Below are 72089 nucleotides of genomic sequence, written 5' to 3'. Positions count from 1 at the left end.
GGACCATTAAAAGCAATGGAGTGCAACACTACAGAAATAACATGCTTATACTTGTCATGTGTGTGCACACACCCCTCTGCCTACCCTCTATCACACTGTCATTGACTGCACTGTATTATAGAATTACAGCAGTATTTTTTCATTAAAAGGAAAATCGGCTTAACAGATTAAGCCCCGCATTTTGATCTTCCATGGAGTGCTACGATCTTTTCTTCCCATTTATTTGCCTTTCAATAATTGCTCATTAATTACTGAGAGAGGTGATTACACAATCTCTCATTACACTTGGCCACCCAGGCTGTGGACCAGAGCTGAGCCAGCATTGCTAAGAAACGACTCTGGCCTCTTCATTACAAACTGTTATCAGTGCTGGAGAAGGCATTCCTGACAGACATGCTGTTCTGTCCATATCCTTTACACTGTAGTCCAAATGGATCTCAAGAAAGAAGATAACATGCAACCGCTGCAAACCAAGAACATGCAAACCAAGAACGCTGAAAGTGTGAGTTTTCCAACTGCTCAGTCAGCACTTATACAAAGGCAAAACACAAAAGTAAAATCTCAAAGTGAGATCTTGATGGACTGCTCTACTTGTAGGGGGAGAAGAGCAAGGGGCAACTCATACATCATAATTTATAGCAATCAATGTTTGCAGCTAATAAAGGTTATCCGTTGAGCAATTCTGGTGGCGCACCCCACTTGATCTCACCTCCTTGAATGGGGTAGGAGCCCTACCCTGGATGTTCTGGGCCACTCTGCCGGTCCCCTGAGACTTCTTTACAAACACACCAAGGAGAGCTGCCAGGAGGACACACGCGGCAGCCAGGACCACCACAGCAGCCAACCAGCCGCTGATTTGCACCAGCGGCGACTCGGCCACCACAGACAGAGCCTTCACCACCTGCACACATTCAGTGTCATTAGCACAGCCGCACAGCCATGTGCTGCCTGTCACCAATGCTAACTCCCTCACAACAAGACTGACCAACAATACCTGGAAAGGCAGGTTTTCATTCAAGGTGCCCAATAGGTCTGGGAGTCTGTTAAATATGTCCATGACATCCACTGCTTTCATGGGTTTTCCATCTTCAAGTACAGCAAACTGTACAAGGACAATATCAATGCTGACTCTACTGAGGGTGAAAATCTCCACCTGAGGAAGCAAAGTGGGGAAAAAAAACCACAAACAACCCTAAAAATGTCTACCTGTTGTTCCAGCACTTAGGGAGGCAACTGTAATTTCTTTGTCCTGGACAATGACAATAAAGCTTGTCATTCTCTTATCTTTTATCTTATCTCTTTCATGAGTAACCCTTTGATGCAGCAATAAATGATGATCACAATGGCACCTGCTAGCATTACAAGTGGAAAAGAAAATGAAGATCAATATTCAAACCAGCACTTTCAACTCTGTGCTGAACACCTCAGTACATTGGTCATAAACATGCTGGAAATCTAGTATTTCAACTTACTCTAGGGAGAGGAGAAATCAATGCACTGATGCAATTAATTTTAACTCCATGACCACAGTCTTATTACAAGGGCCAGGAGTGCTCTTCGCTTCAATATGTGAGCAGGTGTATCACTTCGAGGCTCTCTGCTGCTCTGGGTGCCTTGTATTTTTTTGCCAGCCCCCATTACTGAGACACATGTGCTTAGAGTCAGAGACACTGACTCTGCATCCCTGTCAACTAAACCACCTGATCTCCCCTAACTGAAAAGATGATGCAGGCCAGAAAAAGTGGGATGCCATTAATCAGCAAGCAGAAGCATCTACCGACACACCCTTAATTACATACGCTGATGAGCGGGCCAGTTCTTCTCGCTCTAGTCCCATTTAGCTGTGAGGCCTGGAGGAAGGTCAGCAGGAGGCCACGTGCGACCGCGGTCTGAAAGCCCTGGTCGAAGATGTCCACAGTAGTGTTGACCCGCAGGGTGATCTCCAGCAGGTTCTCCTGCTGGATGGTGGGGGCGGGGGAGGATGCAGAGGTGTTGTCAGGTCGGGTCAGGTCCAGCAGTGTGACGGCCTGCGAGGCTGGCGCCCGGAGGCTTGTCCCTGCAGCGTGGCTCTCAGCCACACTGACGGGAGCAAGAGAGGGTGCCACCCTCAGTGGAACCACTCCCGACGACACTGTAACACTCAACTGATAAACAGCAGAAGCAACGGCCATGGAGCTTGCTGTCTTTCTGTCAGGCAGAGGAGGGGTTGGCAGTGAAGTGATAAAGGGGGCAGCGGAGGGGACTGGTGCTTTAAAATACAAGCTAATCATGCTGAATGCAGCACTATCAGCTAGTGAGGGAGATGGGGTGCTCATCAACACTGCGGTCCTCAAAGGTGGCTGCGAGGGAGATGATAACACAGAGAGAGACGGTGGACTTGGTGGACTGATGGTGCGAGATGGCATATGTAGCTCTAGGGAATTTGTATGTCTTGATGCTGTCTGGGAGGCTGGTAAAGTGAAAGAAAAGTCTTTTTCAGCCAGAGAGGAGCTACTGATTGTGGCAGGTGATGGCTGTAGTGGCAGAGAGGATTGTTTCAATGGGAGAGAAGAAGAGACAGGCAAAAATGACGTGGACAAGGCTTCCCTCCCTGTGGTGGACTGCGTTGTGAGAGAGGGGATTGTGTTTGTCACGGAGGGGGGGTCCACAGTATCTAGAGGAGACAGCGTGATAAGTGTTGACACCTCAGCTGAAAGAGTTATTACAGACCCACTGCTGGATGGAGGAGAAATGGAAAGCAATTCCCTGCTATAGAGTAGAGTTGTCTCAGCGCTGTGTGGTGAGGTAGTGCTGCCAAATGAGGTTGTGGGCTGGAGATTGCTCAGCAATGTGTTTAAGTTGGAATCAATGAGTATTACTGTAGATAAATCTTCTCGCAAATCCATCATAAATCCCATAGAGGTTGTGGTACAGACGGGTGAAGGATTAGGCTGAAAGGCAGTAGGGTAGTGAGGGGCAGCACTGCCCCCTGGTGGGGAGAAGAGGGAACTACCAGCTGACAGACTCACAGACACTACACAGAGGGAATGTGATTTCATCTCTTCACAAGATGTTCTGGAAAAGAGGTCCATGGTGGGACGGGCTGAAAACATTTCTATGTCTGCTCCAGACACATCTGCATTACTTATGGAAGTGAGTGGGGCTTTAGAAAAAGACATGACAGGTCTGGAAGCTGTCATCGAAAAAGACAAATATGACACTGAAATCAATGTTAAGGGGGTTACACCTTCAAAAGAAGATTTTTCAAATACTGACCACAAAGCATCTGTTTTCATCTCAGTTTCAGACAGATGAACTGTTTCATTGAAAACAAATAACTGATCTGACAGGTTTTTTGATGTGTATGCTTCTGAATTTATCATTTCAGTCCCAGAGGCAGTTAACAGAGATAGACCAGAAGATTCTGTGTGAAAAGAGTTGCTGATGCTGATCTGGTGTAAGCCTGATTTAAAACTCATGTTCGCTGTGCCTGAAGTAAGACTTACAGAAGGAAGGAGGGCATGTTCTTCTGAGCTATACTCCAAAGAGGGCCACTGTTTGGTTGCCTGGCTCACAGTTTGACCATTCCACACTAACCGTTCTGAGATTTTAGTTTGCATGTTAGCATCTCCTGAATACTCAGACATCAGTTTTTGCTGAACAGTGAGCACTGAAATTTGTGTAAGAGTGCGAATATCAGTCTCCACCAATTCCCCTGGGTCCTCCGTGTGAATGATTCCTGTAGCACTTTCACTCAGAGAGAGATGGACGTCTTCAGTAGAGGTGAACAAGAATTTGTGAGATGGCTCTACTGCCAGTGGCAAAGAAGATAATTTTTCAATAGATGCTGTCCCTTCCACATTTTCATACGGCTTTGAAACAGTTGTGAGCATTCCTTCACTGAGGCTCTCCAAACTTAAAATGTGTTGTTCTTTTGAAGCCCTAGAAACAGAAATGTCCCCTGTCTGTGCTACTGTTTCTTTGAATTCCTTTCTGCTCTCATCAGATTTTGACGACAGAAAGTGAAGGCTGTTCACAGGCGGTGAAGAAGACAATGAATGGTGGAAGTCATTTTTCAAGGAGCTCTCCAAGTCTTCTCTGTACATTGGCCCATGTGTCAAAAAATAGGAAACAGATGCCACTGCTGACTCACTTTGAATGAGTGGATCCCCAGCGAGCACAGCTGACGATGGAGTGTCAGTGGACACGTGGAGAAGAGTGGGGCCCGTACTCTCAAGCGGTGTGTAGAGTCCATTACCCACTAAATCAAAAATCGATCCCGCCATGACCACCAAATGAGTTGTGGCCGTAGGAGACAGTGCTTCGGTCCAGGGTCTGTCAATAATAATCTCACTATCGTTTACGTCCATTCTGGTTTCAATTACTGGGGTATGGATATTGGTCACCATGTTCTCTGCCAAGGAGAAAGAGCTGTCTTGTCCAGAGAAGGAGAGGTCCTGCAAGTCAAGCAAAGAGGCCTCTGTCATAGCTCCTGGGCTGCTGTGCAGAGAATTCCCCTTGAGGAGATAGAGAGAGAAATCTAGTCCAGGAGAGGAACTCAGCTGATATTCTGTAGATGCTTTGGGCCATACAGTTTCATGTACTGTCCTCAAAGGTTCACTTAATCCACCACTGTGTGTCATCTTGGAATTTACTATTCCAGGAAGATATGTGGAAACATCTGCAACTGGTTCACTAAGAGTTCTGAACAGTTCATCCCTGATGTAACTAAACACACTTGAAGAGTAAACTAGATTTTCATTGGTGGATGCCAGGTCCCACCACGGTGGGTGTTTCGGTGGGCTTGACTGTTCATTTGTATCACTGGTGAGCAACAGCATTGAATATTGTCCAGAGGAAGGGGAAACAGAATCTACATAGTCAGAGCTTTGAGGAGTCGTGTTTTTGGTTTTGACCACACCAGAAAAAGAGGTTATAAACTGGTGATAAACTGTTGTTGAACTATGAATCAGAGATGCCTCTGGGTTTTCATATAATGCAGTACTGTCTCTACTGTTTGATTTTACCACAGAAGGAGAATATGTGTAAGCCTCTGATGAAGAATCTCTGGAAATAAGACATTGATTGCACAAAGTATTCAAAGAGTAATCTGCTTTTTTAATGGAGGATGTAAACCACCATTCTGTGACCTTTACTGTGTCACTATCTGTCTCCAGTTGTCCAGTTGTCCTCCTGTCCATAAGATACAAAGTCTCTTCAGAGATGGAGGATAAGAATATTTTAGAATCACTGACCCTTGAGATTTCCCAGTCTATGGAATCAAAACCAACTGAGCCAAACAAGTCTGAGTCACTAGGTGATTTGATAGGCGATTTACTATCTTCAAGAGTTGGCATAGGCTGCATAACTGAAAGGACTTCCAAAGTGTTTGTTAATGAGGCATCCAAATCTTTTGAAGTAGCAGTACCATAAATTGAAAAACTTTGATCCTCATAGTCCAATTCTTGAAAATGATGAAGTGAGAAAGTATTCAAAGAGGACACATTAAACTGTACTATTAAAGAGGGAGCACTAGCTTCCAAGGACACATGAGAAACAGCAAAGGGCATGTTACTTTCAAGAAAAACAGCAGTAGAGGATAGGGAGTCTCCAGGGAGGTTTAATGTACTCCACAGGTTTCCAACTGAAGTCTGCTCTATCTTTTCATCTGCTAGGAAGTTAGTAAAGGACAGTAACTGAGCCATTACAAACCCACTGGTGCCAGGTGACTGCAAATCCAAAAAATAGACCTCTGAAGTTTCCAGTGATAAGTCATCTAAAGTTTTTAAAGAAACTGACAGATTTGAATCACTCTGGTAATATTCATATGGATCATAAAACGTGGTGTGCAAAGATTTATGGAATTCCTGCACCAGTGAGGAAGAACTAGCCTCCATGAATGTCTCAGAACCTACAGTAGCACTGATAATTTGTAGAGAAATCAGACTTGAGTCTGAAAAATATCCATGGCTGTTAAATATACTCCACAAATTCTGCACTGACACTTGCATATTTTCATCTGACAGAGAGGGATTAAGGGACATATTTAACATAATCCCATGATCAATAGACAGACTTTGACTGCCACTTGTCTGAAATAATGGTATTTGCACAGAAGATGCCAAAGGTTGCAGAATCAAAGTGGTAACACTGGCTTGTGAGAACACTTCCAAACCTCCTGAAGCACTGGTATTTCCTGGAAAACTATGGCCCAAAAACTCTCTGGGATTGTCTGAAATGATTGGCACATTTCCCTTCAAAGACTCCATCATATTTTCCTCTGAGAGAGACAGAGTGAGGGACATTGACAGATTTATTAAAAAACCATCATCAGTAAAGAGATGTTGATTGCTTTGGTCAGATTTAGATGCTTGAAATGATGTAACAGTCTGTGTGGAACATTCAAGAAATTGTGTAAACAAAGTTAGAGTAGTGGTTTCCACAATTATTTCAGAACCTGCTGTAGCACCGATGTATTCTTGAGACATGGGACTATGAGCAGAAAAATCTCTGGGATTGTTTAAAGTACTTATAAATATTCCATCCAAAGCATGCATTTTCCCTCCATCTGACAGAGAGGGTGTGAGGGACATTAGGGAGCTCACTGCAATCCCATCAGAGCCAGGTGATGGCAGGTTTGTACTTACAGGGCTTGCTTCGTTTAATAATGACTGATGCCAGCAACTAAGACTTTCTTCAAAAGATGTGGGTTTGACACAAGCTCCATCATCGATAAAGTTAGTATGTGGGGTCATAAGGGGAGTGTACGAGGACATTTCGGCATCTCCATAAATCTTATCCCATGCATGAGATGTCGGTAAGGGCATTTCAGAGTCAGAATTAACATACAATTCACTACTAAATCCATAGCTATTGGCATCCACAAATGATGGAGATGGTGAGTTGTGGCGGAGATCCTGTGTTAATAGTGTCTTTAGAAGAGTATCTGAGAGCACATGGTCGTTGTCTAGCGTGTATGCCACATCTGATGAAAGACTGAAGCCAGCTGATATTTTCTCACCAAAGGATGCTGTAGACATGGGCACAGAGGTCCATAATGTTGCTGCAGAGTCTTCACTAAAGCTGGCCCAGGTTCTGCCCATAACTGCATCAGGGGTGTATGATGTAGTAAATGGCAGGTTGACTTCACTGCGGAAGAGCGTAATTTTTGAAGGGGATTCCTCCCAGGAGTCTGACAAATTACCAGTAGTCAATATACTGGACTCATACCCATTCACAAAATGGTATACAAGAGCTGTTGTCTGTTGAGGCGTAGGTTGCAATAGGAAGGATTCAGTCTGGACTGTTGCAAAGGACCCTTCTAAAGAAGAGGTACCCTCAGAGACAGAAGATATGAAAGATATGTCACTGAGACCTGAGCTTCCCAGATATTCTGCTGTTGTCAACAGGTTTTGTAATGAGCTCAGTGCTGGAGACATGCCCAGAGCCTCTGTGTGAGTCACTACAGCCGGACTCAATGAAGGCGATAGGTCACTGTAGCTGGGCCTCTCAAGAGCTCTACGCAGCCTTTTTCCCCATATTTTCCTGACTGCATCTTAATAAAAAGCATAGAGAAAAAAAATTAATTTTCCACTTTACTTAATGTTACACAGCCCCAAAGCAATTCTTACACATTATGTAACAACTCAAACCACACGATTTGATCCTTACTAATTGATAAACACATATCCCATGAAAAGGTCTAACTGAACAGTAACTTGAATGAGGCAACATGAGGCAGTGTGCTAGGTTGTTTGTACATAATGTGTTTTCACACATACATTTGGTACCATGAGGGACAATAAGTGCCAATTACATTTGTGAAAAGATGGCATATCCTGTAAATTGACCACTTAATTGATGGCGCAATAAATGGTAACATAGTGTTTCACCAGTAGGGGCATAACTACATATGGCAAACTACATATTAGAAGTATGGATGTTTCCACATAGGACAATCAAGACACAAGAATACAATAATAAAAATCAGCAATATTATATCCCACTAGCCTTTAACATATAACAGTTTTAAATATCTAATGCATCAGCACTTCTGTAAAGTGATGGATATCAGTGCTTTTAAGTGTCATTTCTTAGTGTTTTCATTTTACCTTTTTCAAGAGCTAACTGCCATATCTTCAGTTTCCTCTCTGTCCATGTACACAGCCGCCATGTTTCTCTCTGTTACAACAACAATTGGAATCACATTTAAAAGGTCAAAACAAACCATTAACTTCATTATTGATATTATTCTGTGGTTCATATAAGATAAACTGAAATATCTACTTTGAAATTTCAAAAAAACAGTATTATAGCCATGGTGTCACAGTGTTAATTAGAAATACTACCTGCAGGGACAGACATTAGAAATGGTCATCTGCAGGGATAAACATTAAGAGTTATGACTGGGAATTAATAGCTTCTCAATAGTCATCATTAAATGAGTTCTGCACTACTGTTCAGTAGCTGTGTAAGACATTTTGTTTAGCCAGAGGAACATTATCCTGATCTTCTCAGTCTCTCCTAAAGGCTTCCCCTTATCAGGGCTTCCACATGCAGCAAATTGCTACATTAGGCTTATAAAAAGACATCAAATGTGTTGGTTATCACTTTAAAAAATTTAATGTATTGTGATGAAAATAATCCATTATCTGGTCTAAATATAGGTCATATAATGTTTAGAGGGAAAGCAATCCACTCTAAGTAAAACCACGCTGACAGCTCCTGAGTAGCTCAGTGGTTAAGGCACTCGCTTTGGTCCAAGCTGAGCTCTACAGACCAGGTTTGCCACTGTAAGAGGCAGTGTGGAGTAGTGGTAACAATTAGGGCTCGTAACCAAAAGGTTGCCAGTTCAACTCCCCACTGGGGCACTGCCATTTGGGTACTTAACCCAAAATTGCCTCAGTAAATATCCAGGTGTATGAAATTGTAACCTATGTAAGTCGCTCTGTATAAGATCGTCTGCTAAATGCTAATAATGACATGTAATCCTATTCATGTCATTAGCTGACAATGACCAGAAGTCCACAGTGACAGAACAAACTGGCTTTGTCCCACCAGCAATAGGGTAGGTATGTTGGCAGGGATAGCTCATCTCACCACTCTCAGGCACCCTGTGACACATTGCCCAAAATGACATCAGTGAAGCCATGCCCATCCTCCAATAGGCATTTGGCTCACCGTGGTGCCCAAGGGGACCCACAGTGTGAAAAATACTGGCATGTGAGTGTATCAGAGGATTGCATTCACTGTGCTCCAACTTGTGTTGTAAAAAGCGCTATGCAAATAAAATTGAACTGAATTCACTGTGCTCCAGCCTGTTGTGTGAGTAACATGAGAGATGAAAACGTCCAACTGGCAATTCCAAACACATGGGTGCATGCAGGGGAAAAATGCACTTGTCCAGAATGCTAACACACACCATCCAAAATCATTCTAGGCAGGTGCCAGACGAAGTGATAAGCAATGCAAATAGTGAAATGATGTCTGCCCACTGTTATGCCCTCAATGCAGTTTTATCAGGACCACACAAACTGAAGTTACAAACTCTTCATCAGACATTATACAAACATACAAAGACACCATCTTAAATGCCCACAGTTTTCATCAAAACACAACAGTCACTTGATCACCACTTAAAACAGACATAATAGTATAAATATACATATGAAGTTAGCCCCAGAATGTGGATTCTGTCAGAAAAGTGCACTTGGAAAAAAAAAGCTAACTTACCAGAGACAACTCCTGTAAACTGTGGTACTTTGCCTGAGGACAGCCAGCAACTGTCTTCAGCTGTATGAGTTTGAGGTCAACTGATGCATTTTGCCTCACATCACACCGGTAAAAGTGTACAGTATAGGAATCCTTTGTCTCTTCATAATCTGCTATAAATAATATGTGCAAATGTTGACACAGTGCTTCTTTTATAGTGAAACACATTACACTGCAGTTTATGTCATGTGATGCATCATCTACACTTAAATAACATGAAGGATTACAATAAACTGGACAATACTGTGAGTATTCAGAACAACCTCATGCAAATTGAAACCTGGCAAACATTAAAAAAATCTTACCTTTATTTGCTCCCTGAAGCTGGAAATATGGCCAAGATCTGTTTTGGTTATATTGCCAGCAGAGGCACAATGGTCTAAAATGAACAAGCTGAAAGATACATGATAAAGATTCATTTTTTTGTGGAAGCAGCACCTCTCAATGGAAAGAGAGAAATCAATGGGGAACAGTTTAACCTTTTCAAGTGTAAAGTCTATGTTTTTCCACAATACACACAGTCATATTAAGGCCTATTCAAATGCATCCAGTTTATAGGCCTTTTACCATTTATTCTACCAATATGTATGACCAAAACACAACTGCATCATTGCTATCTTGTGTCAGTTATGTAGTCTAGTTATGGTATACATTTTGAATACAAACTGAAACTTTGTATTTACCTTTGAAGTATCCATTGTGCAGTCCTTGTGTAAACACAGGCAATATGTGAATGGTACTTTCGTGACTCCATGAATGTCATCGCTGGTGTCCTGAAGGACATTTCTTAATTTGGACAATAACGTCTGGCCTATGAAAATGACAAATTTCAGAACATTCGCCCTCACTGTGTCTGAAAGGCATGACCTACCCATGTCACTTTGAATAGGCTGTTACACTATAGGCATAAACTTGTTTTAAGGAACAAGTTCTATAAAAATGCAGTATTTACATTACATTGCTGAAAAGTAAATTGTGGTGCTTACATTATTAACTTCAAATCAAACATGAAACACCTTCGCTTATAAGTTTAAAGCGTTGCATTAATTCATCAAAGTTATGAGCCAGTTGTACAACAGTCCTCAAACTGATATTTCAAGATTCATTGGCAAACTAGTCTTTTTCAACCGCTCCGAGAGAGATGGGGTTATGAAGGACACATCAAAGAAGTTTACCCTGTTTTGTACACGGTAGTCGGAGAGAAGAGTTCAGCAGACAGAAAACAATAACCTTAAGCATTTTCCCGCCTAGCTCATGTCCATGGAAACAGTGCAGCGTCTCAAAACGAGAAAGAGACTGAGTTTGTGTTGGTACCCACACATCCTGCAGAACAAAATGTGTTACAGTTACTTCAGTTACTTAACAAGGCAGCCGTTCTCTGGCAGTATGAGATATATTCAATACAGAATGAATTCACCCAGCTTGTACTAACATTTAAAAGACTGAACATACAGTAAGTTCCACCATTCAAGGTCCGTTATTGACGCACTCGCTAGCGCTAGCTATATATAGGCGAGTATCCATTGCATTGCCTGTCTTAGTTCAAGTGGTAAAGTAGCTCATTTACTTTGATTGTCCGTGTCACTATTATCCTGAAGACAACAGTTCAGCAGTAGCATTTCTCTGTATTCTTCGATATCCTGCTCTGTGTCATGGAAAAGAAAAACGTGTGGCAAGACTATTCCGAAGCATTGGCATTAATTTCTTACCGTTCCAGCAGAGCTGATTGCTTGCACTGTAAGAGTTTTTGCGGTGCCTTGGTAACTCTCTCCCTTGCTATCTGAGATGTCCCCAGCGAGTATAACCCTGTTTGAAACTCCGGCGCAGAGGACATCACTGGTTTCCAAGAAGATATGTAGCTATACTTCAGTCAGTTCTACCCCCTTCTGCTTCCACTGAGATGATTCATTTATATTACCATTGAGGAAGGTAGTTTCATATTATTGCGGCATCTCATATTGAAACACACGGCTAGGTGTAAAATGCACTTGCTTGTAAATACAACTTGTAAATTCAATTAAGTGGCATTGTATTCTTGGCTAATTTTTGGCAACTAAATTCAGAAACTCCAGATTCAGTCTGTTTGGTTAGCGTCTTTTAATTGCAAGACAGTGTCATGGAATAGCTAACACCTTCTATTGTTACAGTTCCTTAATCTAAAATCCTAGACTTGGATTTTACAAATGATAAACTGATGAATTGTAAGACTGTATTTTAATTACGACGAACTGTGATAAGATGATTAAAATATTATACGATGAAATTTAATAGTGAAAGTGTCTCTTTCAATGTGATGTCACGCACAATCGCCCCAGCGTTCTAAAATCTCCAAGTGCATTCCTCTTTCAAATTTAAACATGTATCTATATTCACAACGGTGCAATCGCAATGAGTGCTGGCAGTCTGGGTTATTTCCCTTCTCTCTATGACCCGTGCAGCGCTACTGCAAATATCTGGACCACAATGCTCTCCACCCACAGTGGTTCGGATCATGGTGATCCAAACTCCGGCATGGACCTAGGAGCCTGGCCCAATACAGACAATTTAGCGGTGGCAGACTACCAACCCCTGGAATTCTACTGTCCACCGGCTGGACCCTCTGCTCCCTGCAGCGAGGAGGACTTTATCTGTCAGCTGCTCATCCGACTGAAAGAGATTGAGCTACTCACACTGATGGGAGAGGCTTTGACAGCAACTGATGTAATTAGCTCCTTAGGTTGTAACAATTAGTAGCAGTTAATTAAAAACGTTAATTAAATACAGTAACGTTATGTCTGTTTTGCCTTAAATAAAGAGAAATAGCTAATGTCAGTCACTCTGTTACAGCAGAAATTAGTTGTAATATGTGCACTCCATAAGAACAGCCTATAGCTAATACTGCAATGCCTCCTGAAATGTCAGATTATGCAGTTTATACATCAGAAGACGTTTTGCAGTTATACATGAACCAAATACGTGAGAATATTCAGAGCTGACCAGTATTATTTCTCTCCTGCAGATCGTTTGTTAAGCAGCGTACAGTATAAAAAGCATCAAGCTGACGTCTCGCGCCAGAAATAGCCAGAGGACTTTGGAAAATGTATCCAGTCACAAATGAAGAAAAGTGACAACAGCATATATCCACATTAACTCACAAGTGTATAATATGTCTTCCTTCTGGTGTGTAATGGCAACTACAGTCGATTCAGTGTAACTATACAGAATTTGAAGATGCGGTCACATTAATCGTAAAGGCACATTAGTCGTGACTAACAAAATATCAAAAAAAAAAAAAAAAAATCTGATAAAAACTGTGAGTTGTTCACCAGGTTTGTTTGGTCTTCATGTAAAGTTGGAAAATGTGTCTGTACTTTTTCAATTCTTTGGTTATCCTAAGTCAGAGGAAGCAACCATGCCATTGGATGGATGGTATTTAAAAAAAAATAGGCTATGCAAAAATTACCAGTTATTTGTATCACCCTAAATGATATTCATAAACCAAAAATGATCAGACCATTAAATAATAAACAGTTGAACTGTATAGGAACTGCACTTTCTTAAATATCTTGTAACAAAGACCAGAAGACCATATCATACCACCAGAAGACCATATCAATTGTGTGTTTCATGTTGAAGCCCTGTCCAGTGTCTTGTCCATAAATTCTTTGGTTAAATTACCCCATTTTTTCAGTTTGATTCATGTGATGACAGAACAAATAGTCATAACACCATCAGTTTGTTCTGTGAACAATTTTATTGGGCTTGATGTTAGTGATTCAAACCAAATGTAACCTTGATTTTAATTGACATCTTAAATGTATGTATAACACTATATAAGCTGTTCATTTATACAAATGAAATTGATTGACTTTTGTTAACAAACAGAAGACATTTTTTTCACTGTACATATGAAGATAGTGGTAACCATCTCATAGGGGTCAAATCCATAACATCTTTCATTAAGGTTCCAGTTGATCAGTAAACCGCAAATGCTGAAAATCAACAAAACCATAACAAAACGTTCGATTTCAATAAAATCATAATTAACATTAATTGCCATATATACAATAGTACACATTCATCAGGGTACTGTATTACTTTTCAGATGGTGAGCGGATACTGTAGATTAATCTAGTTTGGAAAGGTTAGTATGTGACTAAAATGATTAGACACAAAAATATGAAAAAAGGCATACTTTGGCCAGTTGTCATTGGTTAGCTACAGTAATGATGTCAACAAGTTGCATTTGTTTTAAATAGGGGTACCTTTTAAATTAATCTTTTTATGATACATTGTAATATAATATGAAAAGTCCACACCAATCTATGGACTCTATGGTGTCAGGTTAACAGCAACATTTACCAAATGTGGGAACTCAGATCAGTATTAATGTACTAATAGATGAAAGCAAGGGTACAACTGATCAGGAACAGTTGCTAGAATTTACTTAATATTAGGAGTCATGAGATAGAAATACACCAATCAAAACATATGTAGGTAAGAGTCAGAAGAGTTCCAAAGTAAATTACATGATTTGTGGCCACAGTGGAGAGTTTGAGCATGTTTGGAGATGTTCCCAATGCATAAGTATTTAACAGATGTGCAGGTGTAACCATATGGAAGAAACCAATAGGTAAGTTTCATCTATGCATATATTTGCCTGAAAAATATTTCACATTGTCTTTTAGGATGACATAACACACATCATTACTGCAAGTCTGCAATTTTGCTCTTGCTGACATTCCTCTTCAGAATACAAAAACCTATCATTCAATCTCCAGTTCATGTCCCCAATTTAGTAACGCACTACAATTGCTACGGCCTTAATCACAATTCAGAGAATGATGAATCTATGCTGACAAGTTAAAGTGCATTTCAATTGTTTCATGTATGAGTAACAATACAATGATTTACAAGATACTGAAATATTACAAAGAACATTCATGATTTGCTATGATGAATTGGCTATTCACTTGAATTCACTGTGAACCTATTTATCTCCATTCAGTGGAACTATGGATGTTTTAGGCAGAAAGCTACAATATATATAAAAAGTCATTTTGTCAAAGATTCTGGGGTTGCATGCATCAAAAGATTTTTTTTTTTTTTTATTTAATATTCATGCCAATTTAATTAAAAATTTGAAGACAGGCAATACTGCATAACAGGTATGAATTATTTTGGTCCTTAATCAAGAAAAATATAGGATTATTTTTGCTAGCCTTTCCATATTCTGTATTCATAAAACTATTTAAATTCTAGTTGGCACTGTTTGAACTAAATGCCATCGCCACAATAACAGCAATTAAAACTGATGATACAGGTAATTCTGAAGATTTTCTTTCAATGTTAGAAATATATTTTAATCCAAATTGGATTTCAGATCTAAAGACATTCTTCCTTTCCTGTTTCAGTCTACAATGTACTGTATATTCATACATATATTTATACCTATGTGTCCAATAATTTGACCTAATTTGGGTAAATAACATGCATATTTCAACCAGCCATTGTCCAAAGGAGTAAATAATATTACTTGCACAAGATATGGCGCCAGGAAAAAGATAAAAATTTTGTTCATCTCTGATTTTTTTAAATTGCTGTGATACACCAAGCTGCAGTACATCACAATATACTGCGTAAATAAAAAAATCATTCTGACTTCTGATCTGTATCACTGCTGTATCACTACAGTACTACTTCCTGTGCCAGAACTCTCATAAAACAGCATCTGTTCCCATCACAATTATCAGTTACACAGCAGCATATTTCCTTTGCCATCTACCATTATTTAAAGCCCATCCTACATTTAATCCTTCCACTGAAAAACTGAACACTGAATAAAACAGTTTTTCCATGTACATGAAATAACTGACATGTAATAACAAAATGTTGTGCAATACAATCCAGTCCTGGACTGACCGGAGATTCAGTTTCATCATCAGCTGTAATCACATTATTCTGTAGACCACGTCCATATTTTCCATATATAGATCTTATACATATACATGTATATATATTATACATACTGTCTCTCCCTGTCTCTTCATATATATAGTACATACATACATTTATATATCCTTCATGTGAATAGGAAACATATTCACATAATGTATGTCTATATGTTTATGGCCCGAGTAAGTAATTTCCAACCAAACCGGGCAACTAGCTCTCTAACAATAGCCTTTGTTTTTTATGCCACTGTGATTAGCATTCAGTAACAATCAAAGCTGTCAGTGGGAGAGGAATAAACAATAACAGGGTCCTTGCAGAGCACCTATGGTTGTTTATGAAAAACTATCAGTACCATATAACATTGTTTAACATGTACACCTGCTTAAAATTTGCAGAAAAACATTTTGAGGGAAATACTTTTTGAAGGAAAAATTTCTTAAGTTACTGAAAAGGAACCCCAATAAAGCGCACAGCCACTCAATGGCCATCACAAGGTAGATTTATAAGTGTAAGTCTGGCTAACACCTTCCTTCTGTTGTATTTTTTTCATAAAACCATCTCAGACGCATTTCAAAGCACTTGTTCAAAAGATAAACCATTTGAAATAAAACTGATCATTTTAATGGCACACAAGACAGAATATAGCAGAACAGTTATCGCATTATGTCCATGCAGTAGACTACATGAAAGAAAGCAACACAATGATTTCACTCTGATCACTGCATAGTTCAGGAGCCTCTTCCACAATGTGGACTTTACAGCAGTTGAAATCACCAGTGTGGGGTTCATCACTGCATGTTTGTTCATTAACAATAACTATCCCTCAAATGCATGTCCATGTTTTACTCTCAAATACACTGTACATTAATCATACTCTTTTGTCATCATGTTTTGGTCTTCTGAATTTACAAATAATATACAAAGTCTAGATTAAACAATTGATTCATACCTTCTACCCATGACCTTCTCAAAACAAGCAACCAAACTCACAATGCAGGGTGAAATCTGCCTTTCATTAAACATTCACCAGTTGAAGATGCATGATTAATGATGTTTTCTCATTCACCTTTAGTTAATGCATAATGAGTTTACAGTCTTGCGTTGAACAACAATGCTACTTTTAAAAGATTAGAAGTAATGATAATTTGTTAGATTCAGCCTCTCAACAAGTAATCTACAATGTAACAGAGGCATAATGAAACACAAAACAACATCGAATCTGAAATGAAAAGACAGCTTGGAATGAAAGTTTGCTTTTCATTGTAAAATAAATAAAATCATGAACAAATACAATCCAGCAAACTTTTTTCATAAACAAAAAACACAGTTTCAATCTTAATAACAGACATCAAAAAAGCAGTTTTGTGGCTTTGTCCAGCTTGGTAGAGTCCTGGCTTCAATGTCAAGAGTACATAAAAATATATATTTTGGCCTCCATGTCCCTGGGGGGTGCTAGACCTGAAACTCGAACATGTCCGACTGCTTCTTGGCCAGCTTTGCCACCTCCTCTCGGATGGCCTTGACCAGGGCAGAAGTGGTGATCTTGCTGAGGGAGGTGCCGGAGATATCACCGGCATCCGTCAGGCTCTGCTGGGAGGTGACAGTGGAGGGCGTAGGGGGTTGGTCCAGGATGCCATGCACAGATGAGGCCTGGCTGTACTGCCAGGGCAGCATGATGGGGCTGCTCTGTGGGTAACGAGGATGAGGGAAGGCCTCCGCATACCCCGGCAGGGGTACCTGGAAGAGAAATTGATGCAAGCATCACTACTACATCACACTGCATTTCTGAAAAAGCAGGACAACACAGACAAATGCTGTTGTTTTTCCACTACAATCATAGTCATCCCATATGCGGGGATATTTTTTTTCTAGCGCTGGTGTTTCATATACTTAAATGAATGGTTTAAATTCTTTAACAAAACACATAAAAAGCAAACTTTGACAATACTCACAATAACAAAAAAATCAGTATTTCACAATCATAAAATGGGCTCTCAATACAAACACAAAATTGGAGCTTTGCAATGACTTTTCATCTGAGCATGAAATGTGCGTGATCGTCAGTTACAGTTACAATAACAGACTCAGAAAAGAAAACGTATTATGTTCATTTAAGAAATGTGCTCAACTACCCTGGTATTTTGCTGTGTCCACTCAACGCCACCGATAAATTCAGTTCAGCAAATGGTTTCTAAATGACACTGGTTCTGTAAAAAGACACTGCATGAAGGCATTTGGTTGAAACAAGCAGACAAACAGGAAAAAAAACATTCCAATCAAACAAGGATGCTAGTGCAGAGGGCAAATCAAAGGGGCATCATGGGGCCCACTGGAGGGAATGCCCCCCTACTCATTTAAAGGAGAAACAGTGTAAAAAGTAAATGAGTATGAAATGAGGGTGGGCTTACAGAGTCAGCCCACTGGTGAGGGAGGTCGTCTGGCTCTGGTGGGTAGGACATCCAGGACGGGCTCCTATAGGAGGACGGGGGCGTAGGGGCGAAGTAGCCAGAGTAGCCAGACCGGTTGGCTGGTATGGCATACACTGCTGTTATTGGGTTTCCTGAGTAGAACGACAATGTGATCAGCCAATCAGAGGAATGTGTCTGACCTCCCATCAAATGTTTCTGGCCTCCCGTCCCAGCTCACTTTAAACTGATCCATTCAATTAAATGAGTGTAAATGCTGAAGTGAATCTTTATGAGATAATCCAATACACCTGTGCGCTTCACTGCTCTAAAACATGGGGAAACACTCCAAGTCAGTACATACCTATGCTAAACACAACATATACAGTAGTAACAATGTTTGAATGCTTCCACAATGCAGTCAAAACATTAGGTTTTTCATTACCAAATCTTGATTCACCAGCGGGTATCTCTGTTGTCTGTTATTGTGCTAAGCAGAATAAGGTCTTTGCTCGGCACAAAGACAAACATCGTCACAGACAACTTGAGCAGAGCTAAGCTTACCTGAGTAGTGTGGCATGGACTGGTCTGCAGTGACAGCAGGGAGGGGCAGTCGGGTGAGTGGCACATAAGGGTCACTGTCGAGCTGACTCTGTGTGTCAGGGACTGAAGACTCTGAGGTCCGGGCTTTAGGGCCAATGTCAGATGTGGAGCTAAGGAAAGCAAGAAATTGCAGTGTCTGGCACTGTCTTACTCTGCATTTTCCACTAGGTGGCAGAAGCACCTTGTGTTGTTGCATGGAAGCAACAGCAAAATGGCACAATGCCTAAAAATGGTCATTGATATTCATGACACTTTTATTGAACTGTTTTAAAATTCCAGTTTATACAGGACTTGAGTCTAAAACAATATTATTTTGGAGCATGATTGTGAGATTTGCATGAAACAACTCTGCACAGAGAGGCAAACAACATCTCACCGAGGACCATTAAGGTTAGCATTGAGTCTACAAAAGACACATGAGCAATCAGTTAAGACCCTACCGTCTCAGAGACGGCCCAGAATGGGGTCCCGTTCTGGGTGGTATGGGGGGCGGTGGGGAGCCCATAGCCATATCAGGCAGCTGGGTGAACCTGAAAGCCTAGAGACACAAAAGGAGACAAAATACACTGGTTAGTACTCTATGTTCTGTCTATATAAAGCCCAACTGGTACACAGAGTGAATGGTAGCCTCACCAGCCTGAGGGTAATGAGGTTCTTATGAAACAGGAAAAACAAATAAGCCCAAGGAAATGACTCACAGGTTTGAGAGCCTTAAAAACGTCAATCAAGACACAGAATGAGTGGGATATTATATTATGATCATTTATTTGTTTATCCAGGGCAACTTACAAGGCTTACTTTTTTACATCTCACACATTCATAACCCATTCATACAGCTGGATTTTTTCCAAGGAAAAGTACTGTGAAAGTACTCAAAAATACAACAGCAGTTTTCCATCTGGTGGTTGGACCTCAGGAGTCCAAAGCTTGATTTCCACTGACCTGCCTTCGCAAGGACATGAGCTATACATGAGCCATACCTGAGGCCAGCTGGGGGCATTTTCAGACTAAACCAAGGCCAACAGCATGCTGTCCAGCCCCAGATATGACCTTAGGCTGGCACAGTTCAGAGACAAGTTCAGGACATTCACTGATGTCATCATCTCCTGCTGGGGCTTTTAATACAGTGCACTTTTCCAGCTAGTGCATATCATTTGTTTATTCAAATACTAGTTTGAATGTGACAATTAAGATGGCTCTGAATAGTTTGCCTAAGTGGTCAGTTCAGGATGACTTGGGCAGAGACATGTGCTAGTTGAGAATTTATGTCAAAATATCAGACTACCCGAGAGAGAAAGAAATGGAGGTTGAGAAGGTAGTGCCACTCTAATACTAGGACAAGATTAAAAAATGAAAGGGGATTTAAAAAAGGGTTAACAATGGTTTATGATTTAGAATATAATGTGGGGGTACCAGGAAAGCAAACTAGCATAAACCCAAGGTTAGATCAACTTTGAGATTAAGACTGCATGGTGATGTAAAATTTGATGTGGAGTGGACCAAGCAGTCGTAAGTGTAAATGAGGTCATAAAGGGGTTGTATGTGTAGATAGAATGTGTAAGCTAGAAATCTCAAGTCAGGCCTACATTGGTGTTAGTAAAGACTGCACAAACAGTTACTGTGTAAGGGTGTAAATTTCATTTGTTTTGTGCACCACAGAGAAGTGAGATTTGCAGTACTAATTCTTCATAAAGTAACCACAGTAGTCTTCTCATATCATCAACAGTACATTGAAGTAAACAAACAAACCTTTGCCTCCCATACTACACATCAGATCCACTTATAGTCAATATCCATATGTGCAAAAAGAATAATAAAAGCTTAAGCATCAGGATGTATTCCTCCATCATACACTAACAAGCTAATGCGCATGTCATTTTGGATGTAAGCTTTCCTCATAAAAATACACATATGGTAGGCAGGTGATGGCATTAAAGTTTCTCTCTAATGATGCTCTGTGATCGGCAGCATTTGAGCACAATAAATTGACGCCCATGTTGGCTGGTGTTACAGCGGTGCACATACAACTCAGTCAGGTCAGCAGAAATCCAGCTCATTGTCCTGACATAACATGATGGCCTCTACTGAAGCCTGGTGAAGCACAATGTGCATTCATTTAATTACAGGTTTATTTGTTAAAGCCCAGCATTAAAGAGAAAAGGAAATTACACAAAGCTTAAATGAACTCACAGGCTTGGGTGGGCTGCACTGGTACATGTCCGGTCCGTAGGCCGGCACCCACTGCAGCCCACCCCGGGGCCTGCTCATGGTCCCGGGGGCGCTGGTCACCACCTCGGAGTACGGGATTGGCTGTCCCGGGCTGCAGGGGCCATGATGAAGGTGGTGGTGCTGGTGGCATCCGCCCGTGGAGTGGCCGGCTGAGGCCAGGCTGAAGGCCTCCTCCAGGAGCAGGTGCATCTGCTGCCGCACCTCATCGATGGAGGGCTGCGAGCTCAGGGTGGACGTCTCCGAATGACCTTTGACCTGTTGCCCAGTGATGTAGCCCCTGGCACTCACAAGGCGATCCACGTTGGTCTCTTCAATCAACTCTGGCTCCGTCTGACATACATACATCCAGGCACACACACGCACGCACACACACACACACACACACACACACACGCCAATACACACACACATACACGCACACAAGCACACGCACATCCATGCATGCACACATGTTGTGCTATAATGTAAATGGTTTTCCCCATTTAAATGTAAATGCTGTGTGTCCTTATACTATATGGAAAATCACTGACACTCATGAAGGTGAAATTTTCAAACAGACATGCAGAGATGCCACCACTCTGCTAAAAATAGGTGGTAAACAGTCCATTTGATAGTAATCTCTACTCATTCCAGAACAGTTTTTTGAAAAGGCACTGTCAAAGCAAGAGTGCACTCAGGTTGATCCTCACTGGAAAACACAGACCTGGCTGATGGATTTCACAGCCAATCTATAGCCAGCCCTGGGGTCCTATAACCCATAAACCAGCACATTCACCCACTGTGACATCTGGAGGCTTCTCCCATGACCTGCCATGGTTTACTTTCATTTTATTCCACAGCACACTGTGAAGAGAAAATCAAGCTCCCTTTATGATCAGGAATGTGACTACATTTTCATTCAGGCCCAGAGCTGGTGGGGACTTAAAAAGGGTCCTAGAGCTCATTTACTGAGGAGAAGGCTGTAAGGAAGGGTTTAATACCGGGGGAAAGTTTTGCATCTGCACTTTGGTTATTTATCATTTGCCCAGTATTAAATATTTGGGAGAATAATCCAGCAAATTAAGAGAAATGTAATTAAGCTCTGCAGCAAATTGTTGAAGGATCAGAGTCTCGCATCTATTCCACCCTTTGTTTTATTCTCTGTCTTTTTTGGTCCCTCTGCCTTTCTGTATTTCTCTCCCTCTCCCTCTACCTCTACCTCTCCCTCTCCCTCTCCTTCTCCCACTCCCTCTCCCTCTCCCTCTCTCGGTGATAAATTGGTGCAAGCTGCTGGCGCCCTTCCTCCTGTGTGAGTGGAGAAGAGCCCCTGGGGACCAAGCACAGCGTGCCACATTAATCAGCCCTCCTGCAACACGGACAGTCGGAGATGAGGATCTGCAGTGATCTCGCCCCCAGCTATGTGCTCCCACTGTCAACACCACAGCTGAGTCTCTACACCACTTGTTCCTGGCACCAAAGACAACTGCCACAGTACCTGCAAGGTTGCACAGCTGAATGCAACAACAATCACATAGGGCTGAACTATGTGGTTCGAAGGTTGAAAGCTGGAACCTGGTACCTGAAAAAGTCTTGAAACTGAAACTTGAAAAAGAAAACTACCATACAGTTTTTCCCTTCCCAGATCTGAGCTGGTATTCGTTATGTATTCTAAAAGCAGAATTGTGGCAATATTTTCCAGACTCAGAGACTGAGAAACCCCTTTAAATGTATAATAAATCAAAACAAACCACCAAATGAATACTCAGCTCTAAAATATTTACTGCTTCTTTTTCCTTAGTGTATTTCACACCACACTTTAATTTCAGGTTATTGCATGAGGGTCTCATATTCCAATAAAAAAGTCCAGTTCCACCCAGTACTCTACTAAACTGGCCTTTGACCTTTCAGATCAATACAAGCTTTATCAGGATCTTCACACATGCAGTTGCCTCTGGATTTCTCCCTGTGCCTGGCAGCACTGTGATGACTGGGGAGCGATCAGACGACAACTCACGTCATAGCCGCTGTTGCGGATCCCTCTCCGGGTCCTCTCCCTCATGACAAGCAGGTCCATCTCAGTTCCACTCGGGCCGGGGCTGTTCAAAGATTGCCGGCTCCGATATGCTGGGGTTCCCATCTGAGAGTGTCTGGAATCAGGTTGTCGTCACTGTCATCATCATCATCATCATCATCATCATCATACCTCAGTGAAATTCTATCCAGAAACATATTCAGAATTCAAAACATTCCTTCCACTACAGAGTAGCCCCTCCAGCATACCATTTTCCACCAAGCATAGAGTTTCTAATTAAGCCTCAAAATGTCTATTTATAACTTCAATGAGCAGCAGTGAGGAATAGTGGAATGGGCCACGGATAAGCAGATAAGGGTGTCAGCAAAATAAACACGCAATGTAACCTACTGCAGTATCTACATGGAAGTCAATGAGCAAAGTTTTAAATAAGCATTTACAATTCAGGAATGCAAGACTAACTACTTGTGTTAATACACAAACACATATTCAACCCTATCCCGCCATGCTGCTGTGTGTATTTTCTTGTTTGTGCCTGTCTTACAAAGAGCTTCTTGCTTTCATCCTTGTCTTTCCAGCTCCCTCTGTACATGGCTCAGTAAATCAGAAGTAAGCCAGAGTGTGGAACAAGCTGTGAACATGCTGTTATAAACCCTCCAGAGAGACTGTAATCAGCTACAGGGAAAACACGAAAACTCGACATTCACATATTTCGGTGCTCTTTTCATACTCAACAGGGAGAAAGGGAAAATTCTTTAAAAGTTTTAAAGCACATCTCAGAACTTGTCTCTTAAGTAAATAATTTCCTCTGTCTGTCCTTTCGTGCTTGTTTAATGAATAAAAGACATTCTTCTTTTGAGAAAACAGCAGCTATGACGAAGTGATGTTGTGCAGAACAGAACTGACCCAAAAGCAATTCCCATTCCGTATGCTCTGAGCCACTGAACACAATCCGCTTATTACTTTAATGGGAAAACAGTCAGCTCTGGACCTGCCAAAATAGACTCCTTCACAGAAGGGAGTTAAGGCGATTAAATGGAAGCAACGTGTTTTTCTTTAGGAAAAATGATGAGACAATTACACAAAGATGAACAGCACAGTAAGTCTAATGAAAAAAGGACAATTGAGCCGTATGAGAAAGGGAGCCCTCACACTGTCAAAACGTTTACAGCAACAGACCATTTAAAAGAATTTAAAAGTCTATATTACCCTTTAGCACCTGAAGTACTTGTTGTTATGCAAAGCAGAACATTCACAATGCAGTACAGTTAGACTAATTTAACTTAACTTAACTGAATTAATGCTAATTTAACTTACTGGATGAGACTAAAATGTTCTGTAGACCTAATGACAAGCCTGAGTGATCTAAATCTACATCCCATAGTGTCCCTAATCAGATTTTGAGAATTAGGTTTAGAGACATTAATAATCACTTTGGTCCCAATAAACATTACTCTGACAAACAGCTGTCTTACATACTTTTGTCAGTCAGTTGCCTTTTATTCTAAGATTATCAAAACACCCTCATTTGATTATTTCCATCTGACAGAAAACAAAGAAACAGCCCATCACTATCAAAACAGTTGACTGTCAGTGTAATTAGCCTCTTACAAGCTACGCAATTTTGATGAATATTGTGGACAATCTACCCACTTTAAACAATTCTGGGGACTGTACAGTTGCCAAACTATCTGACAAATCCCTGTTCACATCACCACCACTGTAGGCTCTGAGGACATGGACACAAACAAACCAAAGTTCCATTTGTGCATCTATGGACAAGCACACACATTACACCAAAGGTGCTCTTATTTTTCTGTGGATATGTACTGTACATGCATTACACCAAAGTTTCATTGATCGTCATTTCTGCCGACATGCACACACTGAACCAAAATTAAGATGATGTTTCTGGGCATGGTGTACTGTACACCCATTATGCCAAAGGTACACTGACATACACAAACCTGCAGTTTCTCCCTCACCTTCTCCTGGATTTGACATAGGTGGAGGCCCTCTCCTCTTCATGATCCAGCACCTTGTTGAGCTCCAGCTGAGTGTTTTCATGGCCATGCCTCTGCCGCAGGCCATAGGATTTGCTGTTGGTTTCAATGGCAGGGAAATCATAGTAGCCCTTTCTCTTGGCCTTCAGCCGTAGCTTGTTCCTGTAGTGCTCTATGTCTGACTTCTGCTTCAGGGCCATGCTCACCTGCAAGGGAGCAGAGGGGGTAGAAGCTTTCAGCCATAGAACAGAATCATTGTATGTACTGTTCATGTACTCCAAATTTCAACAACAAGGGGCTGCTAACATTAAACTTACGTTTGGCAAATGTGATGTTATTCATTATAGGCAGTCAATTCATATATATTTCATAATAATTATATACTATTATACGTGTCTATACTGGGCACTACAAGCAGTTAGATCTTTTATTATGGATTTTTATTATCATTATTATTTATTTATTATTTAAGTGGCATGCACTCTTGTAGCCAAACCCTGTCCACATTTTTTTACACAGCAAGAAAATACTGACGGTACATATTGACTAAAATGTTGCCAGACACGCAAAAGAGCATTGTGTTCAGTGTGTTCAGCTTGTCCTAAAAAACAGAAAAGTGTGCTGTCTAATGAGCATCTGATAGGAACAGCATACTCCTCAGTCTCCAGATATTCAGGGTAAATCTTTAACAGGACCCCCCCCCCCCCCAAGCTCACCTCTCCATTGAGGATGGCCGAGTCCTGGCTGCGGTCAGAGGAGGCTGGGTGTGAGTAGCAGGGTGGAGCAGCCATGGGTTTGATGGAGATGAGCTGCAGGGAGCCAGAGGAGGTGTCGTAGGGATCTGCCCAAGACCCGGACACTGGGTCAATGAGAGTAGCAACACCAACTGCTTCATACTGAAACGTTTTAGCCACCCATTTACACTTCAATGAACCAATGTCAACATACACTCAACATACATATACACACAGACACCCATCCCCTGTACAGGACACTAGTATCTGTCTTATTCAGTTTCTGTCCCTGTGACATTATGGCCCTGTATTCAAGTATGATTATTCAGACTTAACAAAAGCAAATTGATCACCATTTTAGAAGCAGCTTCATTTGAATCAAGGACATCAGGATAGCAAGCAGTGATATGAAGACTTGTAAAAAGAGATATGTATTACATCTACTTAGGGAAACAAACTACAGCACATGCACCAGTATAGGTAAGAAAGCATCAATGATTAATGTATTTTGTGTGAAACAGCATGGTAGCGAATGAAATGTTTTGCTGGAAAAAGGAAAATCAAGAGAATTGCCTTAAGGAGACTTGATTAAATTTGGACAAACATAATGAAACTCTTACCAATTCTACCTCTAAATTTCATACCTGAAAAAGCAAATGTGAAACATGCTATGCATGATCAAACAATAAAAAAATCACATTAAAAAAACACACATCAAGCACAGTGTGAGCAACCTGCAGAATAATGTGTGAGACAACCCATCCTCTCTCCTGTCACAGAGAGGGAAACAGCCTGTGGGACGGCCTGCCTGTAACTGTCTTGCACCCCAGACACTGTGGCCCACCATGACACACTCTATCACGTCAGCAGAAAATCTGCCTCATGCATATTCATAAGGCCCTTCTTCACTCTCCTGCTGAGTGAATAGCTTCCTGGCTATAAAAAGGTACAGGGCATTAGTACAGTCAGATAAGAGGGGACACAGGGATGGAACAATGGTATGGGGCAGCAACCTTTAATTTAAATGTGTTGCTGGGTGTATTAGAGAGGGAATGTTGCTGATATGGGACAGTGCAGAGTGGGACAAGTTTGTCTCTCACAGGAGCACGTGAAGCCTTGTCTCTCACCAGTCCTTTTGCGCGCCTCCTCTTTTGTCATTTTCTGCTGTGCTGGGACTTTCTGTACCGACGATCCCCTGCCGGAGTTTAGCTTCCCTGATTCGTTGCTGATGACGGAGCCGTCCTCACTAGGCAACCTGCTGCGGGTAACCATAGCAACAGGAGCAGCAGTAAGTTCTCTGAATGCAGGCCCCAGTTGGCAGTTACATCACCTAGCCCCTGTGCCCCTGCAGCTTACCTGTGCTGTCTACATGTCTTTATTTGACTTAACAGAAGTCAAATAAAGACATGTATCCATACAGACAAGGTGCCACTCTGTTACTAATAACAATGTGGTGATTCACAATAATGACAACCACATGCTGATTATCATAAAGTGCAAATATGTACTTGGTCTTGTCTTTTTTCATACTGAGGATACTGAATTGGAATATATTCACTTGCGGATGCCTCTGTCTCATATAGCAGAGGAAAATTCTATATACTTCATCACAGCAAATTCAACATACTGTACAGTTTATCTATATTTTAGGAGATTTTTACAGGATGCATTCTAGTTGTACAATAGCTTAATAAAACCTGGATAAGTACTGTGCAAGAGAAATTACCTGGAGGACTGGGATTGGTAAACTCAGCATTTACTAGGTGGGGAAGGACAGAGGAGGCTTCATTTTTCAGTACTGCATCCAAGCAATCCACATCAAAATCCATAACTACTGCATTTGAATTATGAGGTTCTGGCAGTGAGCCAGGCTCATGTGTTTTTGGTAAACCTGTGGCTTTGAACAAACAGAGCTCTGCCACAAAGAGGAGGGGTATCTCCAACTCCATGTCAGCTCTGAGAAATGCTGGAGAGAGCACAGGCACACAAGCACACAAGGCTCAGCCACTCTAAGCACTCCAAGCTCTCTCCAAGCTTTGTGTTAAACTTCCCCTTGGCAGAGGATCAACACAAACACAGGCACCCAATACTGTATGTTCACTACAGTTTGCTTTTGCAATTATAATCCTCACCTTATTCTAGGCTTTTTAATGATCAGACTGCAGCTAGAAGGGATGGCAGTAACATCAAAGCTCTGCATTTGTGGCCCTGGCAATAAGTTTGGCAGTTTGCATTAACAAAGAGCGTAATTGATGGCTCGCTCTTTTGTGACACATAACAATAGCGGCAAATGGCAGCAACTCCAGAGTTCATCTATCATTGATGGAGACAAAAGCACTAAAAACATTCAGAATAGTAAAAACAAGTAAATTATAGTACCAGAGATAATTGATACATTTATTGTGGTGATGTAAGATATTGACTGGTATTTGATTGCACAGCTCAGGAACAGAAGTGGCAGCTGCATTATGGCAGGCAATTAAAAATAGGACACTTTGTGGTATGCTAATTTATTTTGCAATTGTTTAATTTGCATGTTTATAGGTTTTGTCTTGGTGAAAAGAGTGGTCTTAAAGCCTGCAGAGTACTGAGAGAAAATTCATTGTTGCACCCAAGGAGATCTGCTTCACTCCATTAATCAAATTTCATTCACACCCAAAATAATAATGAACATAGAAATTTAAAGTTTTATTAAGATGTGTGTTTGAGGGCAAAATTCTGATGGTAAATGTAAATTTACCCATGAAGAGAAATTTCTGGAGTTATTACAGAATACAGAATAAGGGATTTTTTTAGCCCGTTCTATAATAATAAAATGGCACAGTAATTAGTAGTTTACAAAGTTTTAGATTAATGGAAAAATCAACATTTCTGTGTATTTTTGTATATTGAGACAAATGCATTGTCATATCTATACGTATATATATACCTTTCATTGTCTAAACAAGCTTCTATAAATCTTTTTCATGAATAATTCATTTTACATACAGCCAAACAAAAACAACAGCTGAGTTGCTATCAACTTCATTCAAAAATAAATGTTGGCAATGTTTGGTGAAAAGAAAACTAAGCCTGAAACCCACAGGGCTGAATACTATGTGTAACGATGCAGGTGTAACTGCACATAATGTTCTAAACTCCCAGCCTCTCCAATAAAAATCCACCTGTGTAACAGGTTTAGAGAATATGTAACATGGCACCCATTCACTGAATACATGGTACAATATAGCTGCAGCCTGAGTCCAAGTTGTTTAATTGTGTTATAATTTAAGTGTAGTGAGCTGCAGTCAAAATAAGACTTCATAGTCAAAATAAGACAGCATTGCCTTGGTGGGGTAAAGAGGATATTTCCAAGGTAGGAGAGACTAGATCCTTGGTTTCATGGTCAATAGATTAGCCAAATCACAGTTATGCATTTCAAAGCATATTTCCTGCTTACTTTTACAGAATCCTCATGCATCAGCAACTCACTCTCTCATCTATTACACTAAAGCATTTCAGGTTTTTACACTTTCTTTTGCAACATTTAGGCTAATTTACCATTCTGCTTTAATCTGGAAAAAAGAAGAAGAATACACAATTCAGCCATATAAACTAGTAATATGCTAACATATTGCCTAAACAGAAATGACAAACGGTCCCAAGCTGCTGTTTCACCTTGGCACACTGTTCCTGGCCAGATAAATATCTTAAGTAAGACATCTGATCCAAGATGAAGAGAAATAATTGGTAAAACTTCCATTAAGTTGTTAAAGGTACCCAGCATCAAGTATTTTATGACATCTGTCCAGAAAAAAAACTATTCACTGATGTGATTTAAACTACATACCCTGTTTTGAAAATTCTGAATTTGCCTGTTTGCCAAAAAACAACTTCTACCTCAACCAGCATCCAGTGTTCAGTTCTAACATCTGCCCACCCTACGCCTCCACCCTTCACAGAAATCCTTTGCAAATAACCTCACCTCTACTTCATCACCACCTGAATGGAAGCACTTTAATAACTGTGGTTTAATAATATTTGACATTTTCAAATGTCTCTGGCTTCCATGTCTTTAAAGAGCAGCAGAGCACATCAGGCCTTGATTCCCACTACAGGGCTGTTGGTGAAATAAGATTGTGCAAACTGCAAACTGTCACAACCTGGCCTTTGCCCTTATCCTAAACGAGGCATCGGGGCGAACTTCTCAAGCAGCACTAACCTTTTACGGATCTCACTGGACAGGGTCTTTTTGGAGGTGCTCCCATCCTGGTATATTCCCCTATCTTGCACCAGGGGGGCATCCCGGATGGGGAGAGGTAGGATCATAGTTTCCTGGGTTACAGGGAGGGCCTCCTCATCACCGCCTTGCTGGCCAAGGTGCTGTTTGGCGTAGTCAAACCCTTGCACGGGCTGTGGAAAAATAACATCTTCAGACTATGTCTGCCAACAGTGATACCTATCACTTTCTATGAATCAGAGTGTTGCCTAGAATAGATCAAGAAGACAGACTTCAAAATGAAATACCTTACTGCACCTTCACAGCTGCAGTGAGTTGCCACTGAATTTAAGCTCTTGATCAATATGCCCTAGCATTGACATATACTCAATTTCTGCTACATTGGTGAAAACATATATATGCTGTTATAAATACAATGCTTAACACTGGGGACTGTATAATACAACTAATTTCATTTCAGTTTCGTTTAAAAATTTTGAAAGATATATGAAACACACTGAAGGTTTGTCTGCTGTCAGAAAAATGGTGTCTTCCAATTTCAGAATGGACTGGATTGAGTTTGTGAACACTGCAACCAACTAGTGAGGAGACATTCTCCCCGAGTTAGCTCAGTAGTACCTGTCTTACTGCATAGAAGCTGTCTGTCAGCTGGTATTTCTAACACACAGGCCACAGGAGACTTTAAAAACACACACACTGTCTAAATGATTCAGGAGCTTTACACAGTGCCATAAACCGTCAGTCACACATGGTTGCCTGTTTGCTGCTGAGTGGGGTAAGGAAATCAATACATGCATTTCTCTGGTTCACCTTCACATCATTCAGTGGTGTATTTCAAAATAAGAATACACTTATGTATAGTAATAGAAAGAGAATCCTTTGATCAGGTGAAAGTTGTCAGATGAAGGTCACCTTCACCTTGCCCTAAGCAGCATATTTTCACACATAGTTATACAACACTGACTGAGAATACTGTCTGGAATTGTTCTGTATTTTCAAATCCCTGTCATGAGTAAAGAGTTCTTGATATCTGGCGCTAAACTGTTCAGCATTCTGTTCAGTAGAGAAGGGTTTCATGTCGAGCTTGCTGGTGGAATAAAAATGATGCCTGTGTCCCTGGACACTGAATGAGTATAGTTAAGACAAATGGGATTGCTCATCCCTAGCACACTGAGAAGAATCTATACACATCCTAGCACAAGGTCCTCAGTCAGTCCAGCAAGGGATCCTGTGTGTTCCCAGTGTTTACTTGGCCTCATCACACTATAAACACACTGATATACTCACACTTTTTTAAACAGATTGACAGAAAGACAGACAAAATTATGGTTAGGTGAACTCACGGAGATCCACAGAGATATATAAGCAGACAGTAGGACTGGTCTGGGACTTTTCTTGTCTATCTTTGACTGTTAATTGGATGCAATGGACCTATAGTTAATGTAGTCTGCTCTTCCTCATGGCCTCTGCTCTGCTTGTTATTCACCCTGGGCATGTTGAGGTGACTGATTCATTTCCCATCTGGACCTTGGGCTGCCCTCTCAAAGGAAATTCTAGCATTTTATACTCACTTCACTGTAATAATTTTGTAATTTTTTGACCTGATATAAATAAATTTTTAAATTGAATTTTTGCTGGATAATTTACTCGCTGCTGGGAATCTGAATTCAGAATGCTCCATTATAGAATATGCTATATATTATAATACAGGAGGCCTTCTCCATGTAATTAGTATTAGCTCGCTTTTGTGAAACCTTTAATGTTGGCTTGCAAGGTATGTAAGAGGAGAGCTACTGTATTATAAAAGTAGACAGCATAATTGAATTTCAATGAAAGATTCAGTTAATTAGTTAAATGCTCATGCCAGTCACAGAAGAATTAGTACCGTATTGGCCCAAATAAGTTGTGATTTTTTTAAAATCTAGAATGCATTTAAAAAATACACCTCATCTTATATTTTAGGACAAGCCAAAACTGACTGTAACATAAGCCAAAACATAACTGCAAAAGGTGTCAAAAGGAGGTGCCATCAGCCAAAGTGATGCCAGTGGATAGAGCATGCATTCATTATCTATGCTCTCCAAATAGATACACTGGGCATTGGCATTGGCTGGAAATACACATCTAGTAAATGAACATATTTGTTGTTCCTTGCTTTTCCTTGAGTAAAAATCAACGGAAAAGCAGCATTGACTTTTCCAAAACCTTAAAAAATACATAAAAACGAGGCTCATATAAATCACAGTCTATGTTTTGCCATTGCTATCCCATAATGGAACAGTGTTGCTGGGATGCAGAGGCAGACTGGAGCAACGTTAAAGAAAGCTATCACTGAACAAACAGGCAATGCCACTGCATATGAGACATTCTGACAAACATCATGGCACTTTTTTATAACTGATAAGGAAAATATTTCTTCTGCAAAATATGAAGGCAATTTTTGGTGGCATACTGGATTTCATTGCTTGCTGAAATTATATTATTCTATTTGTTTCAAATTCTCTTCTTGGAAAAGAGGGGTTTGGCCACCTTATTTTTAGCCAATACGGTATGTTGACACATTGAAATCCCACAGAAACACTCATACCACAATTCCCACGCATGCACTTAAACGTATTACATCAAGTTGAACTCTAAATTTCACATTGCATTTCTCCAGCAAACAGTATCAACAGTAAGATGTTGCTGAATCATGCAGGCATTGACTGTACAGTGTGCAAGACATTACATGGAAAACACTGCAAACTCAAGGCTCAGACTTCCTACACATAAGGATATCTCAAACTGGGTCAGTGTACAAAGGAGCAAAGCAATTCAGATTTATATATCATGTATATTAGCTAGTGAGTACATCAAACCAAAATATCCTGGCATGCAATCTGTATGTTATGTTATGAAATATGTACCAGAAATGATTATACTGCAATATCTCCCATTTTCACCAGGCAGCCCTGCTAACCTATTTTTATGTATACTTCAGAGAATATTTGGCCTTCTTCCTACAACCTACATTATAAACTTGCTCCTCTACAGACATACACAGTCACTGTAATGTATGTTTGGCCTGCTGCCTTATAGAGAGGCTTGTTATCTGGATCAATGGGAATTAACAGTATGTGTTTTTATTGGATAAATGTCACAAATGATATTTTATTTGAAATTACATAGCGTATAATATTTCATTTTCCTCCTGTTATATACTGTAATGTGCATTGAAATTAAAATACCTAATTATAATAGGACATAGATTCAAAAAGTGATGGAAGTGCTTTGAAGCTAGTATCATACTCCGCTAACTAGTAAGATTGGTCTGTGTGTCTGCCTTATCAGATCAGAACAGCTGTGAAAAAGAATATTTACCATTGATTTCTCCCCTTGTCTGGAGTTTAGAGCCTGATTGATATTTTGGAATGAAAATGCATCCATTGGCCATTCTCAGACACTTGAAACAAAGGTAGTATGTACCACCTTAACCAGAACCACATCCATTCATTCATAAGGAATTCAATCGGTACCTGGTGGTAATAACTGGCCTCCCTCCGATATGCTGTCTAAATGAGAAAACAATTAAGTCACATTACATAGGAAACTGAAACTTTTCAGAATGCTGCTTGACTTGTCTTTCCATGCCACAGATGCAAACAAGGACTATAAATGTAGATATAACGCAGGTATCCAAAAACTGCCACAAAAAGAGTGTTTCATAGCGTCACCAAAGCCAGGGGCTCCTTGCCAGGACTCAGTGATCCAGCTTACCTTAGCTCGGGGGTTAATGTTCCCCATGGCATCTGCCTTGAAGTCACCTTTGTTCTTCCTGCACAGTACGGCAGTGATGATAATGATGATGACCGTCACCACGCCAATGGGTGCCAGCACTGCAGCAATGATCCACAGGTTGTTGGGCGGGTCCTTCACCACAGCTGTCAGAGACCCACAGCACAGCATCACACCTCTGCTTTGACAGGTTAAGGGAAGTGTTGGCACAAGGATAATGGCTGCACTGTTGTTCTTGTGCCCACACTCTTAAATCATGCACTCTATCTTTACATGCCATCAACATCAAGGGGTGATTTCAGCTGGATTTATACAAGGTTTCACAGTCACATTCCATTACAGTCAATGGTGTCCACACTAATGCTGTGGCTATGAGACTTATTCTCTCTTGTGCAATCACCCAGCTTGGTAAAATTTCTGCTACCACCCCAAAAGCACACACACTATGCAGCCAGTTTAAAGAGGAAGATCATAGCTATTGCTGATGCACTGTCGCAGGTGAACTTTGCCTTCTGAGCCCTGTTAGTTACCAGCGTTCAGTGTGAAAGAGACAGGAGCTGAGAGACTGCTGTCTCTCCACCATACCAGTGAAATTACACCCACTATCATCTCAGCTTGGCCATCTGCGGGAGGTGGTTTTCTCTAAGCTCTGAACCCCGGAGAGGGTGGATGATGTTTGGATTGGGACACATTTCCCCTTCCCTTGCTGTGTGGGTGTAAGTGGTTATAAGATCCAGATGTGTGGCTGGGAGTTGAAAGCAGGCTACTGCGTCTGCCTGTTGGGTCTGGCCTGCTGAGCACCCACTATCTGCACTTCCAGGTGTGCATACCCCTCCCAAACCCCAGAGGGCCACAGTGCTGATGCTGTTCTCTACCCCACTGCACTTTCACACCACAAGCGTTATACCAGGAAGTGATTAGTTGGAAGAGCAACAGCCCGTTGCTCTATTTAAATACACTTAGACTAGTCATAAGAGGTTCATAACAGAAAATGATTGAAAATAAAGCATTGATACTCTAACCATGTGTGTATGAATTTAATTTACCATTTTATTCCGTACAATGAGGCCTGAGTTCAAGAGCACTGTGCAAATTATTGTTGGGGGAGCGAAGTATAGGCAATTTTCAAGAGAGGTTCAGCTGGGGGTGTGATGTGAAATGCTAGGAGACTATTGCTCTCAACTCTACTGACAGTAAGTATGATCAGGATCTCAAATATGTCTGTACTAATTCAAATAAAGATTTCCTGCCCTGTCAGCCTACACATTTCTCAAGCATTGTAGACCTACAGTTAACCTCCAGTTGTTTCTTCTCTACTCTTTTCACTTAAGCAGAACTGTGAAACTCTTGGTGGCCCCAGTGGACGACACAAAGAGACAGAAACATACGTTCGGCCTGGAGCTGTACAAAGTAGCCTAGCGTGAGGGCTGCAGTCTGGGAGTCCACTGTGTTCAGGATCTTGGCAGCAGAGGTTCCAGGGAGCGGAATGCCATTCAGCTGCACATAGTATGTCATTTCAGCTGGGCTCTTTGGTCCAAGGACTCGTCTGATGCTGACCATCTATGCCAAATAAACCAATCCATTAGATTATTTAAGGTAAAATGATGTTTTGTTAATTCCATAAATGTAATGGCAGATTACTGTATTGTACTCAATGGTCATTTGACTTACTACAAGAAAATAATAAAGACAATATTTTGTAGATGTATAGATTTAACATATCTAGAAACTATGACAGTGTAGTGTAGTGACAGTATGATAGTTTAGTTTTTTGAAGCACCACTCCATTTACCTCACTTTTTCCTATGTGTATAAAGATCTAGCTCTGAATGTCTGCAGATCCACAGGTTGCTCATACGTCTTTAAATCACTGACACAGGAAGAAGTTGCTCAGTTGATGCACAGAAGCCAATAAGCACTGTGACTGAGTGCTCATTTGGAATGAAACCCATCAGAGAGGCAGCTGTCCAGCATTTGATTGGGCACCCCTGATGTAAGCATTCCGTTGTCTGTGTCTGGGACTGTATGAGAATGGGGAGCGAGGCAGGCTACCTCCCTTCCTACCTGGACAGTGTAGCTCCCCACTGTGGTGGCCCTCCTGAACCTTGTTCCCTCCTGGTGGGCAACAACGAAGAGCTCCGCCAAGCGCTGCTCCATTAAACTGGCAAAGCTCTGGTAATTCCCCTCCAGAGAGGAGTTGTCAACATCCTGAATTACTGCAGAGCGCCACAGAGGCAGGGTTACCGAGCAAAGCAAGAGAGAGAGGAGGCAGACAGAGGGGAAAAAGGAGAAAAAGAAAGAGAAAACAGCAGGCAGAGGAAGGGAGAGGGGGAGTAAGAGAGAGAGAGATAGGGTTAAGTAAGAGGAGGAACATATATCTTTTGCTGTACTGCCTTAATAATTCCTATTATGTCTGGGCTGACCTTGGTCTTCTAGAGCCTTTCTTCCTGACAGAAGCGTGGAGGAGGGGAAGTGAATCATGATCACACAGATAAGCCCCTCAATAAAGAGAGCCGTGCTCTCTATGCCTTTTGGATATGACTTGATCACTCAGAAGTAAATTCGTTACCTCTAAGCACCAAATCAGTCATTACAAGACTGGAGGGGAAACAGCTTGAAACCCCTGTATATACAGTATGAGAAGATTCAGCACTCAGCAAGGGTAAACAGTTCTGCACACGAACACTAATTCTCACCAAATGAGCAGTTAATTAATAATCAATAAGTTGGTTACCTGTGATTACCCAGTAGACTCTAGTTGCTGCAGAGGTGTTAAGGTTATGGTACTCTAGGGCTGAAAAGAGAAGGAATGCCTATTAGCCGAGCTGCTTTGCACAGCAAACCAGGCACTCATAATAAATTCTTAGTTCAATTACATATTTTCTGCATGGTTATGTTTCCTGGCAGGGTGATTGTTTTTGAGGATACCAGTGGACTGCGAAATCAGATGCGTCATTACCAGAGAATCCAGCTCTCTATGCTGTGAAAGAAGAACAGTGGGTATGGTTGACACAGAAAAAACAAGGATTTTGATGGTACTAACACAGTTAAGTACTGTTTTACAACTCAAATGGAAAACATATCAGACAAGCACATCTTTCCTGCATAATCTGTCAGCAGCCCTCCACAGAGACACTGTTCGCTGTACCAGCTCCATGCTGATACAAATAGCAACACTTCAACCACATCTATACAAAGCTTGATTTACTATTCTTTTGCACTAATGCAAATGTGCACTAATATGAGGGGATTTAATTTTGAAGAGCTAAGTAGTAACATGGGAAATATACACACATCCATTCAGTTCACAGGTTACTGGTGAAAAAAAAGAATAGCGAAAAACATGAAGTATCTACCCCTATTTATGAGACAAAATAAGAGTCTCAGAGGCTTAGAGTCTGTGCAGGGCAGCTGGCTGGGGTCTTCATGGACATTTTTAATATGTCTCTGGCCCAGGCAGTTGTCCCCACAAGTTTCAAGACCGCCACCATTGTGCCAGTGCCGAAGCACTCCACTGCTACGGCCCTGAATGACTTCCGTCCGGTTGCACTCACCCACATCAGTGCAAAGTGCTTTGAGAGACTCTTATCACAACTCCGCTCTGCCTTGACCCACTTGGACAGTCCCAACTCTTACGTTAGAATGCTGTTCATTGACTTCAGCTCAGCATTCAACACTATGTTCCCCTCCAAGCTGATCTCCAAGCTTAGCCAGCTTGGTATCAGCACATCCCTCTGCAACTGGATTCTGGACTTTCTGACTAAGACTCCAGTCTGTTAGGTTAGACAACCTCTCCTCCTCCACTCTCACCCTGAACACCGGCGTGCCACAAGGCTGTGTGCTGAGCCCTCTTCTGTACTCCCTCTTCACCCACGACTGCACTCCTGTATATGGTTCTAACACCATAATCAAGTTTGCAAATGACACCATGGTGGTAGGCCTGATCAGAGGGGATGAGGAAACAGCCTACAGGGACGAGGTCCAGCGCCTGGCCACATGGTGTGCCGACAACAACCTGGCCCTTAACACCCAGAAGACCAAGGAGATCATTGTGGACTTCAGGCATGCTAGGAGCCACACACACGCCCCCATCTACATCAACAGAGTTGTAGTGGAGTGAGTATCAAGCTTCAAATTCCTTGGCGTCCACATCTCTGACGATCTCATCTGCTCCCTGAACTCCTCCATTCTCATCAAAAAGACACAGCAGTGCCTTTACTTCCTGCAGAGCCTCAAGAAAGCTCACCTGTGTCCTAGGATACTGGTGGACTTTTACCACTGTACCATTGAGAGCATACTCACCAACTGCATCTCAGTGTGGTGTGGCAATTGCTCCGCATCAGACCACAAAGCACTCCAGCGGGTGGTGAAAACTGCCCAACGGATCGCCGGCACCCAATTGCCCACCACTGAGAACATTTATCACAAACGCTGCCTGAGCAGGGCAAAAAGCAGTATCAAGGATGCATCCCACTCTAACCACAGACTTTTTACTCTCCTACCATGAGGCAGGCATTACAGGAGTCTCTGCTCCGCACCAGCAGGCTCAGGAAGAGCTTCTTCCCTGAGGCTGTGACCCTGCTGAACTCCACACCACAGCACTAAGCATTACTGCACTAATTACTGCGCTGTCTCAGTACCTTTATATTTGCACTGCTGTACATACAACCATCTGTACATATCTGTCAATACTGTACATACAACCCTTATATATACACTCCCCTTTCCAACTCTGTCCACTTCACCCCCCCCCCCATGTATAACACATTAATACAATATATTATACATATTTATTAATCTGTTAACACTGCACATACTGTAAAATATAACATTACTGTACATATTACATATACAGGAGGAATTACTTTAACCGCACTTTTTGTAAATTATACTATTCTTTTGCACTTCTTGTTAGATGCTAACTGCATTTCATTGGCTTTGTACCTGTACTCTGCACAATGACAATAAAGTTGAATCTAATCTAAGCTAAAAAAATCAACAGTTAAAAGAGCACAAGCTCAAAGAACACAAATTTTCTGAGTGTAGACTGAACACTACGGCCCGGGTTCGAACCCAATCGTGTCACTAGCCGACAGTGACTGGGAGCTCACAGGCAGAAGACATTGGCTTCGTCCTGCTGGGGATAGGGGTGGGTATGTCGGCAGGGGCTTCGGTCCCATTAGCAACAGCAACCCCTGCTGGTCGATTGGGCGCCTGTGGTCCACGTGCCAAAGCTGCATACGAAATGTCTTCCTCCGAGTCATCTCTGTGCTAGCTTAGCTTGTGGACCATATTGCGAAAACAAGCAGCGGCTGACATCACGTGTCTCGGAGGAGGGCACGTGCTTGTCCACGCTCTCCCGGATTGACAGTGGGGGTTGTGCAATGGGACTAAACATCGATGATAAATTGGACATTCCAGAATTCAGGGAATTGGCCATTCCAAATTGGGGAGAAAATGGAAAAAATAGAAAAAAAGAACACAAATTTCAAGGACATGACACACGTAGCATAACATAACTTAAAAAAACCTTTTTCAAAGCATTTCCCTTGAACATATTAAACTGTCTGAACTATGGAGTGAAATGCCTTTGTTTGTGGAACAGTCACTCCGTGTGTTTTGAGCAACAACCCCAAACCCTCCACTGCTCATTATCTACTCCAGTAATTGGCTTTGATACACAAACCCACCTCTGCAAGAAAAAGCACAAATTTCCTTCTCTCCGCTGTGAATACAGCAATATTACAAATGACAGCAATAACAGCAAACATTGCTCCATCTCTCCACCAATAGGTAGTTATTTCATAGGCTGATTCTTTCTACTAATGCCAGAAATAAAAATAATGATACGTTACAAGTATACATTAATTTCACTGTCCCTCAAAACTGACTATGAAGCCAAAAAAAGAGCTCTCATAGTGTTTTTACAAATGAACACATCCTAAAATAGAGCCTTGTTGTGGTCACTAGGCAGTAAAAAAAAGGTTACTGGGTACAGATGGGTACAATGGATACGCAGTGACCCAGGTGAGTCTGTGGAATGGAGGGAGGGAATGCTCTTCACAGATGCCTTATTAAGAAACATCCTATGACAGCCCTACTAAGTGCTATGGTTTGCCACTCACTCCCAACAGAGGCCACTTCCTCTCTTAAACTAAGTACAAGAGTCTTAGGTTCCATTGGGGCAGCCTTGCTGCTATCCTGTCAGTTCTCATTTCTCTCATATCTCTCAGCACAAATAAAACTGCGAGAAAATAGGTTCATTACAAGACAACTGACCTTCAAAGAAGAGGTTACCATACTTGCCCAATTCTGTCAAGTGAGCTCTAAATTAAATCCATTCTTTGCTGCATGACCATCTACTTAAGATACTGACCCCTGACTTTAATCATTTTGCCCTTAAGCAAGTGTTAGAGTTCCTCAAGGCAAACAATATTTTTCACATTTTATTTTAACTTTTTTCTCATCACTGAACTTTCCAAACTATGCTTGCATTCAATTGTGATTTAAACTAAAGGACATAGATCCGTTATTACTCACATGTTGAACTCAGATTTACATAACTCTCATCAACATGTCCATCAAAAATGGCCAAACACCTTTTGATTCTAAAAATACATTGACAAAAACAGTCCATTTGAACCTCTGTTAAGACAGTGGAGAAAAACATGCTGTTCCCATGAGGCCTTGCTACACTTACGCTCAGCGATGATGAATGGGGGGAATAGGAGGAAGTAGCCCACCAGCTCGGTGGTGAGTTGGTTGAGGAGGTTGCTGGAGAAGGTGCCATTCAGAGTGGTGCTGCCATTTTGGACCGAATAGATCAGGGACACAACCGGAGAACCCAATGATGGTAAAGTGCTCAGGATCTAATGGACATAATGCATGACAGGTCAGTTATGTAAAACTTTCCAGCTAAGGAGCAGATTAATAATATGATGAATATGATGGAGAGGAAATAACACTGGGGGGGTTGACCACAATTTGTGTTAAGAGGACAGATATGGTGTGAACTGATGACTGGTGTGAACTGAAATCATTAAGTATGCCAACACTGTACCCTGTGAGTCCTACAGCTTAACAATGAAATAAGATGAACGTACCTGAACAGAAAGTCTGCTGTAAGAATTCAACACCTTCGACTCGGCTTCAGCAAATGCGTTCTCCAGTCGCTGCTCCATCCTCTGTGCAAAACTGCAGGATTTTATATCATCCTCTGGAGCTACAAACCTGAGGACTACACAAAGTGATGAAACAGATCAGTGTAAGCATAGCTGTAAAAAAACATTTCCATATGACTATTCCTACACAATCACATTCACAAAATTATTCCATACTCCGGCTTTAACTGTAGTACATTTCTTAAAATACCTCTTAACTCAAGTAATGTCTGCTGTAATAATTTATACTAAATTATATTTCAACAGTTCAGCAAATCCTTCCATTAGATAACAGTCACTGTGCACATTTAAGAAATGCTGAATTGACTTACACTGCTATAAACAATCCCTTAAAATGTTACAGCTACTGGTCAATTATGCTGAATAAAATTATGGTGATGTTGCTATGAATGATAAGGGTGACGGGTGACAATTAGAATGTTTGTCTGTGTGCCTCACCAGTTTTCAGCTGCAAGTTAATGGCTGGACTGGGCACCCAGGGAGTTGCAGTGACAGGGAGGGACTGCACTGCAGGCACAAACTGCTTGATGTCAGCCATTAAGTTGTCAATGCCGTATGCATTGAATGACTCTACCACTGCTGAGGGCATATAGACCATGCTGCCACTTGTCACGTAGTAGCCCACTGTCATGTTGGAAACGCTGCTCAAGGTCATAACCTGAGGGAAGGGGTGCAGGTTAATGGCCATGCTCATTTTACACCACATAACTTTTAAACAACATCACCAGGTTGCACTCACACACTAATGAGATGTAGCTAAGAGAGGAGAAATGGATGCACCTAAGGTTTAAAAAAAAAAAATCATGACATTCTCCTTAAGAAAATAAGTTCTCATTTTGTGCATTAACACCTTCTTCAATATGTGTAAAAGCATATGAACAATCATTCCACATCATTCTTCACTTGCATAGTACATCTCCCTACCCAGGACGACTTTCATATTCTCTCACATTATTAATTAATAAAACTAGATATTAGGGAAACCATTCAAAATCTTTCTGAAGGTTATAACAGCAGCAGCTTAACCAGAATCAACCTCCTCAAAAAAACACCATATCACTGCTCTTGTGCACCGCACATTGAGATAACAGCACTTATTACTATTTCTGTCATATAATTTTATTCTCCTGGATACACAGGCTGTGCTATTTGTGTGTGAGAAGTTCTCACTCAATTACCTCTGAGCTCAGAACATAATACATGTGCTGTGATGGACAGCCAAACCAAGAGCTGAATCACAGCTGCACAGCAGGAAATCAATACCATTGTGCCAAGTCGGCCGTCAGCTAGAGGCCTGCTTTGTGAGATGTGTTCGTTTCCACAGCAGAAGAAAAGATAAGAATTCCACACATGGTACAGAGGCAGTGTGGACGTAAACTCAAACATTGTTCTTTGAATAACAGCTGAGAAATGGGGCTGAGAAAAAAGGTTGATTGGATAAAGTCACAAATCAGCACTCTTCATGCAACTTCTTTTAGCAGAAAAGGTTTTGTGGTTGGCAGCGTTTATGTGCTGTCCCCTGGCAGCCTTTCCCCAATGGTTGTTTGTCATATGATTATTCTGATTGATCAGTGTTATCTATTTTGAAAAGATAATTATTACGGGATAACTGAGAGATGGTAGTCCATCTTTTTCGCACTGTCTTTTCAAACTTCAGCAACCAAGCTCTCAAAAATCCGAAATCTTAAAATCGGCATGATTCAGCAGAATTTACTCACAAAGGAGCCCTGTTCTGAAAGATGTGAAGGGGGCTTTTATTATGACGGTATCGTCTCTTGCAGTTTCCTCGTTTCCCATGGCTGTGTCATTGAGAGATTGTGTTTCATTTGGCCTTGGAGTGCCTGTACCTCAAAAGGTTACTGCACATTCATGTCTTGGAATGTCTCTGGTTTGAGGCCTGTTCCTTCTGGAAAATATATTTTTAAAAACGAAAAACAATAGAAAGGCATAACCTCTCTCAGAACAGCCCTTTAGTACCATATTGAAATAATTTTTTTTGTCTCTCCCAATAAATAAAAAAGCATCCAATTTTCCCCTGTAATCTACTGCCTTCCCAAAGGCTGACTGACCGTAAGGGGAAAACACATTAATCTGTAGATTAGCAATGAAAAATGGACAACCTTTAGAGCTGGATGCACTAAAAATTAAACATCAGTTGGTGTTTTATGGTTCCTTTAACCTCCAGATCAATAGGGTAAGCTTGGAGATATGAAATGATGAGATGAAATTCCAGCATTCAAGCTCACTGTTATCCTTGGAAAACCTTGAAAGCACTCAGACCCAGCAGTCACATTGCAGGCACACAGCTCTCTGCACATCGTCCCTCACACCAAGATCAAATTGCCTCTCTTTTCATTTGGAAATCACAACCTCTTTTATGCAAACCTCGATCTCTGTTCAAAGGGTCCTTTTTTCATAAATCTCCAAACAATGAAACAAACATTTCCCTACGGTCTGTGATACCACATGGCAAACCTTACCAATGAAAGCTTGAAAACACTATAGCAAAAAGAAGCATTTGTTGAGGAAAAATAGAAAATTCAGACACATGACACAATTCAGACACAAAACTTCCATGGATAGTATTTTGTTTTAACGTGTTCATAGCAAATTCTACATATCTACTTAAGCGTTGACCTCTGAAAACATAAAAAATATTTAGAACAATGCTAAATTATGGAATCTTTGCATCCAGTTAAGGAATTTCAAGCATTCATCAGATAGTTTTACCTCCCAGAATAAGAAAATATGGTGGGGATGAATAAAGTTAAAGATTTTCCATAATGATTACACTACACTGCAATGCAACATAAGTCCAGTTGCTCTGTATCACACACACAGAAAACTTGCTGACCTTGGCATGAACACTGCTGTCATTGAAAGCCCTCTGCAGTGCTTGCGTGAGGCCTTTTGGGAGATTCTGTTTCAGTGTGTTATCAAGCCGGTTCCTCCTCAGGTGTATGGACAAAACTGCAGGGGGAGACAAGGCTGAGACCACTTAAGCATTCCATATGTCCCCCACCAATCAGGGGGAAAACCAAAGATTACACACAAAACATTACACATCAACACATCTACTAATAGTATGGTACTAGGGAGCTGGCAGAGTGAAGTCCGTCTCATGTCCAGTCCGACTGATTCGGACATTTGCATTCACACACAATCCGGGTAATGGCTAGATAAGTTCTGGCTTTCAGTGCATGTCTGAAAGGGGCTCATGTCTAGCAAGCCTGTAGCCCTATTTTAACCAATATTCCGCCAGACTCAGAAAAGTTGTAATTTACTTTGCATAGTTTTTCCACAACATTATAGCAGTGATGTTAACAGTTGCTATATATGGTAACACACAACATCAACTCATACCTGTTTTTACCCATATTTCCTCTGTGATGTTGCACTGCAACAGAGGAACTTCAGTGGTGGAAGTGATATGGAGGTCAGCTGTGGGTGTAGCAATCTTGGGACTTTGGGTGGTGATGCTGATTGTAGAGGTCAGGGGGGTTGTTGTCATTGTGGAGGTTGTGGTGGTGATTTTATCTGTGGTCACTACATTGGTCGCAGTCACGGTCATCTGAGCAGTGCTGGTTGGCTGCATTGTGGTGCTGGTCGTGGTCTTCGCAACCTCAGTGGTGGAGTCCACATTTGTGGTGGTCACAGTTGTGAGATGAAGAGTAGCATTTGTTAAAGTCTCCTGAGTGGTGCGCACTATGGCAGTAGATGCCACTGGTGTGGATGTGTTTTCAGCTTTTCTGAAGATGGTAGTATTACTTGTGTGGGAGGTGGTTGCATTCTTTGCAAGGGAGGTGTCTCCTTCCCCAGATGTTGACAGTAAAGACACTGGGGCTTCAGATGAATCATTCATTGTTGTTTCCTCTGTAATGGCAGAATGAGAACTACTTGCAGTTTGCATAACAGACAACATCAGGGAAGTGAACGACATCACACCAGAAGATGTCCAGGTGGTGGATGATGTCACATCAGCAGATGTTGCGGAAGTGGATAATGTTGCATCTGAGGATGTCATGATCATGGACATCACGCCAGAGGATGACATGAATGTGGATGATGGTGTTTTGGAGGATCCCAGGGAAGTGGATGATGTCATTTCAAATATCAAGGGAGTGGGTGATGTCATTTCAGAGGGTAAATGGGGAGTGGATGGTGTTTGCGGTAATGAGATGGAGCTGGACAGTGGCGGAGTGGTGGTTTTCATTTGGAATGTTGGTACTGATAGTGAAGTAGATGGTAATGTCAAACTGATGGTGGGTGTCCCAGTAGGGAATGTGGTTTCTGATATCAAATGTTCTAATTCTTTTATCACAGATGTAAGAGATACAAATACATTGGGCTCTGTCACAGACATTGATTCATGCAAGACAGTTGCAATGTGGCCATCACTCACAGTGGTGGAATAGTAATGGTTGGTAGGCTCAAGGACAGACCCATTCTCATTTCCCCACTTAGACAATGATCCTACCAAAGAGGAGTCTGATTCTGAGAGTGAGGAAAACTTGTTTGCTGTAGAAGAGGATGCATGCCCACCAGTTCCGAATGACCGCATATTTGAGGTTGGTTGAGTGGCTAGAAGAGTCTCTGTATATGGCGAAATAGTGCCTTCTGCTTTTACCACAGGTAGCAAGGCTGTGTTATTTTCAGTATCAGCTCCTAATTTTGTCTCATTTTCAACAGAAGTGGCTAATCTCTCTGGTGAGACAAGACTCCAAGTACCTGCATGTAAAGTCTCTTCTGGATTTGTATAAAATGTAAAAACATCATTAGTGAGTTTCGGCTTTGTAGCGAGTACCTCTTTATAGGTACTGTTTGGCATTCCTTGATCAGTTAAACTGGTAATAGAATATCCTGTTGACCCATACGTGGATCTTTTAAGTGGTGCTGTAGATCCTAAGCTTTTTTTGAGGAATTTTGAGGAACTATACACAGATGATTGTGTCTTGGCTTGAGCACTTGCTCCATAAACATTCAGTTGCTTTCCTGTTGAAATATCTTCTGTACTCAACATCCCTGTGAAACTACTGGACAGTGGTGCACTTTCCAATGTTAGAAGTTCACTTGCAGAGGATGGAGTTTCATCAGCAGATTGTGTAAAGGTAGATAACTCACTAGTAGCTGCAGTTGCTACCGCTGTTTCTAACATGTCTGTATTGTCTGTTGTTAGCATGGATGATTGTGCTGAATTATCAGATATGGTTGATGTTTCCCAATACCCTGAAACACTGTCGGATGCAGTCTGAGACACAGAATAAGCTAATGCTGATTTCATGAATTCTGTTGGTCTGGCATTGGCCTGTGCATGAGGGAGTGTGAAAATACTTTTGGTCACTACCTCCATTGCTGTAGAATGTACTGGAGTGACAGATACTGTTGGAGGTGGTGAAGTAACAGTGCTTATTGGAATTTCAGAGATAAATGTCTTAGGATCAGGGCTATCAGACATTGCCAGAGGCAATGGAATCTCCTTCATTGCTGAAGGGAGGAGTGGTGTAGAGAAAGGAACAGATTCATGTGGGGCAGAGGAGGCTTGGCTAAGGCTAGAGGGAATAGACAAATTATAAGTGGTTTGACTGGAGACATTCTCTCTGTGTGGTACAGGTGTCTGAGAGGAAATGAATTCTGCACCTTCAGAAGGTGGATTGATAGGCGCTGGCATGGAAACTGGGGGCAAGTTTTGAGAGGACAACATCTCTGTTAGGTTCCCAAGTACAGGTGGTGCACTGCCTGATGGAACTGAGGTATGTGACAGCAGTCCTGATCTGTCTTCTATTGCCGAGGTCAGGACATCCGTCAGGTGTGTTGAGAAAGAACTGAGAGATCTCATTTGAGAACCTGTGGTTGGATCAATCATTGTCACAGTTGCAGAGGTGAAAGTAGCGAGGCCAGAGCCTCTACTGCCTGGTAGTAGTGGTAGGTTTGTTATGAATTCTGTCTCAGCTGTAGCATATCTATTATTGGATCCAGAGAAAGGATCTGAACTAGTATGACTTAATGTGGACATTTTATCATGCATCCTTAAAAGCTCTGAATATCTTGGATCCTTTAAGGATTTATTTGGGGATGTGTGCACTACTGAGGTGATTAGACCCAACATAGTTGGTGAAGCCTTGGTAAAAAATTTTGAGGGAACAGATATTCTCATAGTCATAGCTGGTGTTCCATGTGAAGGCACTGTGGTTAATGCAGCAGGAAAATCACTTCTAAACAATGATTCTCCAGTAACTACTGTTGTATTTGTATTTTTGCTATAAAACATTGCCTTTGTAATGTCCTCACTAGAAATACCTGACCGGGTATGTGATGAAGTGACTGGGCCTGCTGCGTCTCCATAGGCTAATTGCACAGTCGCTGTAGACAGAGGGAAATGAGAAGCTCGTGACGTAAGTTGGCCTTTGGTGGTTCTTGTTACCAGACTGAGACGGGAGGCAGATGATGAAGTACGACTAAAAACAGTTTGCATGGCTCTAGTACCCAGCTCCATTTTCTGATTGGTGGAAGAATGTCTAGAAGCTGTGAAAGGATATCCTGAGAATACTCTGAGGATAGGGTTAGCAATAGCATATGTTGAAGAAATAGGTTCTGATTTTGCTGTTGACCATGACACTGAAGAGTTTTTGGGGGTCCCATATGTGACAACCATTCCTTGTGATTGAAGGCTGTATTTGTTGAAACCTTCAGTTGAATCTTTCAGAACTGAAGCTCCATTTTTAGTCAATCCAGATGTGGGTGATGTGGCATCTGGCAACTTCTTAGAAAAAGGTGAGGGACCAAAAAAATTTGGTGGTAATGGTGAGGCTGTCTCTACAGATGCTGAAATTCTGTTCCTTTGAATATACCAAGATGATACTGATGGAACAGCTGGTATTAAGGGAATGGAATTGGATGTGATTGGATGATTATGAGATGATAACACTGTTAATGGAGAGTGTGATGATGATGATGGTGCCTTTGACACAAGCTTTGTTAGAGCTGAGGGAGCACCCTGGAATTCAGACACTGATGGTGCTGGAGAGCTGGATCTTGAGTCTGGCTGAGGTGAAAATGAGGTCGGAAGAAGATTACTGGAAGTCAAACCTGAGCTGGAGGAAAGGATGCTGGTTACAGCTGGGGCTGAAGACGAAGGCTCGATTCCTCTGGCTGGATCCTCTGAGGGCCATTGGTTTGTTTGGTTGGAGATAACTGGGGAAGATTGTGACAACACTAATGTCTGCGGTCTTTCGACCGTGCTGGCCAACATGGTCAGGATGGATGAGAAAGCAGGCTGCTCTCTTGTGCTCTCTGCTACCCCTGGTGGGTCTGTGTGGTGGACCGATGAAGACACCTCCTCCTCCCGCATTAACCTGGCCAACAGGTGAGCAGGACCTGCAGAAGCTGCTGGATCCTGCAGTGGGGCTGAGAACCCAGATGCCTCATAATTCCCTTCACCTGGAAATAAATGCAAAAAGTTAATGAGCTCATCATTTCAACCATAAATGGCCAATCTGAGGGACTTTATTCGCACTACAGGGAATTTAATAATTGTAACCTGTGCAAAATGATTAATTCACTGGGATACCACACTTTAATTAGCATATATGTCTGAAGCTACCACTAGTCCTCCTCAATATGTAGCTTGGAATGGGTTGGAGATTGGTTTGATGAAAAGCATGAAGTGTCTGATCCCTAACAAGGGCTCTTAAATGTAGTTTCATATAGATATGCATATATAATATCAGTGTATGTAAACACATTTCCTGAACAAATGTCAGAGCATGGATTTCAGAAGGCTTGGCAACAACGTCTATGTTACAAGAATGCTTTCTATAAAGCTGCTCAACTAAGTTAGCCCATAATAACAAGCAGATAGCTTAGCTAAATTAAGGGAAAATCAATAATGTCAGCAGGTCAACTAAACTTGGCCTGTAGTCTTTTTGTATGCCATGGCTGTTGCTAGCTGGCAAATGTCCTTTTACATTTATCCAACCAGTTCTATTTTTTTTATTACTGTTTTATTACTGTAGACAGCCAAGAAGCTAATTTTACTGTGTAGTTGGTGCAGATTTTATAGCTGACACAGGTTCACTAGCTAAAATGGGTTGTATGTTATGTTTTTTTATTAGCTGCAGCATTAAGATGAGAAAACAAAAGATGAAAAAAAAAAGAATCAGTAAATGTGCTATTGAAAACTGTAAACAATCTCTCAATTTATTAATTTAAATTTTATTTTTCTTAAATTTGGTTGGTTGTTTTTTCTTAATTTCTTCCATTTGGGGTTCAGAGGTTACATGTCACACAGACACGTAACTCTTTGGAGCTCACCTTCTCCTTGTGCTGTAGATGCAGCTGTGGATGCTTGAAGAAAAATTGTTAGAAAAACAGTTTTACATTTAGTTTCACTAAAGGGAGCCTGAACCTCTCTCAAGTGGCTCCAATGTGAAGAGGATATACGAGTACGAAGTTCCAGAGTGTCTCCTGGTTTTTTGTCTAACCTCACCCCTGAGCAGCTGAACTGAATGAGAAGTCCATGTTCATAAATAGATTTCATTAAAACACAGACATCTTCCCATTTCAACTGAAATTCTGATGTTTTCATCCAACACATGAGTGTGGCTCATAGATAACATGATTATACTGACAGAAACTATAAACATTAAGAGAAAATTCTAGACTGAATTTGCATGAGTCAAAACCTAGAACAAACACCCCAAATGAAAAGAAAAAATATCTGGGGAAATACTCCTAGAAGGAATTATAGAAATATTTTAGTCAGCAATCATTTTAATCAGCTCTCTTGTTGATGAAGTTTCCCCCATACAAACCATCAATTAATTTATCACATCCCTGAAACAGCTGAAAGGTGTCTGACAGTTCTATTCAAACCTTTAGTTTGTTATCCATATGCAAAAATTAGAAAAGCTACAGAATACACTCTGGCCTCCAACAGAACAAGAATAGATGATGAGAGAGAATTTCTCAGAAATTCTGGGGACCAAAAATCAGACACACAGAGAAGAGAAGCATTAGCAGATTGCTTTTTTACATGATGCAGAAAAATCTGTGTTTTTTAGGACACCATCTATCTCAAAAAGAACTCACTGCATTAAGGAGAAACGGAAATGAAAAATATCCTTTACTCAAATATTGAATATTGAAATTACCAATGTCACCTTCAGTATGGTAAATGGGAAATGTTTCACATTTCTGGGTCAGATGTCGAACAGCCTTGCACAGTTTACCATGATATGCTGGCATACATCCAAACTGAATTCATATTTGCATTCCCAGCACGCACTTGATACATTCTCAACACATCCATCAGGGAATTCTTTCATTAATTATAAATATTTGCAAGCTCTTCACATATTCTGCTGTCAGTGTATGTGTCTCCTCTCAAGATGCATTAAGCAAAGTCTTGCAAAGCCAGGAGTCTCTGCTTTACATACAAAAAGCTTACCTTGTTGATTACAGAGGCACAGCACGACATACTTCCTGTGAATGCTGACCAGAGTAGTTATCTCCATGAGGTTGCTACTACATATTTCCTCTCGAGTTTATTGAAATGTATCAGATTAGCATGACTATGCGTTAGCTCAGCGAATACTAATATATTTATAGTGCGCAAACATGCAGCATCACCAAGACCACAATTTCTTATCCTACCACTGTGACTGTGCTCAGCATATCTACAGGTAACAATTGTATGCCCAATGCACATGCAATGCAATGATTCATTCTATGAATAAGATGAGCCAAATTAATCAAAGCCTTCCTTTCCAAAACACCATTGGCACAATGGACATTTTCTTGTCATGGTCTAAAATGAGTGTGTGTTGTTAAAAAAAAGCCAAGGTGAGATGCCTCAGTCTAATGGACTTCCTGCTCTGCACCTCTTGAGTACAACTGCATGGTGAGCAAGGCAATAGGCTGATTGTTGTACCACTCTGGTGGACCTCTACCCTCCCACAGCTAGCCACCTGTTCCCACAGGGGGGGAGCATATGGGACACCCCCACAGAAAAGGCATGTGAGGGGAGGACTGGGGGCTTCTGGCAGGGGTTGCGGTGGGTGCTGGATGTCCAGCAAGCTGTTAAGATTGGAACAGTGGAAAATGTGACCACTGCCATCATGGATCCAGGTGGCGGGGGAGGTAATGAATACCCCCTTGTCCCCCCACCCCCACCACCACCACCACCCTCCTTCCCCAAAACTCAATTTGAGCCCATCATGAGCTTACCATGGTTTCACACCATCCCAACAGAGTGAGCTTCCTTCCTGTGTCCCTATTCCTAGGCTCCATCTGTCTCCATGTTGACCAGCTGATCCACACAGTCATCCAAACAATGCAACCAAACCCTTTTCTGATTAGAAGTTAAAAATCATTAATTTCAGGAACAAGACACAGTCCATCATGACAATCACAGTCACATTAATATGGTGCAACTACTACAATCTGGCTAAGGGCCATTAACATGGGTGACTAAACCATGAATAACAATTACAGCAGTCATAGCCCTAATGAAGATAAGGATAATACATGATGTGCTTAATGAGAAGTGCTTCCTTCTTCTTTTTAACACAAGCCCATCTTTCTTCCTGCACAGCAGTATTTTAGAGAAATAAAAATTTAAATTGATTATGGCATATGGTCAAACTTATTTGTACACCCTTTGCTCTCCAGATTCAGTTAAAAAAAATCAGGTTATACCATAAACCTGGAGGTTATGGCAGATTATTGCACTAGCATCCTACATCCAACTTCTGGATCCTGATATTCTTTGGTAAAGCCAACTGAGCCTTTATTCAATTATCAAACACTCATGTAATCTCACATTAATCTATGATAAAACACTATTTTCCATACCAGATTGTAATATTTGTAAAATAAAGCCTAGAGGAAATAGCTTCTTCCTGATTAAAAAAGGGGGAACTGATTCAATTGCAATAGAAAAAAAATATGCTCTGCTGTCAGAAAGTCAAAGCTACAATACATAAGCAGCTTCAGTCTGAGACTTATCCTGCTTCAAGCCTCTGAGCTCCAGTAGTCCACAAATCAAAGGCCTCATTTTCACAATCTGTTTTTATTTATTAATTAATTTTACAGCAGATAGACCCATTACATAAAATGCTACCAAGGAGCACCTGGGGAGGATAGATGGGCAGAGTGTATCCAAGCATTTTGCCTCTTCTTCCACCATAAACACAAAATGAAAGAGATAAAAGTATAAAACACCACAGAAAATGTAGGGCTAGGACAGGAACCCAGGATTTTACACAAGCTCAGTTTCAAGCATAGTCTAAAATCATATTTGCACACTGACTCCAAGTGCTCATTCAAATGGGAACAGGAAAAGCAAGCACACAAATTCTATAATTTCCACATGATCTAAGCAGTTCAGCAGCAATTTACCAACTTAGTGAAAAACATGTTTGTACTCAGAGTGGACAGCAGGAGGTGGCAAAACTGACTGAGGTGACAACACAACATGACTGAAGGAGCTCAAAAACTGACCGTCATCAGGTTATCTTGGGACTTCCTGTGGAGTGACAGCTGTGGAGAAAGGGGCAAATGACAGCTGTCCTGCTAGAATCCAGCAAACTGGCTCTTGTTATCCACAGCCCCACTTAAAGAAGAGGGTGGGTAATATGGATAATCTAAACGAGTGAGACATATGATCCATACTCTGCAAGATAGGATCAGGATGGCAATGGATTGTATGAGGAAAAAAAATCTAAATGCTATCATATGATTAGCTTATCTGTCAAATATGCACCAAATTGCATTAAGGCAATTTGCTGAGAGACTGGTGGAATGGTGGGGCAAATAAGAGGAGAGAGTGGTCCGGCATCTGACGTGTCCCCCAACTGCAGTGCTGCCAAATTTGAGCTTTATTAGTCTGGCTTGTGCTTCCGTGTCTTTCTGTACAATAAAACATTTCAGTTTTGCTGAGAATTGTGGCCACCTACTGAGCTCTGTGGAGCTACTTCACAGCATGCACTGGTAATATACTGGCATCGCTTGCTGTCAGTTTAAATCATGGCACTCTGCATCAAGCAATGCACTTCCACTTTGCTCATACAGAAACAGACATGAATGCTGGTGCACGATTAACTTAAGTTCAGAGTATTTATGGAGAAGAAGGCAGGATTTTCAAAGGTGATGCTGGCACATTCCCTGCAGAGAAGAGCAGCAGCTAAAAAATGTAAATGATTTTGGCCCACTAGGCAAATGAAACAAATTAATCTCACCTCCATTTCACTGTCAAGAAGTACAGCTCAGACTGCAAAAGCTCACATAAGGATTATCAGAATAAAGCTGATTGATAAGAGATCAAAAATTAAAATTGTTTTCATGAATTTATAATGGACTCTCATTTTCACTCTGTCATCCTGTCCTGGCCCTCTCCCTCACCTCAGAATTCATCAATAATGAGCTTGTAACTTCCCTTTTAGGCAAATACTACCACAATTTTCACGGACCCACCTAATCGTGCATGTGCCATTATGATGAGAGTCAGTGTGGCACTTGAACTGATGGAGTCTCATCTAATTGCTCTCAACCCCAATAGATTTTGAGTTGAAATTTTTTGCTAGGCCTACCATTTACAACCACCTATACTTAGGGCTGCCACGATAACCGCAATATTGCAATACCATGCTATTGACAAGCCAACCACAGGGGATGGCAAGCAACCACCACAACTGCCACGCACGAGAAACTATTTCGGTTGAGCAAAAAAAAAAAATTAAATAGTTTCTTGTACACACTTTTTTCTCATGCCCCCTAATTATTTACAGTAGTCCCCCCCTTATCCGTGGTGGATATGTTCCAAGACCCAGCAGATGCCTGAAACCGTGGAACCCTAGTACCGAACCCTATATATATTATGTTTTTTCCTATACATACATACTTATGATTAAGTTAACTTCATAAATTAGGCACAATAAGAGATTAACAACAATAACTAATAATAAAATAGAGCAATTATAACAATATATAGGGTTACTTGAACACAAGCACTGCAATACCATGGCAGTCGATTTGATAACCAAGACGGCTACTAAGTGATTAACGGGCGGGTAGCGTAGGCTTATACAGTGTGGATACGCTGGACAAAGGGATGATTCATGTCCCTGGCGGGACAGCGCAAGATTTCATCATGCTACTCACAATTTAATACTTATGAATTGTTTATTTCTGGAATTTTCCATTTAATATTTTCAGACTGTGGTTGACCGCAGGTAACTGAGACCGCGGATAATGGGGGACAATTTATATCTAGCCTAGAGTAGGCCTATAGGCTAGGCGTAATCCTTTTATTTTCATAAAGGAGAACAGGCGTGTAGCCTACCCTGCGTTCTTATTGCGCCTCATTACCTTTCTGTGTTCTGCAATTAACAATAAACAAGTATTTAATTTGTTATAAAACTGTGTCATCTTTGTCATTTAAAAAACAACAATATACCTAATAATAGCCTAACAATAAAGCTTATTTATATAGCACTAAAAGCAGGATAAATGAAGTAATTTGCAAAAACAAAAAACCAAAAAAAAAGGAGATAATACCGCATATCGCGCTGTTGAGCCACCCTAAATCACCGCAGGGGAAATTCCTTCACCGCAACAGCCCTACCTGTACTAAGGTTCTTTGTAAATGTATGAGCTGGCTTTGCCAGAGTGTGCCTTTGCTCGCTATCTTGTGGTGGAAAATTCTGACACTTGTGTCGCATGAGGGTTTTTTTTTTTTGTAGCATTTCAAATGACACCTTCAATTTGCTGTAGAAAGCCCTCTGTGTCAACTTGGATATAGCCAGTTACCCAGAGGAAATATACTTACTGTTTATTTCACAGGTTATAACTTCACTTGATTTTGAATTTTGACAGAGGTTAAACCCTTTGTAAACTATATAATACTATATAATTGTGATACAAACTGAAACAATTGTCTCTGTTCACCTTTTTCTGACTGTTTCATTTTGTCATATTTTACATTGCATATGTGTATTATTATATGTATATTGCATATATCCATATGTTATTCACTTTTTATATTGTTATATCTGATCAACAATTATACCTTGTTTCACTGGTGACCAATTATAGCTTAAAGGAGTACACATGAAATGTTTTCCAGTGCTGACAGCAGATTAAAATAGCTCATTTTCACTCTGAGGGTAAGGCCATTGTGGCTCACTACAAAAATAATTTTAACATTGAATTAATAATGGCAGTTATTTGACATGGTTTTACAATATCACGATTTTATACTGAGGTTTTTTCAGGTTTGATCAGGTTGGAGAGAAAAGATAAAAGGTAAAATGTCAGCCACAGGGTGACACCCTGCTTGTTTCCTTCTCCCAGTCTGTCACATGGATTCAAAGGCCAGGGTAGCTAAGCAACATGCAGTCAGATGTGAGGAAAATGACAACATGTAATCTAGTCACAGCCTGTAGCTTTAGGAGCTTGAGCTGAGATGGACAGAAATATTCAACAAAAAGATCAGAGGTACATAGAGTTACTTACATACAGCAACTTTTGTGGCAATTAGTGGGTAAATAACAAACATAAATTCTGACATAACAGTGTATGTGTCACTACTGTGAACTGATATGGTCTGTTTTTGAAGGAAACAATTTGAGCCCTGCCTTCACAGATGAATATCAATGATGTGTTGCTGACATAAAAAGGGTTACAAAACATTATGCTTGGGTATTTTTACTTTAAACAGTACCATTGCAAAAAGAAAGAAAGAAAGAAAATGTTTTTGTGCATGTCAAAAGTAATACCTATACTGGTCTCATCATTCATTTTAGTGTGTCTCTTCCAACTCCTCACATGCATATTTATAATAAAGATCTTCCTTGAAAGAAATGTTCAGAGATAATTTTTGTGCTGCAGGAGATCACACCATTGGACAGACAGACAGCTTCAACTACACATTCACTGTGTGGACTGGTAACAGACTCCAAGAATCTCTCCTAGCAAAACTTACACCAATTTGTGGAGTGAACCTTTCAAAATGTAATCAAATGTACCATAATGGTATTGGATGTTATTGGATGTACATACATTGTGGTATTGCCATAATGCATGTGGTGTGATTGGTTGGATCATTTTTGTTGGTTTATTTATTTATTTATTTATTTTGCCACCTGCGATCACATAGCTGCATTTGTGTTAAGTTATAACCATGTTTGTGGTTTTACCATTTTACATTTTCCTTGCACTTTCATGCGTTCCATCACTTTTAATGGTCTTGCTTCCATTGTGTAGATAGGTCACCATAAGGAAATTTGATTATCCAAAATAAATAATACTAAAGTTACAGAATTTAGAGAAAAGGTAGAACTTATACATCCAAAATACTGCAATTTTTGATGTTTTATAATATCCTCTATAGGACACAACAGATATTGGTGTTTAATCCTTATTCAAATTACCCTTAGGTATTTAAGGGAAACTTAAATATTTGCCACTGCAAAAACTGAAGTGGATAACTGAAACATAAAAAGAGAGTGAGAGAAGGAAAATACCAAATTAAGACCATGGGGGTATTCAATCAAAGCACAAAGCAACCTGGTGACAATTTAAAACTTTCAAGAGCAATTTCAAAAAACAGTGTATATTATTTTAAATGCATAACAGTTCTTATTTATATATATATACAATTCAGTATCCCATTACATAGGACAAGGCAAAAGTCATTTTAAAATAATGAATACTACATAGTTCTGACAAACACCAGGGGCCAATGGGTTCATATTCACTACATCACTCCATAGATGATCAAAGCAGAGTGAATCAATATGCACACAGTGAAGTGACTGTTACCCTTTGAACTCTGTATTCATTATCCCATGTCAGGTACACATTTACATAAAAGCATGGTAAACAGGTGCAAGTGTCACTGAAAAGTTACTATAAAACCACTTCACTCCAGGGACACATCGCCATGTCTGTCTGTTTCTTGTAGCCAGCAGCATGTCTGCATAACAGTGGAATAATCATGGAGAACTGGAGACACAGCACCACAAAGCTTCCAATCCCATCTGGACATTTTTCCCATCTCCTGTGGCTGCCATAACTCTTGACAATGACTGCAGTATCGAGGAGGGGCATCCCATTCTCGAGGCTTATCCAGCAAAGCGGAAAGGACAATTTACATTCCCTCACTGTGTGCTGCGAGTGTTAAGCATAGGGAATAATTTAGCAGGCAGGTCTTGAGAAAACCTTTGATGCCCTTCGCTCTGCCAAGATATGGCAGCCAGGAGACTCAGTGGTACAGCAGGCAATCACAACCCCATTAAAGCTGGATCAGCTTTGCACTCCACCAGTGCAAGCATTCAAAGGGCTGCCTTCCAGCACCAAACAAAATCTGTGTCTCCCAGTCAAAACAAACTACAGAAAAAACTGAGAAACTAAAAAAAACTATTCCCTGTAGTGTTTTAGACCAACACAATTACATGCAGTATATTAATTGTATTTTGCAGTTGTTTTCAGAAAATGACATGTCAACCTTACAAAGTGGAGAATGTGAAGCATTTCACCTTTAAGGGGGCCCTTTTCTTCTTCACTGGGGTTACAGGAGACATTTTGAAGACAAACTTCAGCAGTAGCTCAAGCCCATCCTAATCAACTGAGTACCAGCCATTGTTAAAAACCTGGCAGCCTTTGAATCCAGCTTAGATTGAGCAGACGAAATATGAATCCATTGGATGTACGGCTATGAAAAGCAGCACAGTGTGACAGGAGTGTTTAAGTACAGCTCAGAAATCACTAATGGTAATTAAATGACCATGCACACATGGGTCCAAAGACAAATCAACACAGAGCAGTCCATTTATTGTCTTTGTTAGACCCTACATAAAAATGCTAAAATCCAAGGGGGAGATGGGGGATGTTGTATTTAAGTTCTGCACACAGTTATTTCTGCAGTAGTGGGGCTGAGGCCCCTTTAAAGGCCTCGCTCTCAGTCACAGACCCCAGCACACCAGGGAGTCCTCCAGGACAGAGTGAGAGAGAGGTGGGCGGGAGTAGGCACCCGGAGAGTTTGTGAATTCTCACACTAGCACTTGACGGAAGCTATGAAGGTCATGGCTAGAGCTCTCCCCCACAACCCAACACAGATTGGCCTCCCATGGGCGGTGTCACTTGTGCGCTTCCCCTGAAAACGTGAATGCTGCAGGAGAGGAGGGATCAGCGGTTCCCACCACACTGCATTCTGTGAAAGTGGGGATGAAACCGTAAAGTAGGGCTTACTGCTGTGATGTACAGTAACACACCATCCAGGTCCTCTTTTACTATTAGATACATCACTTCTGCTCTCAGTCCCAGACCGTGCTGCAGAATCCCTGATGCACCAGCTAAGCTGATAAACCATATCCCTAAAAATAAATCAATCAATAATGAGTTTAAAATGATCACACATGCTGTGCAGAATGCACTCTTATGTGCAACCCCTCATTCGCACGCAGCAGTAATACAATGCACAGACTACTCTATCTACCCAATAAATTGTTTGCTGGGGTGAGAGACAGGGAAAAACAAAGATTTGAAACAGTCAAAAGTTGTTTAACTTCCAACATGCCAATGGTCAGTAATGGTTCATACATCATGTCAACAAAACATTATAGCATGAATGTATTCCTCCAGGGCCTGATGTATGCTAAACTTATGGATTCAACAGTCCTATTAAAATGGACACAGGCCTCCAGATCTATAAGACAAAGACTTATGAATAAAGTGGTTCTCTATTTATATCAGCCAAGGAGATGACCTTGCTTGCCTCTTGACCTCCTGCAGCACCATAGTCACTGTAAACTGACAGATGTCATAGTGACAGGCAGGAGATGTTGATGTGTCTCTGAGAGTTTACAGATGATAATGTCTGCTTGATTTTCCACACATATTTCTTTTCTGTAGATGTCAACTGCATGCTTCTTTAGGTCTAAAAAACAGGTGCACAGATCAAAAGAATTTCAGACACACTAGATTCATAAAATACACTAATTCAATACAAATATATTACAAATTAATACAAATATAGGTTTATCACACTCACATACACTCTTCCCCTGATTGGGCCTGTAAGGGATGACTCAATATCTATCAAAGACTATCTAAAAGACTGCATGGCAGGAACATATCTGTTTGTTGAACCAGGACCATCTCTAAATACTTGAACCAAGGTGTTGAGATGTTCAATACTTCAGAATGCAAAGACACTAGACAAAACAAAGACATCTATATAAAGCAGTACAGAGAAGTGGTGGGAAAATTTTTCACAAATGAGCACTTTCTTCTCTACTGGACTATACTGTTTTTTCATTACTCTTTCAGCCAAATATCCAACCGTTGTGTAGAGGTGTGAATCTTCACTGGTCTCACGATACGATTCGACTACGATTCAAAGGGCAGCGATTCGATTACAAAAAGATTCTCGATGCATCACGATGCATCTTGTCCTCCATGTTTTTTTTTTCTTAATACAAGAATACAAGCCCTCAAATTTGAACTGTTTTTTGTTTTCAACTTTTTGTTTAACAGCTGTTTTCAAAAACCATATCAAGTCATACAACATAAAAATCTTTTTCAAGTAAAATTACCACAAGGTGTATGTAAACAGTATCACATTTTTTTTTTTAGTGCATTGTAAATTAGCGGTTATGGTTATTTGTTTTTCAGTTGAATTATATTTAAAGTTCAAGAAAATCCACTGTTTAAAAGACAAGTGGTTTTTTTTTTTTCAACCTTCTCGCATGTACGTTCACACCGGGGTGGTTTGCCGTTTAGCGCGTATGCTAAAACTGGTGCGATTAGAACACTAGATTGGAAAACTTCTAGCTAATTTTAGCTTTGAGGAAACAGCAATTTAACATTAAAAAATATAGCAAATGCTAACTGAAAACTATGAGAAGCTTAATAACGCTAAAAATCAACAAGAGTTTCCTCTAGTCATTACAATATTAATAATTCATTGATTATATTTTTCCTGAACATGAAATATAGTTAAATGTGCAGGGCGAGACATGGTGAAAAAGGTTTATAACAATATAACGATTAGGAATTATTTGTTTAAGACAAGTATAGCAAAGAACGGGAGAGTTCGCTCTGTAGGTAAATTTTAATCCTCGGTTTTGCAATAGAAATAAAGAATCTTTCACTTTCACCTCTTAAAAACAATTATTTTCCCCAGCTCTCCCACTGAGCACTAGCATTGTTTTTACTTATATTTAGGTTAAATACTACTACATATATACTACTATTTATATTTTACTTATAGTTAGGTTATATATTGAGGTTTCAACAGAAAACACATGGCATCAACCTAAGCTGACCTTGGGCCAAGAGCCTTAGCTCCCTCAAACCTGAGAAGGATTAGGCTAAAAGACTTAGGGGTCATAACTCATTGGGGATTGTAATGATTTAAGATGTTATGTCATCACTTATGATTCATCCCGAAGGCCATCCAACTCCTTTAGATCAGACAGTCCTCCACGCTATCTGTCCTAAAGCAGGAATGTCGAGACAATACATTGTTTTGGTTTAGGTTCTGAAAGCCCACCTTGAGGTTTAAAATGCCAAAATATAATTTGACTAGTTGACTGGAAGGGCTCTGGGGCTCAGCAGACTATAACACCTGATGTTTACTCTGTTATTGCTGCTCTTTGTTTTCACCAGTGAACACACTGTCCTTTTCAACTGAATCCACTCTGAACAGATATCATCCTCTGGGTTCTGTGACTATTTTTAACTATGGAGGAATTTTACCTTATTTCATTTATACCTTAATACTTTCCCATTCTATATGCTTCTCCCTCAACTTTATCCTTTTATCTATGGTTTTTATATCACCACTTGAGGCCCCTCCTATCCAGGTTCAAAAAGACTATTGTTTAATGGAATTCTCTAATAGCTGATAATAAATGTATTTATTTATAAAATTGAGAAATATCACATTGTTGTGTAGAAGGCCATCTGTTTACACCTGAAATAATCTTAGTGGCTATCGCTCAGATTGCATACACTCTTCGTACCACAACAGATATAACATTCCCAGCCACTAGAGGCTCACCAAGAAATATAAGCTGCATATAGCAAAATCAAATTATTTTGAAACATAACATGCAGTCTTGCCTAATTGCAATTGTGCAAATCGTTGATACAAAGCCAATGTTACCACCTAGGCAGCTGGCTGAAATTGAAGAATTTACTGCATATAATTACTCTCTAAATTAGTCTGTGATCATGCTGTGATACAACACTGTGTTTAATTGTTGCCTGGATACTGAAACATTGAACCTGCATGTATTTTAAGTTTTCCACCCAATTGCACATTCAGCTGCAATCAGCCAATACATGGCAAGTGATGCAGCTACACCATCACTTATTGCCAATCATTCTGCTCGCAGGGAATGATGCTGTATCAGTGGCGAAAAGGTGGCCACACTCTCACGCCTACTGCTTAGTTTTAAGCAACCCCCTGCCCTTCTCCACTCAGAACAGTTTTCCACTTGAGGGCTGCTTTTAGTTAGTGATGTAGTATTTCTGAAAAAAAAAAATCCTTCTGAAATGTGTTAACATGACACAACTACTGATAACCAGACTCATCATTTACGTCATGAACATGAGAATCCCACCCTCTGGGTGAAACACATCTCAATCTGGCTTCATCTGAACATGCAGACATAAGACATAGTATGAAGATATAAGATCATACACAAATGGCTTTCAGTATGCTGCTGTATCAGAACATAACACATTCCACATAACTAAACCTTTAGCTTGGATATCCATTATTCAATAATTATTTATTAATATCTCTATTCATTATTAGTTTAAATATGTCACTGGACAAGCAACACTATACATTGTTGGTCATGCCATTATTCCTCCACATTAAGAGCTGTAAATCTGGTTTACAAGTCCTTATACATAACATCACATTCAGCTATAAGGTATGCTGTGGTACATGCACATTTGATGACTATCATCATCCTTATTCACTAGATTATTGCACAGAGAACACAGTGGTAAAAGCTGGTTTAATCCATTCCTTAACACATACCATCAGTTAAGTGTGACCACATTGCAGAACGGAATCAGATGGCAGATATTTTTGGAAGAACTGGGCTCGTACAAGAAATTTCAAGCAGATTTTCACCCTGAGGTCTGACCAATAAAATATCCATGAGGCACTGGGGATGTACAGCACAGACCCTTATGTCAAAGCAAATAAGAGGGAATAACTTTTTTGGATATAGTTCAGAGTGAGTATGTGTGGTATAGAGAAAGAGTCAAATACAGGAGACATTATTGCTGTTGTGAAAGCCTAAAAGCTGCCTAAAGCTATGCATTAAGTTTATGGAACTGAAAACATATCAGCACTACACTGACCTAAATTAAACAAATCCAATTAGTTACTGAGCCCATTTTGTTCATTACCCAATATTAATTCAACAGAAAGCCATAGCAATAGTGAATCTGGTCTGAACAGAGGAAGAAATCCTGAAAACAAAAGACTGGTTTGTCAGTATAATAAAAAGCCTGGATAGAGGGAGGCACACTGTGCTCAGTCCGCACACAGAAAATCAATGATTTGGGCCAGGTTAGGACTGGAACCTCTCAGCACCCAGCCCCCACCACTTCCAGTTTCCCAATCACAGTGTGTGTGTGTGTGTGTGTGTGTGTGCGCATGCACGTGTAGAAAAACACCCCCCCACCCACCACCAACAAATGAGCCAGTACACACCAAGCCCAGAAAAAATGGCAGGCCTAGATCTGTTGTGTGTTGTGATCATATCCCATCCTGTACATGATGCAGACTGATTTGCATTAATTTCATTGGGGTACTGTATGACTGATGTATGGCAGAAATTTTATAATTTGCAATAATTGTCCTGCAAACGACTATCTGGCATCACCTTGGCGGTATCTTGGTGGTAATGAAGATTATTTGAAGCATGGACCACCTATTTGAACTAATTTGGCATACAATTAAATTATTTTCTCATCACATTTTTTGGATCGTGCAAATTAGAAAAAAAGTGATGCAGTCTTAATATTAATAAACCCCGATTTCTCTCTCTTATTACTGCAGGAGAAACATGGATGGATTATCATGACCACGGGCCCTGGACACAAACTCGCCACGGGCCCCTACCTACACGCGCACTGCGTGTACCCTCCCCAAGCACACAGAGTTTGGTCGCACAATAGCACAGGATAACCATTTGAAAATATATTTATTATTTTGACATGTTAAATTACTGTCAGTGCTGCTCCACCACTACCACATGTCTCAATGCTGCAGTCTTCCTGTGAACTTGGGCTAGCAGTGCAGGCATTAGCATCCAGATCGTCCCCAAGAGGCAGTGCTGTAGCACCAGCACTGCTGCTAACAGTAACACCATCACCTTCCACCTGTTTTTTGGTGAAAAATGTTGAAATAGAGGGTATTTGTTGTACCAAACTAGCATCTTAGGCTTCTTTTTCTTTCTTGAGTTTAGGCTTTGCTGACCCACTAAGTGCGTGTTTCTCCATGTTGACTGCGAAATTGACATTTCACCTATAGTCTACGCCATTACGACATCACTTTGTGATTTAATCGGCTAATTTACAAAACATTAAAACTATTTCATAATCATACTACATTTTAAAAATCACATTTACTCTACAATATGTTAAAAACAAAAATACTTTACACATTAAAAAAAAGATAACAAATCTTAAGGCCAAGGGCCCCCATTGGCTCCAGAGCCCTGGGCACGTGCCCACTTTGTCTATGCGGTAATCCATCAATGAGGAGAAATAAGGGCTTAGTGACCTGTCCCAGTCTAACACAGGCATTCCAGTCAGCATCAGGCTGTGAAGTCCTATTGATTTGAGAGGTAGATTGATGAAAGCTACTGTAAACTTCAGTGATCCAGTTGAGTGGCAAAGCACACGCTCTCCTATTGATCAGCAACCAGCTTTTCCTTCTTGCCTCCAAATCCACACCAAACATCAAAATGGTAACATTACTGAAAGTGACATCACCCATCCAACGGTGAATGCCCTGTCGCCTTTTGTGACTCCCTTCTCAGATGAGTGGTAAAGCCTTGTTTCATAAGCTTGTGAGTTACTAGAAGCACACTGGTGTAAACGCCACACGATTTCATAACCATTCATCAGAATAATAAATCTGACAGATGTCACCCGTGATCCTCTGACTTCCAATTCCCTCTTAAAAACACATTTGTTAAATGGCTCTTGAGTCATTGCCGCAGACCCCTTAGTTCCATCATAAAAACATGTGGAGACTAGGCCTCCTTTGCCTATCACATGTATTAAAGTAATGGGCTCTGTGAAGTGGTGATCACTGTTAGGGAGAATGCAATGGCTCAATCTGTACGTTTCCCACCACAGAGGGCGGGTTTGCCCCTTATAATCAGAAATTTATGACTGCGGAGAGCGTGATGATGTGTGGCAAAGCTGGCCTCAGTCCAGATTTGTTTCTTGGATTGAAGATGAGTGATCAGCACATTTTGTCACTCCTAGCGGCTGTAGCGTACCGCCAGAGCGAGCACTTGAGCCCTCTTCAACTCGCTTTGCACAGCTGCTGAGGTCTTTGGTCGTTTTGATGCTGCCTGAAGCCCCCGTCATGAAGGACATAGAGAACAGACTCCTTGATCTGCGCCCAGCTACAGTCCTTAACAAGGAACAATCAGGGATGAATCTGGTTATTATTCAATCAGATGAAACGCCTGATGAGTCTCCTTCACAGTCTTTCCTCCCTGAAAATTTTACGGTGCAATCACTGCTGCCCAATGAGCCAGAAAGGTTCTTCAGAACTATAACACTTCTTATGCCATTACAGCTTAATGAGGGGAGCATTAGTGATGGAGGTCTTGGTTGGATCCTCCTGTGTGCAGTAGCAATCACACCTGCAAAGTGTCATGGCATCGACCATGTGGTTAAGCCAATATTGAGCCTGCTTACAACACGGTCAGTAACTTTGACTCTGGGTTATCTTCCCCAAACACTCCACTCTGGACACCAGTTGATTCTGATGCTATGGGTCCCAGCTGAAAAGGCACACCTGAGTCATGAGTGAGGAAATATTCACCCTGTATTTTGAACAGGAAAAAATAAGTCACCATAGTAGCGCCATGATGTCACCATAATAACAGCAGTCCTATGAGGCCAGAAAATGGCCTATCTTGGCATATAAGACAACAGGTGAGCAATTAGAACTGCTTTGACTGACATTCCATGCATGACCCACTGATATCCTGCCACTCTTTCCACCAGAGAGATAATGTCAGAGAGAATTCTCTTAAGAAGGTTCCTTCCTTCCACACAAAGGTATTGTGCGATCCCACATTATTGCTTGTTTATATGGTAACTATCTTCCAATTGTAGGCACAATGTCTGCAGTGTCCCTGTTCACAAGAGTGGCCTGAAAATCTCACCTTCCCAGCTTGTCTTTGCCAAACACCATCAGAGGTTGTTGTAGGCCCCTGGCTGCCTCAGTGGCTTTTCTTTTTTTACGGTGTTCTGATAGATTTATGACAGGGAAAATAAGTTGGATGTGAGCCCCACAGAGAATTTCTCTTCGGGCCTAGTTTCCCACATTAATCTACAGCTGCTCCCTGACACAGTTTTGTCCAATCATCCCTGTTCAGCTGAAAAATTTAAATAATCTTGGCATTATAAGGACAAATGCTGAACCGTCAAAGTTTATTTCACGCAGGATAAGCTGTATTTTTCACTCATATCGAAGAGAACATTATGTGCAATACCTGAGAACTGGACGCACCAGGATCTGGTACAACTCTACCATGCAGCAGCTGTATAGAAAGCAAAATAAAAGTTACATTTGACCTACCTAGTTGCTTAGCAGGCAACTTTATCTGAAGCAATGTACCTAGTTTTCACTGATATTTCTTTATACATTTGAATACTTGCTTAAATAAAATCACCTTACTATCAATCCACATTGCCACCTGGTAAAGTTTGACAAGTATTAAATAAAAACAGAAATTTGAGGCAGGTGAGAAGATCTAGCCTCCATGTCTGACAGCCTTACTTCTCTGGAACCATGCGTTTACTAACAGTAACTATAACGCTACCACGGAATGCAAAAGACCTGCATCCTTCCATTACCATGATGCTATTCAAACTCACTTCCAATGCACTGGCAGCGTATTGCATCAGGGGAGCAGAAAGCGATGCAATGGATAATTCAGGACAGATGGTACATGATGCTAATTAGAAGCTGGCTTGCTTTTGTCGGATATGAGATGCGTTATCATGATCAAGTCGCCAGGAATATTCCTGCTAGAGGCAAACTTGACTGATGAGAATGCTGACCCTCCAGTACTTCTCTGGGAATAGCAGGAATGATAAATAGAAGGAGTTTTGTATCAATTTCACAATACACTGTTAAACCATTCAAACTTATTTTTATAAGCAAAACATAGCCAAACTATTATAACATCAATTGATACCAAATAGGAAGGATTCGCAGATCAACATTCCTTATTGAAAAACTGCAATAATGGATTCCATAGATCATTCACCAAAATCTCTAATGTCTACATTATGTGCAGTATTATCAATGTAACTGTATGTTTAATTTGATAAGTGTGTACCTCTGTGGTCACAGGTTGGGTGTCTCCTTGCAAAAGAAAGGCAAAAGCCATTCAGTGCCCTTAATTGGGAAAAAACCTGTAGCCAGCAGACTCAACACTCACACCAAAAGTTCCAAACAGCCTCAGAATCCATAATTCATTTCCAAGAGAAAAAATCCATGGCAGAGCCACAGCAAAGGTTGACCAATGAGGTGAAGGGTAGCTCCTTACTTACACCAATATCTCAGCACTGCATAATTAACTTTCACACTGACAATCACTGTAATGAAGCATAACAAAGTGGAATAAGTAGCATATCATGCTACGCGATGGTCGGTGGGAGATCTGACAGTAAGCGTGGCTCAAAGCTGACATCAGCCCACTGGTTCAGCGGTAATTGGCCTAGACTATTCATTTGCCACTGCTCTTTCAAAGCCAAAAACATGGGCTGAGTAAAAGGAAAGCTTTGACTGGTAAAGAACTGTATGAAAATGGCACACAGCATCTAATTTTCTTACATGTACAACTTGCATGACCCATTCTCATGATATCAGGAATAAATTTAGCACAACATGCTAAATTAAGCAAAAGGGTGAACCTGTTATCAGCAGAACTGTAAGTCCAGGGCTAGCCGCATTAGCATTATTGATCACAGCATTAGATGGAAATGATTAATTGCTACTTGCAATGTGCAGACAGAAATCTCCTCGGCATGACTTGCAGATTGAGAACTATGAATTAAACTCCTGAATTCTCATTAGCATTTTTTGCTAATACCAAGTAAGACAGGTTAGTAGCTTAGTGAAAGACAGTAAGGGTTTCTTGTTTTGAGTTTTTTAGGATCAGCGCAATTCACTAAGCCCATCACATCAGCTAATTCAAAAACAGTATATGTCAGTTAATGTACTGTAAGCAGTGCTGGTTCAGCAAAACAAGCCATGTGGTAACTGTGTATCAGGTGTCTGAACAGATCGGTTGAATGTCTCCTCTTCCTCTAACCACAGAGCAGGGTGCTGTAGAGGAACATATATGGATTTGACTTGTACACTGACCCTGTGGAGGGAAAGGGATCAATAGAATAACAGACCACAACAGAACGATCAAAACCTGTAAAGACTGCTGTGCTTGTGTCCGTATACCAGATACAGCATAAACCTTTGTGGCACTTCACCAAAGGAGATATATAAATAGAGCATGACCATAACCCCAACTCACATCTTTTCATACCCGCCTACAATGACTCATTGCTTCAAGCGCACGTAGCCCATCCTTGATTACTATGTTTGGTGCAGGCATGTACTGTTCCTACTCAATTAGCAAAGACAATCTGTGGCCTCCAGAAGACAACCTCAGACTTTCATCAGTCCTTTCCATTAAATGTTGTGAAGCAGCAATTCACACATACTCAAAGGTTTGTGTTCTCTCCTTCGTTACACCTCCTTGCATCAACTAGCTAGAATACATCTACTGTACTGCAGCTTACTGTCCTGTATACCTACAATAAACCAAAATCCTTCAATGTGTGTTTCATTTGAAGTATGATGAATTCAACAGACCAGTATCACAAGACACAAGAAACCTCAGCTGCATTAGATATCCCGAACCATGTGAAGCATTGTAATGGGTATTTGCTAATTCCTAGATCATCTCTCTGTAACATTATTTTATGAAAACCAAAACAAGATTAAAAATTACTTCAAAATCAGCTATCATGTACCTGGTATGCAGAGATTGAGGTGTCAGTCACCTGGGAACATTTGCTAGGGTTTTGCCTAGCCCTGCTAGTTCCCTGCCACTGCTCATTGAAGAAATAGTGATTAAGTGCACACAGGGCTGTGGACCAAGGAAGTGCTTTTTCCTGAGCTGAGATATGTGGGGGAGGGGTGTAACACAGAAAATACAAAAGTATTGCATTCTACCTCTTGCATATATAGTTGATGTATTCTGGCATTTGAAACAAGCAGGTGCACAGCTCAGATATAATTCAAAAAACATTCTAAGGAAACCTTGCTGGATCAGAATACCTTTTTGGAGCTCAAATACAACCAAGTGGGACAGAAATCTTAAACATTTTTTCTTTCCCCTAAGAAAGAAAGAAAAAAAAAAAAAACAAGAAAAAATATTAGTGCAACATGTTCCCATGGCAACACAGCACAGTGGGCCCCTGTGAACTGGGAGAGGTCTCTTTGCAGGGCTGTCACAGAGAAGGTCTTGTTGCTGGTGTGTCAGATCCGTCTGCCTGCAGTGGGCTAATCTGACAGAGGGAGAAACTCTCTGAGCGGGGACCGAGACCCTTTTCATGTATGTCAGCTGAGAAAACAGAGAAAGTGAAGGGAGAAGGACATTCCTCAGGAAATGAATCAGCAGGTAATGGTAGCACCAATCATCAAAGTCATGTGTAGAAAACATAGGGTGTGGTCAAGCAAACAAGCACAAAGGACCCAGCCCTGGCTTACACTGAGAATGAGTCCTTTTAATTAGGACTTTATCAACTGTATTGAGAAATGCATTGAAGTCATGCAGCTTGCATCTCAATGAATATGCAGTTTATATAGTGAATGCAGTATTGTTATACTGTCATGGGCACAAACTTTTATATATCAAAACTGTGATCATTCTCACTGAAATGGACAGACTCGATAGCATTTGTCAGTTAACCTTTTCGCCCCTGCTTTCATGAATCTCACATGTTTGGCGCAACATTATGTCCCAGATGCACTGTGGTCTGCGAGTAGCCACAGTGCTTCCTGCTATCCCTGCAAGCCATACCTGTAACATCTTTACTCACTTGTTAACTAATTTTCCAAACATCTGCTGAGACAATGTATTAATGGAGCAATGCTGTGGACTGTATACATTTACATTTGAATAAATCCTTTGTTTGCTTAAAATGAATAGGAACATATCCATTAGCCTCATATGAGGCTCTCCACTTTGTGTGTCACAGAATAAACCAATAAACAAAACGCTAGAAGCAGATTTATATTATGTGAAATTACTGTGATGAATAACCAACATACTATGACAAGGGAACTGGGACAAGGGATCACATACATGCGTGGAACATACAGTATAAAGCTGTCACTGTCGCATTTGTTGTACAAATGTTCTCTTTTTGTCAAGAAACAATGCATCTTTCCAGAGAGATATCTTTGGTTCAAACAACAAATCTATTTTACCAAATGTCACCAGCGTTATCTGCTGTTAGTTCAGAAAGTATATAATTTCAATGCACTTCCATTTGCACAACTTTGTTTTTTGAAAACCTGTAATTGTCCTCATTTGTCTTGAGAAGCACCTAGTGACTGACATTTTGCAAGTAATGTGTAAAACCTCAAAACTAAGCCTTTACGTTTATCTTTAAACTTTTACAGTTAGTCTTGACATTACATTAAGACTATCAAGCCAGCTGATGAAGTTGATATTTTTAAGTATTGCAAGCCATCACATCTAGAGTGTCGAACCAAGGGATAACCTCAAATGCAGTACTTTTCAAACAGAAAAAAAAACGTTCCTTGTTCCACACGCTTAATTTACAGCACATTCTCTTTAAGGACTGAGCCGCGCATAATGTTGCAGCCCCAGCGAAACACAAAGCACCCAACCACACATTTCCTTAATCTCTCTCTCCTGACTCCCACGCAGCCCAAGTCACTGCGAAGCTGTGCAAGGGAAATCTACAATTTCACACTGATTTAGGTCGAGGCCACTGAATGTCATCAATTACGCATTTGTTCTCTAAATCCTGGTGTGTATTGGTAGAATTAAGCGGTACATTGAGACTGAATTGATGCAGTCTGAAAGGAAATGAAGGAAAAGAATATTAAGGAAAAGGTATATCTTAGAACCAAATGAAACACGGGCAATAAAGACACAATAAAAACAAATTCGCTAGCTAACCTCAGTGGAAATATACAGTACATTCAGCTGTTTTCCTCCGAGCAACACATACATGCTGTGCGATATATCGCTACACTGCACTAGCTAGCAACATATCATCCTTATAAAACTTACTCATCAATGTACCATCACTGTTACATCACTGTACCTGTGGTTTATCCTGTTTGTACCCACCGATTTAATGAATACCCTCGGCAGCCAATTTTGTTTTGTTCATTCTTGCGCTAATTGAATTTCAGATCCTTTGAAGGGGAGACTGGATACAGATATGAACACACCAGCGAGTAAGTAATAAAGACAGTGGCGAAGCGACGGAGTTAGGTGCTTAAAATACACAGTGCTCTTATAGTTTGAATCAAATACAGACATTTCAGAAACAATACATTTCCGAAGTCGTTACGAAAGCGCTGATGGATGCTCATCGAATCAATAGTGTATATATTTTTTGTTCTTACCGTCTGTAGCCAGTGCCGATTGCAGGACAAGTAAAAGCATTCCTACTGATATCAGACACTTAGTGAAGAATCCATCCAAGCCAGGTGTCTTCCCATTTTTCCAGTAACATCCTGTATCCCCCACACCTATCCATTCAAGCAAGCCCAACGCGCGAGCCCTGTCCCCTTCACTGATGTCCAAAATATGCAGATTGTTATGCGTACCCCTCAAACTAGAAGCCATTTGTGTATCCAAAAGGTATATAGCAGTCTCGGTCGTGAAAAAGACATTTGATCAATCTGTGACTAGACCGAGTGCTAAGCCTTCCATCAGTCTCTCCCGCATGTGTCTGAGCAGATATAGCAGCATTGAAAATTTAAAGGATGCATCGGTGAGGGGATTCACACCGTGCGCTCATCACTGCATTTCTGCGGCACAGCGGTGGCCAGTTTCTGGGAGATATTACGCTTGCTTCTCGGTTATTTTCGTTCTCCTTGTCTCCTTGTCTGTAGCTCAGAATTGGTGGTGTGGTGAATGGCGTCCCCCTGTTTCCGAGAGGTTCTGGTGTTATTGCAATTAAAAGACGTCATTTCATTAGGAAATAAATCACGTAGCCAACTCCAGGGTTCACTGCGAAAAGAGTGCAAATAAAAGCGACAACCAAAGGTAGAATTCGACGACCCCTGGTGGACATGTATAGCTACACAAAAGTTGTGTGTTATTCAGTAAGGAATGTATAACCGATTGTGATTTCTTTGATTTAAACCAAGGGAAAGCATGAAATAAAAAAAAGGTTTTCTCCGAGAGCACAGTTCTGTTATGGTGTTAGTTTATGCATTAATATTATCTGAATCTCATCCGTCTCTCATCAAATAAGTAAATGACCTGTATTAGATTATTTTACATTTACCAACTGAATGAATAATGGCCTTTCCAGTCACAATGTATTTGTGGTTTATGTACATCCACAGAATAACATCTTCCACAACTCCATCAAACTGTGATTACTGAGGAGGATCAACAAAACCAGAAAGCCAGACAGGGGGTCAGGAAGAGGGTGTGTGAAGGAGAGCCTTCACCACTTCTCCCTTGAACGAAAGTGTTAATTGTCAATTATTGTCAGTTGTGTTCACCTGTTAATTTGTAAGGGAACAGCCTATTGGCTAACAAGCCACACCTGAGTAAATGAAGGCTGATTAAATACAGGTGTGGCTGGAGCAGGCAGGAAGGCTCATAAGATAGTTTCTTTGTTTTGTTTTAAAATAACTTGTTCCTCTCAACCTTTTGTTCTTTTCAGTTCATTTATGGGT

At 40.9% G+C, this 72089-nt stretch overlaps 1 protein-coding gene across 5 annotated transcripts; it reads right to left on the bottom strand.

The window, feature by feature from the left end:
* Window positions 1-17013: 17013 nt before the first annotated feature.
* Window positions 17014-71428, bottom strand: LOC118781776 (UPF0606 protein KIAA1549L-like). 5 transcript variants are annotated; one of them, XM_036534843.1, is made up of 22 exons: window positions 70800-71428; window positions 47930-48280; window positions 44207-44716; window positions 43698-43813; window positions 41282-41501; window positions 40766-40899; window positions 40363-40531; window positions 36397-36456; window positions 35727-35878; window positions 35051-35222; window positions 33645-33808; window positions 33404-33439; window positions 29871-30061; window positions 26797-26927; window positions 25652-25776; window positions 24918-25141; window positions 22915-23047; window positions 20883-21251; window positions 19133-19230; window positions 18654-18802; window positions 18093-18244; window positions 17014-17421 (listed from the first exon to the last, which is right to left on the bottom strand). In XM_036534843.1, exons 1-22 carry the CDS (start codon window positions 71020-71022, stop codon window positions 17137-17139), a joined length of 4164 nt encoding a protein of 1387 aa, XP_036390736.1. In that variant the 5' UTR covers window positions 71023-71428; the 3' UTR covers window positions 17014-17136. The 5 variants fall into 5 exon arrangements, with proteins under 5 accessions (XP_036390736.1, XP_036390732.1, XP_036390731.1 ...); XM_036534842.1 differs by lacking the exon at window positions 20883-21251 and adding an exon at window positions 17817-17891 and having other exon boundaries at window positions 17347-17421; window positions 25652-25794; XM_036534839.1 differs by lacking the exon at window positions 20883-21251 and having other exon boundaries at window positions 17017-17421.
* Between the last annotated feature and the right edge of the window lie 661 nt (window positions 71429-72089).

The sequence above is a fragment of the Megalops cyprinoides genome, chromosome 8 (genome assembly GCF_013368585.1).
Source record: "Megalops cyprinoides isolate fMegCyp1 chromosome 8, fMegCyp1.pri, whole genome shotgun sequence".
NCBI lineage: Eukaryota > Metazoa > Chordata > Actinopteri > Elopiformes > Megalopidae > Megalops > Megalops cyprinoides.
The sequence above is the reverse complement of the archived record's forward strand: the minus strand, read 5'-3'. Positions and strand labels throughout refer to the sequence as shown.

What these genes read in the sequence shown, in the direction of transcription:
- LOC118781776 (XM_036534843.1), bottom strand. Translation starts at nt 71,022, where the DNA reads ATGGCTTCTAGTTTGAGGGGTACGCATAACAATCTGCATATTTTGGAC. An exon ending in AGGCCAGTTATTACCACCAG is followed by an intron (nt 30,062 to 33,403) that starts GTACCGATTGAA and finishes ATTTTTCCACAG; the next exon opens with CCCGTGCAAGGGTTTGACTA. An exon ending in TCTGGGCCGTCTCTGAGACG is followed by an intron (nt 18,803 to 19,132) that starts GTAGGGTCTTAA and finishes TGCTTTCCTTAG; the next exon opens with CTCCACATCTGACATTGGCC.